Source organism: Salarias fasciatus, chromosome 8 (genome assembly GCF_902148845.1).
Source record: "Salarias fasciatus chromosome 8, fSalaFa1.1, whole genome shotgun sequence".
Classification (NCBI taxonomy): Eukaryota; Metazoa; Chordata; class Actinopteri; order Blenniiformes; family Blenniidae; genus Salarias; species Salarias fasciatus.
In genome coordinates, this window is record NC_043752.1 from 4,811,519 (window position 1) to 4,883,607 (window position 72,089).

General features: G+C 42.4%; 4 protein-coding genes across 4 annotated transcripts in view; 2 read left to right on the forward strand and 2 right to left on the reverse strand.

Annotated features, from left to right (window-relative positions):
- LOC115393725 (stonustoxin subunit alpha-like) overlaps positions 1–19,032 on the reverse strand; it is a 28,702-nt gene extending 9,670 nt beyond the window's left edge. Inside the window, exons 1-2 of the mRNA XM_030098835.1 lie at positions 19,009–19,032; positions 18,803–18,902 (exon numbers count right to left, since the gene is read on the reverse strand). Coding sequence (XP_029954695.1) covers positions 18,803–18,893 — 91 coding nt within the window. The 5' untranslated portion in view covers positions 18,894–18,902; positions 19,009–19,032. The remainder of the gene's footprint in view (positions 1–18,802; positions 18,903–19,008) is intronic.
- A 15,495-nt stretch (positions 19,033–34,527) lies between these two features.
- Positions 34,528–36,204, forward strand: LOC115393727 (stonustoxin subunit alpha-like). Its single transcript, XM_030098837.1, has 2 exons — positions 34,528–35,982; positions 36,068–36,204. Exons 1-2 carry the CDS (start codon positions 34,530–34,532, stop codon positions 36,202–36,204), a joined length of 1,590 nt encoding a protein of 529 aa, XP_029954697.1. The 5' UTR covers positions 34,528–34,529.
- Positions 36,205–41,704: 5,500 nt separating this feature from the next.
- Positions 41,705–46,392, reverse strand: LOC115393105 (stonustoxin subunit beta-like). The gene is made up of 4 exons (XM_030097943.1): positions 46,354–46,392; positions 45,061–45,160; positions 42,745–44,189; positions 41,705–42,661 (listed from the first exon to the last, which is right to left on the reverse strand). The coding sequence occupies exons 2-3, from the start codon at positions 45,149–45,151 to the stop codon at positions 42,784–42,786; spliced, it is 1,497 nt and encodes a 498-aa protein (XP_029953803.1). The 5' UTR covers positions 45,152–45,160; positions 46,354–46,392; the 3' UTR covers positions 41,705–42,661; positions 42,745–42,783.
- A 5,722-nt stretch (positions 46,393–52,114) lies between these two features.
- Positions 52,115–57,683, forward strand: LOC115393104 (neoverrucotoxin subunit alpha-like). The gene is made up of 5 exons (XM_030097942.1): positions 52,115–52,200; positions 52,303–52,375; positions 53,478–53,586; positions 54,453–55,913; positions 56,001–57,683. Exons 2-5 carry the CDS (start codon positions 52,346–52,348, stop codon positions 56,558–56,560), a joined length of 2,160 nt encoding a protein of 719 aa, XP_029953802.1. The 5' UTR covers positions 52,115–52,200; positions 52,303–52,345; the 3' UTR covers positions 56,561–57,683.
- The last annotated feature ends 14,406 nt before the right edge of the window (positions 57,684–72,089 follow it).

Sequence of the window (72,089 nt, forward strand, 5' to 3'; positions counted from 1 at the left end):
CACTGTATGCTTTTATTCTGGCCCATATACAATATGGAATGATGGCACAAAGGTGGTCCACAGTTGTTTGCCAAAAGTGGGCCACAACCAAACCAGCACAGTGCCAAATGTCAGCCAAGAGGAGACCAAATAAATCAGCACTCACCCAAATTTGGACCACTGTGCACAAAATGTTTTGCTAGTGGCCCACATTCGGTTGAGTTGTGGTAGATTTGGCCTGTTTATGGTTGACATCTGGCATTGTGAAGGCTTGGTTGTGGCCCACTTTTGGCAAACAGGAGCGGACCTCCCAAGTGCCATCATTCCACGCGGTATGTGGGCCATATGAACATGTCAGGTATGGGCCAGATATGGGGGTGGTGCTGAGCTGTGGGGAGCGGTGCGGTACTCACATGCAGCGTTGGAACGGCGCAGAGCAGTGCTCAGACGGAGCATCGGGGCGCCCCTTGTACGGCCACGGCGGCACCCCCTGTACACTGCGCCCTTGGCGGCTGCCTAGTTCGCCTATTCACGTTCAAACCGCGACGCACAGAGGACGCCATGACTACATTTGCACTTCATGCCACTGGGTGTCCTGTTTGCATGTTCAACCTTATTTTACACAGACACCACAGAGGAAGAAGGGCGCCGCAGCCGCTGCAGGCTCTCTCTGCATGTTGTTAGAAAAAGAGTGCGAGCCATGGTAAAATGTTCGTTGATGCGATGCACCATTTTTTCAATAAAAGAGAAGAACTGAACGATCGTTTCCACACATTTTCTTTACGTCGTAGCAATTAAACTGTATGACAAGTAGTTTGTGTACTCAAAAGACCAAGATTCCTTGCGGATAGAACATTCGCAGAACAGTATTTCATGTCCCTTTCGACCTGGTTTTTAAATATGAATGTGAGCATATTCAGGGTTTTGCACGTGTTTATATGGCTGTGCACCATGTAATGTATTATTCCGTCAATATTCCAGTTAATAAAGAGTTATTGCCTGCATATAAACGTACTCTATCTCGCCGCATTCAATCTCACAAGATCTCGCGGCATTTCGATCTCGCGAGATCTCGTCCCATCCCTAATATATATATATATATATATATATATATATATATATATATATATATATATATATATATATATATATATATATATATATTTATTTATACAGAGTTTACCCACATAAACTTTACTTGGGCGGCCCGCCCAAGTACAAGGGGGTACCAAAAATTCCCGGAATTTGATTGTAACTTTTTATTTCTGACATTTCAAAATAAAACACCACCGTCGCCTTCAAAATAATCTCCATCCGCATTAATGCAGCGCTCCAGCCATGTCTCCCACTTCACGAATGTGTCGTGACACCCGTGCGTAATTGTGTCATTCTGGGCCGGCTGGGTTTTTTCTTGCACCTCCTCCACATCTGCAAACCGCTGTCCCTTCAGCTCCTTCTTCAACCTGGGGAACAAGAAAAAGTCACTCGAGGCTACATCTGTTCAATAAGGCGGATGGGAGAGGAGATTCATCTCATTCTATGCCAGAAACTGCGTGACGCGCAGCGCCGTGTCCGCTGGCGCACCGTCGTGGTGGATCCGCTGGGCTCCACTCCACCACTACGCGGGCCGCTTCCTCCTCACATCCTCACAGAACCATCTGAGGACTTCGATGTAGTAGTCCTGATTTACAGTTTGACCTGGAGGGACAAACTCGCTGTGGACGATACCCTGGACAGCGAAAAAGCAGCTCAGCATTGTTTTCATGGGTGAGCGGACCTGACACGCGGACATCTGGCCCTTTTTAAACCGCCCGAACCACTCATGGACCTGAGTCTTCCCCAGAGCATCATCCTTGTAGGCAATGGCGTATTTAACAAATTTGGGGCCCAAGGCAAAGGCAGGAATGGGGTCCTCTCAAATGAGAAGGCAACACACACGCCATTTTGATACTCACTTGCTGCTCATCTCCACACGTCGACAACTGACCCTCCCAAACAGGTGTTGACGTCGCCGTTACACTTGCTGGTTGTTGTGAATATTGTATTTTTTTTTGATTCATACTAAGTTTGAACATGATAAATACAATGAACAGTAAAGCCTCAGTTGCAACATCTGTCTCATTAAAACCATCTGCACATAGGGGTCAGTTTAGGGGGGGACGGGGGGGGGGGGACTCACACAAATCCTTCACATGTAGCCATTGTAACCCCGTTATTTTCAGTAGTAATTAACATTCCGACGCTCCTGAACGCACCATCCGCTGATTGCAGAGACACACACAGACTTCACGAGAATTAAAAAAATAAAAACAACGTGCGGCTGCTCTAAATGTGCTCTGTTCCATTGGAACAGTTACTTGGGACCGAGTTGGTCAGGTGTCTGGGGTTGAGTTGGTCGGGGACAACTTGGCTTGGGGCCGTGGTGGGTTGCTGCTGGAGCCGCTGCCGCGGTGAAGTATGTGGTCACTTTGGGACATTTTGAGAGCAGCTTTCTGCTTTCCTCCTTTTTCCTCCTTTTTTCAGCACCGCTGGGGTAGCTTCTTTTCATCATCTTTTTATTTTCTGTTCTTTTCTCTTCTCTGTTCTTCTCTTGTCTTCGCGCTGTTTGTTTTCGTATGTTTTGCTGCTGTCTTCCTGGATCCTCTCTGCACATGCGCAGTAAGATGGACTGATTCAATGTGGAGACTGAAGGGGGGGCCCCGAGACACACATAATACAATAAGCATTCTGCTGGCATTTTAGCGACAGGATTTCAATCAAAACATAATTAATGTGTACAAATAAGCAATAACTGTATTAACCATAAGTGTATGAGGAGTTTTATGGGGCCCCCAGGAACTTGGGGCCCTAGGCAACTGCCTAGTTTCGCCTAATGGTAAGTCCGCCCCTGCTTGTAGGCTTGCTGCAACAAGGTGAGTGTTTCTGCTGCTGTTTCTTCCCAGCAAAAACCAGAATTTAATGTTTGCGAGTTGCTCTGGCTTTCCAGTTAATGTCGCCATTTTGGAAAAAGCGCAGACCGCTGCTGCACTCTGTTACTATAAATAGCGCCTGACAGGCGTCAGTGTCACTCTGGGAGCTCAGCTTTTTCACAGATACGCACGAGGCTTACCTGTAGCACATCTGACGGCCAGAAGTCGAAACTCATTATTATTAGTATTTTATGACCTAATTCCGGGAATTTTTGGGTACCCCCTCGTAGATTGCCACCTGCCCAAGAAGATGAATTTAAAAAAAGAAAAAGAAAAAAAACGCGCGGTCTGTCTCTCACACTGAGTGTCAGGCGCGCACGCACCAACACGCTCGCACGCCCCCGTGCATTCCGTCAGCCGGTGTATAGTTGCCACGGCCCCTTGGGGCCGTCGGGGCCGAGGTGATCAGGGGCCGACTTGGTTTGGGTCCGGCGAAGTTCAGTGACGACTTGAATTGGGGCCATGGCAACTTGTTACCGGTAAATTCGGTGTTTGAAAAAAAAAGTCCACTTTGGCTGTGTAAGTGGGCTGTGTTCATGTCCCTTTAAGACGCTGCACTACGCGACTCCACCAACTGCTGTTTAAAATCACAGTAACCAGCAGAAGAAGCCCAAGACAATCTGCTCTCAAAGAAGCTGTCAGCATAGCAGACAGACGCCATTCGACCCTCTGAACATCCGAACCAGCAGACATGATCTCTGGACACCTAACATGGCGACATGCTAGTTTAGCTGCTACCGGCTGCAGATTAAGGCTGGTCGACCGTCCCGGACAGTAAAACTTCTAATCAGCTTGATTGGCTGATTTTTCCTGCAGAAGCTCCTCGTGCTCTTTTATTGAAAAGGTCATATCTTCTGGTGTTGTGTTTGTTTACATCACACTGCATGTACAGCTCCGAGTCCGTGCTCCGTGTCTTCTTCTCCATTTTGGAGTTTCTGTGTCAGAGTGACAGCGCCATCTGAAGGCCTGGCAGGTGAACTACATCGTTTTGAGTCCTTGTTATGTTGCGTGGATGTAAATATTTCCTGAAGCTATCCTGTGTGGACAGGAAACTGAGAAGGAGATTGTAAACAAACAAGTTGGCCTCATTTGTAATTCAGGGACAGGTAGACATCAAGTTGTGTTCCATTCTCAGCTGCTCATAACACCACATCACACTGGAAACATCTGGAACTACGTAACATTAATAATTTCCCATGGTCTTCAAGTCATCGGATTTTCCCTAAAGCCCACAGAGAAGACATTTACATAGGGTGACCATATTTTGAATTTCAAAAAAGAGGACGGGGGGGGGAAGGTGCTCGAGACACAAATTCAGATAGGCTTCTCAGAGGTTGATGAACATGCTTTATTATGCTTCAATGACGCGATACTAACTTCTTTAAAAAAATAAAATGAAATGTAAAAACTTGTAACAAAATAGTAGCTCTCTTAGACTCTTTCCAAATATTAAATCATGTTCTAAATATGAACTCTTCTGTCACAAAAATCCAGCTTCAACAATATATTTCTCAATAACTGTAATAAGATAGAAGAATATAACAGTCTCACCAAAATCCTAACTTAACAAACAAAAAAGATATAGACTTTTAATCTTAAATTGATTTCTTCTTCCTGCTTCTCTTCTACATTCTATTTTTCATCTCGGTGTGTTGGAAATTTTTTTTTGCAGTTCATCTAAGAAGGTGCTCTTAAGCTGTCGAATTAAGTAGAGAAGGAATTCATCAGTTCTCCATAAATAGTGTTGTAAACAGTCGGAATGCATTGATCTCATACCTTGTATTAACGGGGTTAATAAATAGAATTCAGATTGTTCTCTGATCCCACTCTATAGCGATAGGAGGTGGTAATGCACCAGTTGAAAACTGCGGTCAAGTGAGCCTACACTTCTTAGCCCGCAGTCAAATGAGCCGCACGTTCACTAGCTGTGCGCAAATACACCGAGCATTACGGTAACACCGTTCCAAAACCCATTTAAAAAAAAGTGGAGCAGTACGGAACACAGCTCACTGCATGTAATACATTATATATTGATGATTATTATATATTACTGCACTTCATAAATTATATATTACTTTCATAAACACTATGAAGTATGAGTACTGTGTACTTTTACTCTCATTTGTTGCCAAAGTTCATTAGACATAGTAACACAAGCCATTGTTATCTGACTTTGAAGTGCATTAAAATCCTGTTTTTCAATAAGTAGTCCACGACATCAGTAGTGCTGGACTTAATACATTACAAAGTACTTGCACAAGTACTATGAAGTACTATTACTGTACTATTACTGTACTACTGTACTGTTCCTGTAATTTGTCGCCAAAGTTCCCTGTTGTTGTAAATGAAAGCCATTGTCGCCTGACTTTGAAGTGCAATAAAATCCTTTTTTTCGATAAGTAGTCCACAAAATCAGTACTGCTGGACTTAGTACATTACATATTACTTGTGCAATGACTATGAAGTACTTTTACTGTGTACTTTTCCTGTAATTCATTGCCAAAGTTCCCTGTTGATGTGAATAAAAGCCATTTTCACCTAACTTTGAAGTGCAATAAAATCCTTTTTTTCAATAAGTAGTCCACGAAATCAGTACTGCTGGACTTAATGCATTACAAATTACTTGCACAAGTACTATGAAGTACTATTACTGTGTACTTTTCCTGTAATTTGTCGCCAAAGTTCCCTGTTGTTGTAAATAAAAGCCAATTTCGCCCGACTTTGAAGTGCAATAAAATCCTTTTTTTTAATAAGTAGCCAAAGAAATCGGTACTGCTGGACTTAGTACATTACATATTACTTGTGCAATGACTATGAAGTACTATTACTGTGTAGTTTTCCTGGAATTGATTACCAAAGTTCCCTGTTGTTGTAAATAAAAGCCAATTTCGCCTGACTTTGAAGTGCATTAAAATCCTTTTTTTCAATAAGTAGTCCACGACATCAGTACTGCTGGACTTAATACATTACAAATTACTTGCACAAGTACTATGAAGTACTATTACTGTGTACTTTTCCTGTAATTTGTCGCCAAAGTTCCCTGTTGTTGTAAATGAAAGCCATTGTCGCCTGACTTTGAAGTGCAATAAAATCCTTTTTTTCGATAAGTAGTCCACAAAATCAGTACTGCTGGACTTAGTACATTACATATTACTTGTGCAATGACTATGAAGTACTTTTACAGTGTACTTTTCCTGGAATTCATTGCCAAAGTCCCCTGTTGTTGTAAATAAAAGCCAATTTCGCCTGACTTTGAAGTGCATTAAAATCCTTTTTTTCAATAAGTAGTCCACGACATCAGTACTGCTGGACTTAATGCATTACAAATTACTTGCACAAGTACTATGAAGTACTATTACTGTGTACTTTTCCTGTAATTTGTCGCCAAAGTTCCCTGTTGATGTGAATAAAAGCCATTTTCACCTAACTTTGAAGTGCAATAAAATCCTTCTTTTCAATAAGTAGTCCATGAAATCAGTACTGCTGGACTTAGTACATTATATATTACTTGTGCAATGACTATGAAGTACTATTACTGTGTAGTTTTCCTGGAATTCATTGCCAAAGTTCCCCGTTGTTGTAAATAAAAGCCAATTTCGCCCGACTTTGAAGTACATTAAAATCCTTTTTTCAATAAGTAGTGCACAAAATCAGTACTGCTAGACTTAGTGCATTACACATTACTTGTGCAATGACTATGAAGTACTATTACTGTGTACTTTTCCTGTAATTTGTCGCCAAAGTTCCCCGCTGTTGTAAATAAAAGCCAATTTCGCCCGACTTTGAAGTGCAATAAAATCCTTTTTTTCAATAAGTAGTTCACAAAATCAGTACTGCTGGACTTAACACATTACATATTACTTGTACAAGGACTTTGAAGTATTTTTACTGTGTACTTTTCCTGTAATGTGTCACCAAAGTTCCCCGTTGTTATAAATAAAAGCCAATTTCGCCCGACTTTGAAGTGCAATAAAATCCTTTTTTTTAATAAGTAGTCCACAAAATCAGTACTGCTGGACTTAGTACATTACATATTACTTGTACAAGTACTGTGAAGTACTTTTACTGTGGACTTTTCCTGTCATTTGTCACCAAAGTCAGGCAAAATTGGCTTTTATTTACAACAGGGAACTTTGGCAATGAATTCCAGGAAAAATACACAGTAATAGTACTTCATAGTACTTGTGCAAGTAATTTGTAATGTGTTAAGTCCAGCAGTACTGATGTCATGGACTACTTATTGAAAAAAAGGATTTTAATGCACTACAAATTTGGGCCAAAATTAGCTTTTATTCACACCTACAGGGAGCTTTGGTGACACATTACAGGAAAAGTACACAGTAAAAATACTTCAAAGTCCTTGTACAAGTAATATGTAATGTGTTAAGTCCAGCAGTACTGATTTTGTGAACTACTTATTGAAAAAAAGGATTTTATTGCACTTCAAAGTCGGGCGAAATTGGCTTTTATTTACAACAAAAGGGAACTTTGGCGACAAATTACAGGAAAAGTACACAGTAATAGTACTTCATAGTCATTGCACAAGTAATGTGTAATGCACTAAGTCCAGCAGTACTGATTTCGTGTACTACTTATTGAAAAAAGGATTTTAATGTACTTCAAAGTCGGGCGAAATTGGCTTTTATTTACAAAAACGGGGAACTTTGGCATTGAATTCCAGGAAAACTACACAGTCATAGTACTTCATAGTCATTGTACAAGTAATATATAATGTACTAAGTCCATCAGTACTGATTTCATGGACTACTTATTGAAAAGAAGGATTTTATTGCACTTCAAAGTTAGGTGAAAATGGCTTTTATTCACATCAACAGGGAACTTTGGCAATGAATTACAGGAAAAGTACACAGTAAAAGTACTTCATAGTCATTGCACAAGTAATATGTAATGTACTAAGTCCAGCAGTACTGATTTTGTGGACTACTTATCGAAAAAAAGGATTTTATTGCACTTCAAAGTCAGGCGACAATGGCTTTCATTTACAACAACAGGGAACTTTGGCGACAAATTACAGGAAAGGTACACAGTAATAGTACTTCATAGTACTTGTGCAAGTAATTTGTAATGTATTAAGTCCAGCAGTACTGATTTTGTGGACTACTGATTGAAAAAAAGGATTTTAATGCACTTCAAAGTCAGGCGAAATTGGCTTTTATTTACAACAACAGGGGACTTTGGCAATGAATTCCAGGAAAAGTACACTGTAAAAGTACTTCATAGTCATTGCACAAGTAATATGTAATGTACTAAGTCCAGCAGTACTGATTTTGTGGACTACTTATCGAAAAAAAGGATTTTATTGCACTTCAAAGTCAGGCGACAATGGCTTTCATTTACAACAACAGGGAACTTTGGCGACAAATTACAGGAGAAGTACACAGTAATAGTACTTCATAGTACTTGTGCAAGTAATTTGTAATGTATTAAGTCCAGCAGTACTGATTTCGTGGACTACTTATTAAAAAAAAGGATTTTAAGGCACTTCAAAGTCGGGCGAAATTGGCTTTTATTTACAACAACAGGGAATTTTGGCAATGAATTCCAGGAAAACTACACAGTAATAGTACTTCATAGTCATTGCACAAGTAATATGTAATGTACTCAGTCCAGCAGTACTGATTTTGTGGACTACTTATTAAAAAAAAGGATTTTATTGCACTTCAAAGTCGGGCGAAATTGGCTTTTATTTACAACAACGGAACGTTGGCGACAAATTACAGGAAAAGTACACAGTAATAGTACTTCATAGTCATTGCACAAGTAATTTGTAATGTACTCAGTCCAGCAGTACTGATTTTGTGGACTACTTATTGAAAAGAAGGATTTTATTGCACTTCAAAGTTAGGCGAAAATGGCTTTTATTCACATCAACAGGGAACTTTGGCAATGAATTACAGGAAAAGTACACAGTAAAAGTACTTCATAGTCATTGCACAAGTAATATGTAATGTACTAAGTCCAGCAGTACTGATTTTGTGGACTACTTATCGAAAAAAAGGATTTTATTGCACTTCAAAGTCAGGCGACAATGGCTTTCATTTACAACAACAGGGAACTTTGGCGACAAATTACACAGTAATAGTACTTCATAGTACTTGTGCAAGTAATTTGTAATGTATTAAGTCCAGCAGTACTGATGTCGTGGACTACTTATTGAAAAAAAGGATTTTAATGCACTTCAAAGTCAGGCGAAATTGGCTTTTATTTACAACAACAGGGAACTTTGGCAATGAATTCCAGGAAAACTTCACAGTAATAGTGCTTCATAGTCATTGCACAAGTAATATGTAATGTACTAAGTCCAGCAGTACTGATTTCTTTGACTACTTATTAAAAAAAAGGATTTTATTGCACTTCAAAGTTGGGCGAAATTGGCTTTTATTTACAACAACAGGGAACTTTGGCGACAAATTACAGGAAAAGTACACAGTAATAGTACTTCATAGTACTTGTGCAAGTACTTTGTAATGTATTAAGTCCAGCACTACTGATGTCGTGGACTACTTATTGAAAAACAGGATTTTAATGCACTTCAAAGTCAGATAACAATGGCTTGTGTTACTATGTCTAATGAACTTTGGCAACAAATGAGAGTAAAAGTACACAGTACTCATACTTCATAGTGTTTATGAAAGTAATATATAATTTATGAAGTGCAGTAATATATAATAATCATCAATATATAATGTATTACATGCAGTGAGCTGTGTTCCGTACTGCTCCACTTTTTTTTAAATGGGTTTTGGAACGGTGTTACCGTAATGCTCGGTGTATTTGCGCACAGCTAGTGAACGTGCGGCTCATTTGACTGCGGGCTAAGAAGTGTAGGCTCACTTGACCGCAGTCAGTTGAAATGGTGCCATCCGCTGTTAAACAACACAGAAGAAGAAGAAGAAGAAGAAGCGCTCCGCTGTCTGAAGCCCTGTCTGCACCGCTCCGTCTGCGTGTGAGCCCGCGGCGCAGATCGGCTCAACAGCCTCTCGGTAATTATGTCGCGCAACAAAGTATCATAGTATTGTGTGCAAAGCGTTGGTCAATTTACATTCACGTGCTTTGAGAAACATTAAACCCCGGACATTCCCTTGAATTTAAAAAACCCACCCCGGACGCCCCGGACAGGACGTAAAAAGAGGACATGTCTGTTTAAAAAAGGACGTATGGTCACCCTAATTTACATTACCAGCAGAGTTCTGTCGGATTTGCACGTCTGTTGCTGTGAAAGTTAGGATACATAGATATGTTTTGGACCCTAATCTTGATAAATGTAATAACATTTCAAGAAAATTGACCCCATATAATGAGAAATAAAATAATAATAATGTTTGCACCACCTGAGAACACAGTAAACTGACATTAGTTTAATCCAGCACAATAAAAAGCTGTGATTAAATGCTTCTCTCCTGCTTCTCTGCTTCTCTGACACCTCCGTGCTGGAGCCGCTCACTGCGGCTGGCTTACATTTCGCCAAATTCATCCGAACAAAATCATAAACTGTTGGTATCCAGACAAATAAACGACACATTTGGGCTCTAAACCACCACTTTGTTGCCTAATTTAAAAAAAAATCTCGATAAAATTATACATTTGAAGAGTTTAGAGCTAAAGTGAAATCAGCTTTAGCAGGTCGATTTCGGCTCAGGGAGGAGTGCAATGCATCGTGGGTTATTATGTAGTATGCTGTAGTGTAAGCGCTTTGCATACGGTCTGATGGACTGAGTATGCAGGATGCAGTATGGGTAGTATGAGTATGGAAGGATGTAGTAGGCAGTATGCGGTTTCGAACACAGCCCATGTCAGTGGATGGGACATGCTAACAACTCCATGTTAGTGAATGGGATATGCTAACAGCTACATGATAGTGGATGGGGCATGCTAACATCTCCATGTTAGTGGATGGGACATGCTAACATTTCCATGTTAGTGGATGGGACATGCTAACAACTCCATGTTAGTGGGTGGACGTCTCAGTCGTGGGCCGGCAAGGAGACTCGGTCCCAACCAATGCCGCTTGCGGCTTTTATTAAGTGTTTTTCCCTTAATCGCTAGTCCAGCGGTTGTCGAGGAACCCTGATTCCTGATTTGTGGACTGACGGTAGTCTGGAGCCACCTTGGACTGGCCTTTTGAGGGCAATCAGGGAGGAAGATTTAGCTGCAGATTCGTCACTGGTCCGGTATTTTGAGCACTGTCAAGTTTTTGCAATACAATCTGTTTAAAAAGAATTGGATTGTGATCGTAGTTTCCTGTACCTGTGAATTTTGGCTGGTCAGCTGGTTGGATGCCGTCTTTATGCATTTCGAGTTAGCATCTGCTGGTGATTGATTCAAATGAAGTAAAATAAGGAAATGAAGGAAAATAACCTTGGAAAGCATGTCACCTTCTACAATGGGACTTTATGCATAGTAAGCAGTATAAATAATAATAATTTACCATTGGAAAAGTGTTTATGTGAATGTTAACCCCGGCTTGTATTTCTTTTTCTTTGAGTCTGTTTGTTTTCATTGTCTTGTAAAGATAGAATTATGTCTAATAAAAGAGCCGCCCAAGCCGTTAAATTTATTATGTAATTTCATCAAATTGTGAACTCTGGAGAAACACAAAAACATTTATTAAACCCCCACTTTGTTTCATGTGTATTGCACTGTATTTCAGGATAAATCATTTTCTGGAAACTAGTGGTCACCCTCCTGTTTACAGATTGTTTGCTCAATAAAATAATAGCTCAACAGGTAAGGCTGAGGATTGTGGAACAGTAAGTCGTGAGTTCGAATCTCCTGATGTCACCCATCTGCAATGAAATGCTGAAATGACAGAGTGAATAAACTGGAAGCTTGGACTGCAAACCCAGGGATTAGATTTTGGTCAACTTAATTTATATTTATAATATTTATTTATTTTAGTTAAACACCAGCTCAAACTCCCCCCGGACACAGTCAAAAACATAACCTTCCACCGCGTTCACCGTTTAGGACAGAAAAACCCCAACAACATCCGACCCCGCCCAATTGTCGCCAAATTTGAACATTTGAAACAGAAAGAACTGGTTAAACAACAAGGAAAACAGCTAAAAGGAACGGACTTTGGACTCAACGATCAATACCCGAAAGAAATCATGGACAGACGCAAAAAACTCTTCCCCATCCGTAAACAAATGATATCTGAAGGAAAAAAGGCAATCATCTCTGTGGACAAACTTTACATCAACGGACAGTTATACCGCAGCAAGGACATCGCCCCCTGGTTATATTAGCCCCCCTTCTCTCATGTAAATAACAGCCCAGCCCCCCTCCCCCCACACTTTCTCTCCCCTCTACATGGACCTCCTCTCCGCCCCTCTTTCTCTCTCTCCGTCACTGTTTCCACACATGGACTCTCAGAAACATTTACTGTATGCACCTACGTCTCGCTCCGCACACCACGTGCTTTGATAAGCAGCGCTGCCACCGTTATTAGTTGTTCAATGTTTTTGTCTTGCTTGTAATTTCTGTGTTTGTTCTTTTCCTGTTTTGTTTTGTTAGAACAGAGACTCTCACACACACGCACTCACACACACACACCCACATATCTCCACAATCACACTCACACGAACACCCACTCAACATAATGTCCCCTTTTCTCTTTGAAATCAACCCACCTACATGTCAACTGTAAAATTTGTAACCTGGAATGTGCGTGGTATGGGCACACGGTTAAAGATAAATAAAATATTCAATCACCTCACCTCACTCCAGGCAGATATCTGTTTGTTACAAGAAACACACCTCTCAGAACTAGACAACACTAAACTACTATCATCCCAATTCACCCATTCATTTTCATCTCACTACAATAAAAAACAAAGAGGAGTTTGTATTTTAATTAGTAAATCAATATCATTCATCCATAACTCCACCATCACTGACCCAGAAGGAAGATTCGTAATCATTAACACATCAATCAACAATAGCTCCCTCACAATAGGTAATCTATACGGCCCAAACACTGACGACCCATCTTTTTTCAATAATTTCTTTTCATCCTTGTGCAGCTTTTCTGACTCTCAAATAATAATCGGTGGCGACTTCAACACAGTTTTAGACCCATCAATAGACAGATTCAACACATCCGGAAATAAACGCACCTGGCAATCTACAGAAACAATAATCCAGTTCATGAGAGATTTTGGTCTTGGTGACAGCTGGCGACACTTGGTGACATCCAACAGCAAAAGAATTCTCATTTTTCTCACCAGTACATCATTCATACTCACGTATTGACTTCTTTCTCACCAGTAATTCAATGATTCCAAACATTTCTGAACACTGTATCCACTCCATTATCATCAGTGACCATGCCCCAGTATCATTCAAATGGAATCACCCAAGACCACACAAACCAACCCCCAGATGGCGCTTCAACACATCACTCCTGAAAGACGATGAATTTAACAACCTCATCAAAAAAGAGTGGGCATCCTTCCTGGAAATAAATGATTCCTCAAAGCCATCACCCACACTTTTATGGGAAACAGGTAAAGCTGTCCTACGAGGAATCATCATATCATACTCTGCCTTTAAAAAAAAGAAAGAAAGACAACAAGAATCTGAGTTAGAAGAAAAAAATCAAACAACTTGAAATCACCAATGCAACTAACCCAACGGAAGAAAATGAGAAGAAATTAAGACAGTATAAATTACAAATTAACCAAATATTGAATAAGAAAATCAGCTTTTTAATTAACAGACTCCGGCAAGAAAACTTCCACTACAGTAACAAATCAGGAAAATACCTTGCAAATCAAATTAAAAGAAATAAGGAAAAATCCACTATCCCTACCATCAAGAACTCAGCAGGGAAGCCAACTAACTCACCAGATGAAATCAATCAAGTATTCAAAGAATTTTATGCAAACCTTTACTCCTCAGACAATAACTCAAAGGATGAGGACATAACATCATTTCTCACCAGCGTTAACTTACCCCACCTTTCCCCTGAACAAAAAATACACTAGACTCCCCCCTAACGAATGAAGAAATACACTCTGCTCTCAATAAAATGCCCAACAATAAAGCTCCTGGACCTGATGGCTTCCCTGCTGAGTTCTACAAACACTTCTGGTCCATCTTGGCCCCACTATTCCAGAACATGTTATCTGAAATACAACAGAACTCTAGATTTCCTTCAAACATGAACACAGCCTCCATCTCACTCCTCCTCAAACCAAATAAGGATCCCACCCTGCCTTCAAGTTACCGTCCTATTTCACTCCTCAATGTTGACATAAAGATCATCACTAAAGCACTCTCCCACAGATTAGAAAAAATAATCCCATCCATAATTCATCCAGACCAAACAGGATTCATTAAAGGAAGACATTCAGCCAATAACACACGCAGACTGTTCAATATCATGCACCATTCGGCCACACATAATCATCCAATCATCATCACCACTTTAGATGCAGAAAAAGCCTTCGATAGAGTAAACTGGTCATTCCTCATCCATACCCTCAACAGATTTGGCTTTGGGGAATCATTTATTAACTGGGTCAGAACACTCTACACTTCACCTACAGCCACAGTTATTACTAACGGACAAACTTCACAAAAATTCACTCTTCACAGGGGGACCAGGCAAGGATGTCCACTCTCCCCCTCTCTGTTTACCATTTTCATTGAACCCCTAGCAGCAGCCATCCGTCAGAACCCCCTCATTACTGGAATCCAAACTCCCAACATGCACCATAAAATCAGCCTCTATGCAGACGACATTTTACTCTTCATTCAGAACCCACAATCATCACTATCAGAAGTAATAAAAGTTATCAACTCTTTTTCCTCTCTCTCTGACTACTCCATAAATTGGAACAAATCATCCATATTACCATTAAACACCAGCAGTCTGGATGTGGCAGCCCTCACCACACCCATCCCCTTCTGCACAAGTCACATCACTTACTTAGGAATCCATATTTCTCCCAGACTGTCAGAGTTGATTACTTTAAATTTCACTCCATTACTTAAAACAATAAACGATGATCTCCAACAATGGATGAACATACCACTATCACTATTAGGCAGAATAGCAACAATAAAGATGACAATCCTCCCCAAAATTAACTATCTCCTTTCAATGATCCCCACTCACCCACCTCTCATCTGGTTTAACTCTGTTGATTCATCCATCAATAAATTCTATTGGAAAAATAAACCCCCAAGAATAAAACTGACCACACTTCAGAAAACAAAAACATTAGGCGGACTCAATGCACCAAATTTTCACCACTATTCACTAGCAAATCAACTTCAGTATATCTACAAATGGACCCACCCCACTCAGTCAGACAACACTTGGTTAGACATAGAACAGACAGTTAGTAATGAAATACATTTAGCAGATTTACCATTTCTCACTCAGTCTATCAAAAAACACCCCTGTTTCAAAAACCCCACAATATCATCGGCTCTGACAGCCTGGTGGAAATTTCACAGTATCACTGACTCCACTCTGGCACCCTCACTCTTCACCCCCATCTGGCACAACCCGGACTTCACCAGCAATAAACAACCGTTACACTTAAGCTCCTGGGCAGATAAAGGGATCACTCACCTCAAACACATCTTCAACAATAACACCCTGGTCCCATTCCCGCTTCTGGTCCAGAAGTTCGGCATCAGGAGCCAACAGTTTTTACAATACCTACAGGTTTCATCATCCATCCAATCAGCAATGATAAACAGAAACATAAACCTCGACCTCCCCCCTTCAGCTTCTACCCTCATTGATATCTCCTCTTCAAAAAAACTCTTATCTAAAATATCCAAGTTAATTTCACAGACCGATACAATATCATCTATACCTTCAGAAAAATGGCAAACAGATCTCACAATTGCTCCTGATGCCGACTTCTGGCCCCAAATCTGCAAGAACATTTTCCTCATGACAAAAAACGCCAACCTACAACTCATCCAATACAAAATCATTCATAGAACACATCTGACTGGACAAAAAATGCAAAAAATGGGCTTCTCATCATCCGATAACTGTTCACACTGCACAGAAAACTGCACAGATACCTACATTCATGCAACCTGGCACTGCACACCTGTCCACCACTTCTGGAAAAACATTACAGACATCCTGTCACAAATCATGGGCTGCCACATCCCACTTTCCCCCACCCTCTGTTTATTAGGAGACCTATCTACATTAAAACTTGATTATACACAAAACCGTTTACTTCTCGTGGCGCTAGCTGTTGCCAAGAAAACTATCCTCGTGAACTGGAAATCACGGAACTCCATACATATTACACACTGGAAAAACCTCCTCATCGACTACATCTCTCTAGAAAATACAAACTCCTCTGATACCCCCCACAACCCCATCTGGCAAACATTCATTAACTTTCTGCAATCATGACCCACAGCAAACCACTCTCACATAACATACTTATTGTTGTTTTTGTTATTGTTATTGTTATTGTTATTGTTGTTCTTATTGTTGTTCTTATTATTGTTATTGTTGTTCCTATTGTTGTTCCTATTGTTGTTATCATTGTTGTTGTTGTGATTGTTGTTGTTATATTGTGGTTGTTCTTGGTGGCAGAGCTCTGTTGCTGTTATTATTGAGGTTTTGATTATTTGGGTGTTGTTTTCTTTACAATTGTTTGTATATGTATGTATTGTGCACATGTGTGAATGTATGTATGTATGCGGGTATGAATATGTATGTGTATCTATATGTGGAAAAAAGGGGTGGACCGTATATGTTTTTCTGTTATGCACACACACACACACACACACACACACACATCATACACACCAAATAGCTTACTCATTAGTTGTTTAGTTTCTTTTTGTTGTTGTTGTTGTTGTTTTGTTTTTGTTTTGTTTGGTTTTTTTTTTGTTTTGTTGTTGTTGTTGTTGTTGTTGTTGTTGTTGTTGTTTTGTTTTGATTCCTCTCTGTTTTCTGTTGTGGCTTGTCGTGTTGCATGTCTCTGTCTATCTGTATTGTTTGTTCATGTTTGCAAAAAAGAAAAAAAAATAGATGTTGATTCAACGTCTTTTTGCTCAGTGGGATACTTTTAATTAATAACACCTTTATAATCAATGGTTAAATCACTCTGTGGTCTACTCCATACCCAAATAGCTGATTATTTGACATTATTAATGAATAAATGACAGTTTATTCTGATTAATAATAATTTATGTTGGGTTAAATTACTTGGTGCTTCACTTTAAACAGTTTATTACGCAGTAATTGATTGTTATTGGTGATCCACTGTAAATGACCTGCAATTATTAATTGGTGAATTAAAATATGTACTGAAATTAATAAGTAACGAAATTACTTAATCAATTGCTTCCAGTAATCAATACTTGAGTAATTTATTTCCAATCACCAATCGTAAACCCCAACAATATAATAAATATGATTTTGGACTTAAAAAAAAAAAAGAGTTCCATTGGAGGAACATGCAGCTCAGGGTTTCCCCCAGACCTTTTCAGTCTGGGTGCCCTGCCCGCGCTAAATTCTGCAGCGCCCGGACAACGGAGAGGAAAAAAAAAAAAAAAAAAAAAAAAAAACCCAGCAGTCCGCTCTCTCTCCTTCGGACGGTCCAAAGAAGTGTCGCGCTAGCCGCTGGTGCCCTCCCGACAGTCCAAAAACTGCTGCACGCGGCTCGGCGTGTGGGGGGCGGGTCGAACAAGTTCTAACAAAAAACTCCGATGCTCGATCCAGTCATTTTGGCCTGGATCGAAGTCAATATCGATCCAGCGGATCGGATCGAACCATCCCTAATATGTATATATATATATACATATATATATATATATATATATATATATATACACACATACATATATATATACATATATATACATATAGAATGGAAGGATGGAAAGCCAAGCACCAGTTACTGGTTGACAGACGACTGTAAGACCAGAAACACCAACCTGAGGTTTGGGGGGTTGTAATACCCTGGATCTCGGGGTACATGGCTGGAGTGGTGCTGGCCTGGGGTGGGTGGCTGCCCGTGTGGGCTGGTTCCACTGAGTATGGTCATGACCCTCTGCCTGAGTTGGTGGGGTTGACTCTTGGGGTCTTGGGCCCTGGGCTCTCGGCTCTGCCTGCCCTGGGTGTCCGGTGGATGGGGGGATGGGGGGGCGGTGCCTGTCGGCCTCTGTTCGGCCCCTAAGCCAAAACAACAATAGGGCACCTGTCCCCGACATAAAGGTGCAGGGACGTGACCCTCTTGTTCATTGGGGTGAACTCCAACACATGGCGGCTGAGCTGTGGGGCTGTAAGAAAACCCACGCCAGTCCACCGCCTCTCACCGTGGGCAGTGCCTTCTCGAGAGGTTGGGTTCCAGAGCCCAGGTTATGTGTGGAGATGAGCCCGACTATATCTAGCCTGTACCTCTCAACTTCCCTCTTAAGCTCAGGCTCCTTCCATGACGAGGTAACATTCCATGTCCCTAGAGCTAGTCTCTGGGTCCAGGGATTGGGTCACCAGGCACCCTACTGTCAGCTGCCACCCAATCCACATTGCACCCGGCCCCTACGGGTCGTTCGGTGGGTGGTGAGCCCGCCGGAGACATGGAAATTAACCTTTTTTTAAATATTGACTCATGCAAAAGAGAGCACAGGCACCTTCTTTGAGCCACTGAGCAATGAGACAGACGTAATTAATTCAAGAACACGTATGAAAGAAATACACATAATGGCAACATGAGATTATTTAATATATACAGAATAAATAACCTAAATTAGTACATCACAATTAGCATTTTTGAAGGAAACAGCCACAGTTACTAAGTAATTCTGCTAAAAGAACTAGACTCTTGAGTTCGTACCTGAAACCAAATTGTCCTTGCGAGCATCGTAGAGCATCCCCAGAGTGAAGGATTGACCCAGAGCAGCAACCTGCAGGATATCTGAGGACATGTCTGCAACCTGCGGACAAACAACAATCGATTGAACACCAAGAACTGGAGTCCAGGAACCGTCCACACAGAGACAGTTCGACACAGAGCAGAGCTTAGTGAGGGTTAGTTCTCACCTGATGAGGGGTTTCAGTGAACCTGAGTCTGGAGTCTGAGTCCTCAGTCCTGTGGACGTTAAGCTGCAGCAGTCAGAGTGACAGTGTGAGCTGTGCGCTCTTTACTTATGGTCACATCCTCTCTTCAGCTGACTCCTCCCTTCACACAGCAGATATTTCACAACTCACCTGGACTCTAACCTTGATGGTAAAATGACTGTTTCCTCATGTCTGAGCTGGAAACAGACTGCAAGAAGTACAGTTATGTCTGAATCAGTGACCTTGACACCCCCCTGAACCTTACTGGTAAATGGAGATTAGATTTCACTGAGATCGCACTTTTCCACTCCTTAACCAGCCTCCATAGCATTTTCCAGTGTTTGCCACATTCACACACTAATGGAGGCTGCCAACCAAGGTGCTTCATTTATCAGAGCTCACTGTCTTTCTGAAGAAGACTTGTACATGTGGGCACAGCATGCTGTTTGTACACAGTGAAGGATTTAAAGGGGTCATATTATGCAAAATTCACTTTAAAAAAGGTGTCTTTACAGTCATATTGCCTCCCAGAGCCTCTGTATGATCCCCCAGAAGTGAAAAATTCAGTCACCTCCCTCAATTGTGCACTCCACTTTTAAGAAAATATACACTCAAACACGCGGTTCTGAAATCTCCCTCTTCTCGACGTCATGAAGAGGAACACCACTCCCCCCCGGAAGAGAATCCAGCCTTTGGCCGGCCCCCAGATAGGTCGCTCATTTCGGCTGTATTTTCTCATCCATCGCCAGTGTTTTCATAAAGTCAGCTCCTCCACCGTCTTCGGGTGGGTCAGCTGACGAGCTGACAGTTTTCGCTAACTTAGCCACAATTAGCTCGGATGGGAACGTAGCGGAGCTCCTCTCCCCAGCTGATAACAGAAAAAGTTAAACATGGAAGATCTAACTGTATGCACAACATAAATCTTAAAATATAAAGGAACTATAATATATGCAAGTATGTGCAATATGTACATTATGTATTAGTGATGAATGAAAATCACAAAATACGGTTGTTGCAAAAACAGCAAGTGTAATAACGAGTATAGTCCAAACAGAAAGACTCACCTGATTTCAGTTTTTCTTTGAACTTGTGCCAGAACATTTCTGTGTCTTATCGCCTGTTAATGTTGACACCAGTTAACCATTCACTCTTAAAAGAAAGTGCCTCGAATCACATCCAGTTATTAATTACAAGCGGCATGACAAAGCCTCCATGGGCATTCGGAGGCTGATGCAGACAGTTTATAGACTTCAGCCTTTGATTTAATGGCTTCCTCTAATCTGCCTTTGTCTTCCAAACAAACCTGTGCACCTCAGTAACAGTAATCCCATCTGCCTCTGGAGAATGGCGACACCATGTTTGGTCCAACCTATGAGTTTTCAAAAACAGGAATAATTTCAGTAGGCTAATCTAAGACTCTACCACCTGATCTGTGAAACTCTGCCAATCTCCCCATCTTGAAATCCAAACTGGGAACTCATCTGTTCAAACTGGCTTACTCTCGGTAACTGCCTCACATTGTCCCTCACTTTATTGTAAGTTGTTTCACCGTCTTACCTTGCCTGCATTTTACATGTTGCTTCTCTTTGCATCAACCTTGGGTGACCTCAAAGATACTTTCAAAGAAAATGTTACTTTTATGATTATAGGACACATTTCTTGAGAAATGACACATCATACTGTGGAAAATAAGCACTCAATAGTGGAACAGAAAATCCTTTCATTGAAATTATTGTAGAAATATACCCTACTTGGGGAATATTGTCATCTAAGTCACCTTTGATACCCCTAGGTGAGGAAATCTTCCATTTCCATGTATTTCAATGAGTGTCCTGTAAAGGATACAAATATGTGAAATGTTTTCCTTCCTTTAGGTTGTTATTAACTGTTGGTGTTGTAGCCATTTTTCTGCTTTAATATATTTTGTAGTTATTGTAGTTTTGTGAAGTGATTAATGTATTTTTTGATATGTTAATATAGTTCTGTGTTGCAGTACAGAGGGTATTTTGACCAGTGACTAATTACGTCTATCGTGCTTGTTTTCTGATTGGCTGTTAAATTGAGATTATTGAAGTACTGTGAAGATTTCAGCAGAAGCCACTGGACCTTGGAGCAACACAGTCTTTTGACCTACACTGCATTTTTTAGTTAGCTTTCAGAAAAGTCTAGAGACAAGTTTCTTTTTTGTATGTTAAGTTTTGTTATTAAAAGATAAAAAGACAACTTCGGTTTCAAGACTTTTGCTTTCTCAGTGCACGTGTGGAGTACAAAGAACTTTGAGGTCCAAAGCTAGTGAGTCAGCCCTGCTGCACTCACATCTTAGTCAAAAGACTGCTCATTGGGGAAAAACTGTGCAGACAAGTGGATTTTTCCTCCAATTCAACAAAGAAAGACCTGCAGAAAGACTCGTGGGGACTGCACGGATGTTTCCATGGAGTTAACAAGCCAACTCGGGGCTACGATCCAGATTGAGGACAAGCTAGCTGCAAGGAGAGCAGGCCTGGCTGAAGTTTCACGGAGATAAGTGTTCTCAAAAGGAAGACCCTGGTGCCGTGAGTAACAGTGACTGCTCTGTGAAGTGGAAATTGTCCGTAGAAGAGCTCTGCTATTCATTTATAGCTCTTGATAGCCGCTTTTGGTTATGCTAACGCTACCCGCGATGCTAACGTTAGCCGCGATGCTAATGCATGCTACTGCTTGAAAGAAGTCAAGTTTTGATTCAAAAATCCTACACATCTAGGAACTCTTTTCACGAGTGCCTGTGAATGCTTAAGAAGAGTAAGAAGCTGTGGATAATTCGAGGAACTATGACGGTTTATGTGTAGAGATGAATGAATAAAAAGATATGTCGGACAGCGGTGCAGTTACGCATGTTGACCAGAAGAGGGCGCCAAAGCCCACAGAAAAGGCTAAAGAGGAGAAAGTTAAAAGGCTTAAAGGAGAGAGAAAAGGAAAACTGGTGCAGTTAACTAAACAGAGAAATGGCTTGGAGGAATTAAAACAAGATGAAGACAATGTTCACTCAATCAAAGATGAAACATTGCTGGTGTTTGAGAGATGCTTAGAAGAGTATGAGTGTTTGAATGAAGAACTGTGTGAGTTGCTACATGAAGATGAAAAGCAAGCAGATCAAGAAGCTTTAAAGAGCAAGTATTCTGAATTCAAGCAATTCTTACAAGAAATAAATGTGTGGATTGCAGATGTCATTAAAGATCCTCAGGAAGAGGATGTGCAAGATTGTGACAGTGCATCTAAGGCCAGTTCAGTTTCAAGTCGCTCTTCTAACACCAGTTCTGCAAAGCTGAAAATTAAAGCAGAACGTGAAGCATTGTTAGCAAGAGCTGCAGCAATGAAAAAGAAACAAGAAATAGAACAGGAGGAACTACGCTTGAAACTAAAGAAAGAGCAGCTGGAAATGGAAACTGAGCTTGCAGCTTCAAATGCCAAATTAAAGGTGTATGAAGAATATGAGGATGCACATGAAACTTTGGATGACTTGCTTGAGACTTTCCAGAACCCAAAGCAGAATCTTCATTTGGTGGACAAAGAAAGGCTGTCACTGCACATGATAATGCGCACTCTAGAGTTGGCAGGTCTTCGCATTCTCAAAATCCAAAGTCGCATGCTCAGACTGAGGCTTCAGTCAAGAGAAAATCTTCAGCAAGACTTGATGCTGCTGCCAGCAGTACTCCACGTGCAGATCATCGCAACCGCACTGATTCTTCATCTGATGGTCTGTGTAGAGTGCTACAGCGTCAAAATGAAGTTACTGAGATGCTCATCAAGCAACAGAGTTTGTCTCAACTGCCTCACAGAGACATACCAATATTCAAAGGAGATCCACTCACATATAGGTCGTTCATAAGAGCTTTCGAGCATGCCATTGACAGTAATACTGACAACCATCAAGATCGACTGTATTACCTCGAACAGTTCACGAGTGGAGAGCCGCTGGATCTCATTCGCAGCTGTGAGCACATGAGCCCATTCAGAGCTTACAGAGAAGCAAGAGCATTGCTTGATCGTCACTATGGAGACGAGCTGACCATCGCTACAGCTTACATCAAGAAGGCAATGGAGTGGCCTGAGATAAAACCTGAAGACAGAAAGGGACTGAATGCCTTTGCGTTGTTTCTGATTGGGTGTTGCAACACAGTGAACGACGTAGACTACATGGACGAAATGAACAACCCGACCAACATGAAATGCATTCTATCCAAACTTCCTTACAAGCTGAAAGAAAGATGGAGAAGCTATGCTTTTGACATCCAGGAGAGAACAAGAAAAAGAGCCAGATTTTCAGACTTAGTGGACTTTATTTATCACCAAGCAAGAGTTGCAAATGATCCACTATTTGGAGATATCCTGGATCCCACTTCAGGTGGTCCTAAAGTTTTGAAGAAGAAACGCAGTACTGTCAAAGTGGAGCCTAAAAGGAGCAGCTTTGCTGTAAATGTTTCAACAGAGAAAGATGCCAGTAAAGGTCAGTCCATAAAGAAAACCATTACAGTTAAGTCTGGAAGCGTTTTCCAGAGCCCCTGTCTTTACTGCCAGAAGAATCATGCTCTGAGCGCATGTACCAAGATCAGAGACAAGCCCTTGAAAGAAAGAATTCAGTTTCTGAAAAGCAATGGTCTCTGTTTCGGGTGCTTGACAGCAGGTCACCTGTCCAAAGATTGCAAGAAAAAAGCTTCATGCCCAGACTGTTCTCTCAAGCATCCAGCTATCTTGCATGTAGTGAAAGAAGAAGCTGCATCAGAACAACACAGTACAGATGAAAGCGCTCAAGACACAGGTGAAGTCACAAGTGCTCTGGTGTCTGCAGGGTGTAAAACAGGTGAACACACTGGGGCCGGGAACAATAAATGCATACTTCCCATTATGCCTGTAATGATAAAACACAAGAAGAGCTCAAAGACGGTTAAGACCTATGCATTCCTGGATCAAGGAAGTACTGCGACTTTCTGCACCGAAGATTTAGCAAACAAGCTGAACATCAGAGGCAGAAAAACAGAGTTCATCCTTCGTACCATGGCACAAGAACAGAAAGTAAGTAGCTGTGTACTTACAGATCTGGAAGTGTGTGGCTTAGAGGAGCAACAATACATTCATTTGCCAAATGTGTACACTCAACCAGACATACCTGCAAAGAAAGCCAACATTCCACAGAAGAAAGATTTGGAGAAGTGGTCCTACCTGAGTCCCGTTTGTCTCCCAAAGTTAGAAGCAGACATTGGCCTTCTTATTGGTGCCAATGCGTACAAAGCAATGGAGCCATGGGAGATTATCAGTAGCCAGAATGACGGACCATGTGCCGTGAAGACAGCGCTCGGCTGGGTTGTCAATGGTCCGATTACCAGAGAGAGAGACACTGATGTGAGCGAAAATCAAAGTTTCCTTGTCAACCGCATTTCTGTGATGAACATTGAAGACATGTTGATGAGACATTACAATGCAGATTTCCCGGAAAGACGGTGTGATGACCGGCCAGAAAACTCTCAACATGACAAACAGTTCATGTACACTGTGACTACATCAGCGCAGCTCATTGATGGTCACTTTTGCATCAAGCTTCCTTTAAAAGATGACAAGGTGAAGATGCCTCACAACCGTGGTATTGCTGAACAAAGACTGAACTCCTTGAAGAGGAAGTTTAGTAAAAATGCAGACTTCTATCAGGAGTACAAAGCATTTATGAGCAACATACTGGAAAAAGGATATGCAGCAAGAGTTCCAGAAAAACAGTTGGGTCGCTGTGATGGTCGAGTGTGGTTCATCCCTCACCACGGGGTGTACCATCCTAAAAAGCTGAAACTGCGAGTTGTCTTCGACTGTGCAGCAACTTATCAAGGAGTGTCGCTGAACGACCAGTTGCTGCAAGGGCCTGACCTTACTAACACCCTCATCGGAGTATTGCTGAGATTCAGGCAGCAGCCCATTGCCATGATGGCCAACATAGAATCCATGTTCTTGCAGGTGCGGGTTCCGGACACAGATGCTGATCTGTTACGCTTTCTGTGGTGGCCAGAAGGTGATTTCAACACAGAACCAGCTGAGTACAGAATGTGTGTGCACTTGTTCGGCGCTACATCATCTCCAAGTTGTGCTTCATACACACTGAGAAGAACAGCGGAAGATGCAGCAGCAAAGACCACTCCAGAGGCCACACAAACAGTCCTCAGAAATTTCTATGTCGACGATTGTTTGAAGTCAGTTGCCACAGAAAGCCAAGCTGTTTCTCTTGCAAAAGAGCTGATGATGCTGTGTGCGGAAGGTGGTTTCCACTTGACCAAATGGACCAGCAACAGTAGAGCTCTGCTTCGTTCCATTCCTGACCAAGAAAGAGCAACTGAAGTCAAGGATCTAGACTTGGATAATGATGAACTTCCAGCAGAACGGGCACTTGGTGTGCAGTGGTGCACGAGTTCAGATGGGTTCAAGTTCAAGGTACAGCTGACAGATAAGCCTTGCACAAGACGAGGAATCTTATCCGTTGTCAGTTCAGTATATGACCCGATGGGCTTTCTCGCACCACTCCTCCTACCTGTTAAGCTTATCTTGAGAAACCTCTGCAAAGAGAAAAGAAGCTGGGATGAAGAAATTCAAGACAAACCACGCAAAGCATGGCTGCAGTGGCTAAAGCACCTTGACAAGCTGTCCGAGCTTAAAGTCAGCAGATGTTTGAAACCAGCCATGTTTGGTCCCCCTAAGACTGCTCAGATCCATCATTTCTCAGACGCCAGCCAAGATGGATATGGCATCGTGTCGTATCTTGTGTTGACAAACGAACGGGGCGAGAAACATGTATCCTTCTTGATGGGAAAAGCCAGAGTCGCTCCACTCAAGCAGGTCACGATTCCCCGGATGGAGTTGACGGCAGCAATGGTGGCTGTCAAGATCAATCGGATGCTGAAAGAAGAACTTGAAGTTCCGCTGATGGATTCCATTTTTTGGACGGACAGCACGACCGTACTGAGGTACATCGAAAATGATACCCTTCGCTTCAAAACGTTCGTGGCAAACTGAGTTTCTTTCATTCTGCATTTTTTTAGTTAGCTTTCAGAAAAGTCTAGAGACAAGTTTCTTTTTTGTATGTTAATTTTCTACTTACTTTTGCTTTCTAAGTGCACGTGTGGAGTACAAAGAACTTTGAGGTCCAAAGCTAGTGAGTCAGCCCTGCTGCACTCACAGCCGGACATTGGATTGGTTTATGTCGATGGTCATTGTGCAGTCAAGGGCTGATGAGCCAATCAAAGGCAGAGAAGGGCAGGTCATTGTGAGGTAAAACTTTAAGTTATCCAAAAATTGTGTGATGATGAGCAATTATACTATGGATGTATTTTCGCTAAACAGAGTAGCCTAGTAGTGTCCCAAAAATGGCATTTCTTGGCTCCTGTTGTGTTTGGGTCAAGTTTGACAGATTTACAACTTAAAACACTCAAAAACATTAAATACATTATTCATCTCTGAGAGGCCTCGTTTTGGCTCTCACACTACACAACAAGTAGAAGACCTCATTGGAGGGACTCTCAATGTTGTCGCCAACAGGTTTTTAATAAAGAGCTTCAATATTGTCGATTATCATTCACTGGAGCCTCCTTGATCCTCGTCGGCTCCGCACTGATATAGGATTCCACAGGGCTCCATTCTGCTGAGGACAGAACTGATGAGTCTTTAGGTTGAATAGTTGACTGTGTTTAAACATCATGTTGTTTCAGTGAACACACGAGGGTGACGTGATTTCAGTGTTTGAACAAAAAGGTTCAGGGTGAGTTCAAGGTCACTGACTCAGACATGAATGTAGTTCCTCCAGTCTGATTCCAGCTCAGACATCAGGTAACAGTCATTTTATCATTGAGGTTAGAGTCCAGGTGAGTTGTGAAATATCTGCTGTGTGAAGGGAGGAGTCAGCTGAAGAGAGGATATGACTGAAAGTAATGATTCCACAGCTCACACTGTCACTCTGACTGCTGCAGCTGGACGTCCACAGGACTCAGGACTCAGGTTCATCCTCAGCAGTTTGTTAAACCTCTGTGCGTCATCAGGTTGCAGACATGTCCTCAGATATAATGCTCTCTGCTCTGGGTCAGCCCTTCATGCTCGGGATGCTCTACGATGCTCGCAAGCACCAACTCATCCCAGGTGAGTTTCTTTCACTCAACACATTGTCAGGATGTGGAATAATGAAGCAGAAGATGTAATTAGCAGTGTTGGGCAAGTTACTTTAAAAAAGTAATTAGTTAGAATTACAAATTACTTCTCCCAAAAAGTAATTGAGTTAGTAACTCAGTTACCTCACTGAAAAAGTAATTAGTTACTCAGCAAAGTAACTGATGTTATTTTTCATGTTCTACACATTACCACATTCTATAACATCTATAACATCAAAGATGTTTATATCAACTGATTGAAGAATAAAAACACTTTATACAGTATTTTAGAACATTTAGTATTTATTTGAACTAAACTGCAGCCTGTTAAGAAAACACAAATGTAAACTTCTGGCCATTAAGTATTGCAAATCTCTGTAACTGTACATTCAGCCTACTGTGTTCCAGTGGACCTGCAGTCAGTGTTCAGCTCGGCTCTGGTCGCCTGCTGGTTGCTTGTTTTAACAGAGCGGCTCGTCTCCCTCCTGCTGCGTTTGGACTCGGGGTCGGGTTAGCAGCAGCAGCAGCAGCAGCAACAAGTGTCATGCTAGCATGTGGCAGACGTGGATAAAGTCTCCAGTGAGGCTTCCAGTTTCAGAACGCTACCTTTCTATGTCCTGGGCTCGAGCTCCACGCCATTGTCTCTGTTTTGTTGTGTTTACCGGTCAGCGCGTGCAGCGAGTGAGACACGTGGGCAGGGCATGCCCGCCCACCAACCAATCAGCATCGCGTCTTCATCACCCCCCCCCCCCCCCCCCCCCCCCCATTCCCCTCTCCCCCGTCCTCCCTCCTCCCTGCTCTCTCCTGCAGCTGATGTGTGCGGCAGCAGCGGACACTCGCGCTTCATTCAGTCAGTAGTAACGCGCCACTTCATATTTTTAGTAACGGTAACGGCGTTGCAACGATGGGAAAAGTAACTAATTAGATTATTCGTTACTGAAAAAAATAACGCCGTTACTAACGCCGTTTATTCTAACGCCGTTATTCCCAACACTGGTAATTAGGGACCTTGCCCGTGGCCCTCCGGGCTCGGTCTCTATTGTTATTCGTCTGTTTATTGTCGTCGTCATTCTATATTATTATTATTATACTAATGCCCAAATAAACGCGAATTTGACCCCCTAAACATGCACGAAAACTCACCAAATTTGGCACACACATCCTGACCGGCAAAAAATTTTATAAAATACAAAAATGAAAACCATCGGCTCTCTAGCGCCACCTATATTCCAAAAAACGTCTAAAACAGTCGCTACAGCCCGCAGGAATGTCGTAGGGAGATCAAACCAACACTCACGCGTTCGTCTCATCAAGATCTACATTTCACATGCTGACACCCCTGACCTAAATTAAACAGGAAGTCCACTATTTCCTTTTCAAAGTAAAATTTTGCCCAAAATCACTCCTCACGAAAAAATTATCTCCTCCGAGACCGTTTGTCATACAGACATAAGAGTTACGTGACGTGATAGAGGACAAATTTCTCTACCAAAGTTTTGAACAACTTTGTCAAAAGTCTTACGGTGTGGATTTTATTAGCGCTCAAAGTTGGAAGTCTGAAATCCTGCCTTGCTCCGGCCGTCATCCGTTATAATGGGGGAAAAAAGAAAAAAGTCGCCTTTTTTCAGCACCTCGAACAACTGGAGATTGTGGCTATACCGTGACTCCTATCAACAAACCGAGCACACGTAAAGCCTCACCAGGTTTCCCCAAACAAGATGATGTTACATAAGTGGGGATAACTCGGCAAAAAGAGGCAAAAACTCAGGTCTGGGAGGAGTTCGGGGAGGCCATGGAGGAGGACTATCGGTCGGCCTCGAAGAAATTCTGGCAAACCGTCCGGCGCCTCGGGAGGGGAAAGCAGGTCTCCGCCAACACTGTTTACAGTGGAGGTGGGGAGCTGCTGACCTCAACTGGGGATATTGTTGGACGGTGGAAGGAATACTTTGAGGACCTCCTCAATCCCGTCGCCACGTCTTCCGTGGAGGAAGCAGAGGCTGAGGTCTCAGAGGTGGACTCGTCCATCACCCAAGCTGAAGTCACTGAGGTGGTTGGCAAGCTCCTCGGTGGCAAGGCACCGGGGGTGGACGAGATTCGGCCTGAGTACCTTAAGTCTCTGGATGTGCAGGGACTGTCTTGGTTGACACGTCTCTGCAACATCGCGTGGCGGTCGGGGACGGTGCCTCTGGATTGGCAGACCGGGGTGGTGGTCCCCCTGTTTAAAAAGGGGGACCGGAGGGTGTGTTCCAACTATAGGGGGATTACACTCCTCAGCCTCGCCGGGAAAGTCTATTCCAGGGTACTGGAGAGGAGGATCCGACCGATAGCCGAACCTCGGATCCAGGAGGAACAATGCGGTTTTCGTCCTGGTCGTGGAACAGTGGACCAGCTCTATACCCTCCATAGGGTGCTCAAGGGTTCGTGGGAGTTTGCCCAACCAGTCCACATGTGTTTTGTGGATTTGGAGAAGGCATTCGACCGTGTCCCTCGTGGTGTCTTGTGGGGGGTGCTCCGGGAATATGGAGTCCAGGGCCCCTTGATAAGGGCCGTCCGGTCTTTGTATGACCGGAGTAGGAGTCTGGTCCGCATTGCCGGCAGTAAGTCGGACCTGTTCCCGGTGCATGTTGGACTCCGGCAGGGCTGCCCTTTGTCACCGGTTCTGTTCATAATCTTCATGGACAGAATTTCTAGGTGCAGCCAGGGGACGGAGGGGGTCCGGTTCGGGAACCACAGGATTTCATCTCTGCTTTTTGCAGATGATGTTGTCCTGTTGGCTTCATCGAACCCGGACCTACAGTGTGCACTGGGGCGGTTTGCAGCCGAGTGTGAAGCGGCAGGGATGAGGATCAGCACCTCCAAATCCGAGGCCATGGTCCTCGACCGGAGGAAGGTGGCTTGCCCCCTCCAGGTTGGTGGAGAGACCCTAGCCCAAGTGGAGGAGTTCAAGTATCTTGGGGTCTTGTTCACGAGTGGGGGACGGATGGAGCGTGAGATTGACAGGCGGATCGGTGCAGCGGCTGCAGTGATGCAGTCATTGTATCGGTCCGTCGTGGTGAAGAAGGAGCTGAGCCGAAAGGCGAAGCTCTCGATTTACCGGTCAATCTGGGTTCCCACCCTCACCTATGGTCATGAGCTTTGGGTCATGACCGAAAGGACAAGATTCCGGATACAAGCGGCTGAAATGAGCTTCCTCCGTAGGGTGGCTGGGCGCTCCCTTAGAGATAGGGTGAGGAGCTCAGTCACCAGGGAGGAGCTCGGAGTAGAGCCGCTACTCCTCCACATCGAGAGGAACCAGCTGAGGTGGCTCGGACATCTGTTTAGGATGCCTCCTGGACGCCTCCCTAGGGAGGTGTTCCGGGCATGTCCCACTGGGAGGAGACCCCGGGGAAGACCCAGGACACGCTGGAGAGACTATGTCTCTCGGCTGGCCTGGGAACGCCTTGGGATCCTCCCAGAGGAGCTGGAGGAAGTGTCTGGGGACAGGGAAGTCTGGGCATCCCTGCTGAGACTGCTGCCCCCGCGACCCGGCCCCGGATAAGCGGTAGAAAATGGATGGATGGATGGATGGAAGTGGGGATAATTTCATGTTATATGTACGTTTTCACAGGTATGAAAAGGTGTGCGCTCTGCATTTATTTTGCTCTCGGTTATAATGGAGCCGGATGGGGAAAAATCTCACGCTTCTCACAAACTGAGGCCTCTACGGTCCAAGCTAAAAGTCTGACTGCTCTGAAAGCCTCACCAACTGAAAGACAACACATTTTCCTATCAAACGTGATATTTTTTGTTCAGTTTTGCCAAACAGGAAAGGAACAAGGAGCAGTTGTTTCCCAAACAGAAATTTTATTTTCTCCTCTCTCCCACTCTAACTGACATGACCATATATGGGCATGCAGTGCAGTTACACAGCTGACAGCAGCTGTTAATCAAACTCTGACACTCAGTGCCTTCATTCAGTGACTCTCAAAAGCAGATGGGATAAGCTACCAGCTCCATTTTAGTGGATGGGACATGCTAACAACTCCATGTTAGTGGACGACAGATGCTAACAACTCCATGTTAGTGGATGACAGATGCTAACAACTCCATGTTAGTGGATGGGAGATGCTAACAGCTACATGTTAGTGGATGGGAGATGCTAGCAACTCTATGTTAGTGGATGGGAGATGCTAACAGCTCCATGTTAGTGGATGGGAGATGCTAACATCTCCATGTTAGTGGATGAGAGATGCTAACAGCTACATGTTAGTGGATGGGAGATGCTAACAGCTCCATCCCACTGAGCAAAAAGACGTTAAATCAACGTCTTTTTAAGGTCATTGTTGGACGTCCCAGCAACGTCCCCACAAGGTGCAGAATGTAACGCCAGATGACGTCTTTTTTTTTACGTAATTTCGACGTCGGGTATCGACGTCACCAGGACCTTCAGACAAGGGCCAAAAAAAAGAGGGGAAAATATAATTTAAGTTGACCAAAACCTAATCTCCGGGTTTGCGGTCCGAGTTCGCGGCATATTCTTTCAGTTATTTCAGCAATTTATTACAGATGGATGACACCGAGATTCGAACTCACGACTTACAGTTCGGCGATCCTCAGCGTTACCTGTTGAGATGTTAGTTTATTGAAAAGACCATTTGTAAACGGGAGGGTGACCACTATTTTGCGGAATACTACTTATCCTAAAATAAAGTGGTGGTTTTAAAAATGTTTATGTGTTTCTCCAAAGTTCACAATTTGATGAAATTACGTACTAAATTTAACCGCTTGGGCCGCTCTTTTGTTAGACATAATTCTATCTTTACGAGACAATGAAAACAAACAGACTCAAACAAAAAGAAATACAAGGCGGGGTTAACATTCACATAAACACTTTTCCAATGGTAAATTATCAACGTTGTCTGGATGTTGAAATAACTTTGTTTTTCAACTGACATATTTCAGGAAAATTTTTATAAGTCATGATTTTAAAAATACTGACGAGTATATACATCTGAAGAATGTTGATATTTCAATGTTGAATCCACAGTGAGTTGACGACACAACTTCAACCATTTACTATCAACGTTGTTTTGAGTCCAAGGTTATTTTCCTATTACTTCATTTGAATCAATCACCAGCAGATGCTAACTCGAAATGCATAAAGACGGCACCAACCTCCTGACAAGCCAAGGTACAGCAAAATTCACAGGTACAGGAAACTACGATCACAATCCGATTCTTTTTAAACAGATTTTATTGCAAAAACTTCACAGTACTCAAAATACCGGACCAGTGACGAATCTGCAGCTAACTCTTCGTCCATCCGCTGTGCCAGCATGCTATGGTGCCGATTGCCCTCAAAAGGGACTGTGACCGGCCAGTCCAAGGTGGCTCCAGACTACCGTCGGTCCACAAAACAGGAATCAGGGTTCCCCGACAACCGCTGGACCAGCGATTAAGGGAAAAACACTTAATTAGCCCGACAGCAGCGTCTCCAGCTCCGTGGCTTTCACAGTAAAGTGTACACATCTGACACACCTCCACTTCCGGGTTCACTCAGTCAAGCTAATATACATTATGGCAGCCAATAAGTGAATACAGACACAGAACTTCCTGTCTGTCGCCCTTCAAAATAAAACAAAAATAAAATACATCAAAACCCGTTTCATACATAATACGTCATCTCATCTCTTTCAGATGGTAAACACTTTTAATCAAGGAACATAAAGTTTCCCCGACTTTCGAATGTTCAACCGCATGTAGACGTCGATATTGGGTCCTAATTTCGACGTCCAGATCTTCAACGTCATCGAGACTTCGAAATTGGGTAATAATAAGACGTCCAAATACCGCACCTATTTTGGACATCCAAAATAGGTCTATAGTTGGTCTTGGACGGACCGACGCAATATGGACATGATCTGGACATCCATAGGACGTCCAATGTTTAAGGGGATGTTAGTGGATGACAGATGCTCACAGCTACATGTTCGTGGATGGGACATACTAACAGCTCCATGTTATTGGATTGGAGTTGCTAACAGCTGCATGTTAATGGATGACAGATGCTAACAGCTACCTTTTTGTGGATGGGACATGCTAACAATTCCATGTTAGTGGATGGGAGATGCTAACACCTCTGTTAGTGGATGGGAGATGCTAACAACTCCATGTTAATGGATGACAGACGCTAACAGCTACATGTTAGTGGATGGGAGATGCTAACAACTTGCATGTTAGTGGGTGGACGTCTCAGTCGCGGGCCGGCGGGGAGGCTCGGTCCCGACCAATGCTGCTTGTGGCTTTAATTATATGACACGTTTTCTGCAGACTTATAAAAGTTAGGTTATCTGCAAAAGAGGAATCCATGAGAAGTCAATGTCCAGAAACTGCATAATAGAATAAAGTAAAAGGTCAATCTCACTGGCCTGGAGACCAGGTGGTGACCTGCCAGCAATTCAAGTCTCTGCTGGGAGGCGTCTCCATGATGCCCCCTGGAGACTCGTCGGGTCTTGGTGGAGTCATGAGAAAGTCAAACATTTTTGATATTCTTGCAGACTTTTTCTGGTCTAAAGGAGGTCTACTCAACGTCTCCAGCATTTGTGGTGACATCGCAGAGAGGATGCAGAGGGGATGCAGAGAGGATGCAGGGTTTCTCCATGACGCACAGGATGAATTGGTTTCGAGAATTATCACACACATTGGCCTGGCATCACCTTCATGATGGTGCAAGTCATATTTCAGTCTCGCAAGTTGCCCGAGTCGCAACCATTTCAATTCAATTCAATTCAATTCAATTCAATTCAATTCATTTCATTTCATTTCATTTCAATTCAATTCAATTCAATTCAATTCAATTCAAGTCAGTTCAGTTCAATTCAGTTCAATTCAATTCAGCAGTATTAGTTATACAGCACCAAACACAATGCAGTCATTTTTAGAAAAAACAACAGTTCCACAGGAAAGGAAAAACTCCCTTATAAATGGACGAAACCTTTGCAGAACCAGGCCAACAACAGATCAGTCTTGTCGTGGTGACTTGCAGAGTTAATTTTCTCATCAAGTATGATTGGCCACTAAAATAATGGATTTGACTGAAACATAAATCCAAAACATCTCAGACCTCCTCTGCTGGCTGGTTACATTGATGATTGAAAAATGCCTTCCCCGACATGAGGATGTAATTTGACACCAGCCTCACTGTTTTGCCTGATGACAGAGGAAAAAAATGAGGAAAGGTCTCCAAAGAAAATGACTGTATTTAATGAACTGACTTCAACAATGTTATGATCCATCACACTATAAATACACAACAACAGAAAAGAAACATTTTCAAGGTGGGTCTGACATTCTCTCTTCTCTTCAGGCTCGATTATGTGGGATGATAAAACTGTGCAAGCAGAGACGGAAGAGATCCGTCAGCCCAGCACTAACCTGGACATTTCGACATCCGACTCCACTGAATCCAAGACGTCTCTCCTCGATGTCAACGCCTCTCTGAAAGCCAGTTTCCTGGGCGGTCTGATAGAAGTTAATGGATCTGCCAAATACCTGAATGACCAGAAGAAGTTCATCAACCAGAGCAGAGTGACCTTTCAGTACAAAGCTACCACTCACGTGAAACAACTGTCTCTGGGTCATCTTGGCAACATGGATCCACAACAGATGAGTGTGATTGAGAAGGGCTTTGCAACACACATTGTCACCAAGATCCTTTATGGGGCAAATGCTTTCTTCGTGTTTGACAGTGAGAAGTTGGACTCGAGCAGCGTGCAGAAAATGGAGGGCAGCATGGAAGCTGTCATCAATAAGATCCCCCTCTTCACTGCTGAGGGAAAAGTCAAGATCGAGCTGACTGAAGAAGAAAAATCTCTCATTCAGAAGTTCTCCTGCAAATTTTATGGAGACTTCATTCTTGAAAGCAACCCTGCAACATTTGTTGATGCAGTGAAGACCTTTGCAGAGCTGCCGAAGCTGCTGGGAGAACATGGAGAGAAAACCGTCCCGGTGAAGGTCTGGTTGATGCCACTGAAGAACTTAACTCCAGAAGCTCCTGATCTTCTGACAGACCTCAGTGTTGGTCTGGTGAGGAGAGTTGAAGAAACTCTGGAAGACATGAAGCAGATGGAATCCAGATGTAATGAATCTCTGGTCGATGGAGTGGGAGAGGATTTCCCACAGATTCAAGAAGACCTGCATCGTTACCAGAAGCTGTGTAATTACTACACATCTAATCTTCAACAGGCCCTGGAGAAGAAGCTTCCCTCCATCCGTGAAGGCAAAGAGGATGAGAGCTCATTGACACAACTCTTTGGCAGCAGAGACACGTCACCGTTCAGTCATGAAAACCTACTCAAGTGGCTGGAGGGTAAAGAGAGAGAAATCAACGTCATCAGGTCCTGTGTAGAAATAATGGAGGGAGTGAAGATCGTCCACAACCAGTCCGAACTGGATCGAGAAGTTCTCAATCCAAGTATTCAACATACTCTGTGCTTTGTTTTCACCTCTTTGGAAAGTGCTGACCCCTGTCTGGATGCAATGGATCAATACCTGGATTCATTTCAATCTAAAAGTGCCCATGATGTCCCATGGTACTACTCAGATGAAGTCCTAACCAGAATGAGAGAAAAAGCCAGAACCTTCCATGATCTCGCCAACATGCACAAGACTGACTCAAACTTTTGCTTCCTTGTGGTAGCCATCGAAAATAAGAAATACACAGGGGAAAGCATCTACTACTACAAGGATGGCCTTCTAGTCACTGATGATTTTTCCAAACCAGACTTTCCTCCGGCACAAATCAGAAACGGAGATGATCTGATCTGGTGTAAGTCTCCCATGAGTCTACAGAGTAAAAAAGACCAGGAACCTTCCTGACTGTCACTTTAACCGCTGTTCTGTTTCTCCACCAGACACCAGTGAAGAGCGACAGTCCTTCATCGACAACCTGAATCTGACCCAGGGGGTCATGAAGGTCTCACACGGAGGGGAACAGTCTCATCCTGAAGACCCCAAGAGTTTTGATCCATTCTCACTCTTCATGTCCTGAGACGGAGATTTCTTTAACACCAGTCTGACCTCAATAACACTCATCAGTTGTTGTGAGAATTATCAGATTCGAAGTGTACAAACATTTCATGTTCTGCGCAATAGTTTTCTGATTTCATTATGTGATTATTATTAGACCTCTATGATAATTGTTTGTCAATTTTTTTAATAGAAAGTGACTTATAACTGTTGACCAGTATAATTATATTCTGATTTTTTTACAACTGAATTTGAATTAATGTCAAATGTTTATTCATCGCATTGGACAAATATCACAATTGTATGACAGTCGTCTGCTCTGTGCAATATTATTTTTAAATTAAGTTTATACATTTTTTTCTGTTGATTTTATGATTTTGAAAGTTCATTTGAACATTTAAAATAAAAAACAAGAAAAGATGCTCATTAATTTGTTCAAACATAGTAGGAAGGACCTGAAGCTTACCTAATCCCAGTCCTTCTCCTTTCACAGACGTTATAGCCAAATTACTCTCCTTTATTTGACCCAATAACAAAAAAAAATCCTAATAAAGATAATAGAAGGTAAAATAATAATTAAAAGTATTTATGATCAATATAAACCCTTTTGTCTGTCTTCATCTATGCAACAAGACCAAAAAGACTTTACCATAGCAGTGCACAGCAAATCACAATTGTAATACGAACAGATGCAGACAGAACAAAAGCAATCCACAAAGCAGGGCCGGTCCATCCTACAGGTGAAACAATTCATTGTCTGGGGCGCCACGTACTGGGGGGGGGGCATACAAGGGGCGTCCTGACGGTCAGTGTGAGCCCCGCTCTGCGCCGCTCCGACAGTTCGAGTGAGCAGCGCACTTCTCGGCATCGCCCGGAATCGCTCGGAATTATTGGCCCCACCCCCGCTCAACAACTGTCGGGCTGCTCGTGTCGGGCTTGCCCAGGGTGTCGGAGATGCCCGGACCGGCCCTGCCACAAAGAAATAGATAATGACTAAGTACCGTGCAGATCCAGTGATTGTCACAGCCTCCCTTCATTCTTATATTTTATTTTGTGAAAACATGATCTTTTTATTTTGATTTAAACTGTTCCATGTTTGGACATGTTTGATTTCTTCATCTTCTGGGTTTTCACTCCAGTGAATGAAAGGCTGAATCTTTTTCTGTTTGTTGATTTTGAAGTTGTTTTTCCCCTCTTATTTGGCGTCCCCCTTCTCGAACTGTGCTTTCAAAAGACTGTAAAAGATGTGAAAATAACCTGTTTTTATCTTACATCATGTTTTATTTTGTACCCTGACACGGTGCACATGGTGTCTGTGCTTCACTTCCTGTTTTGGCTCCACACCTGAATCTCATTATTGATCATCTCTCTGTCCACTCACACACTCACTGACTCGTCTCTCATTTGAAGTCGTTCCAGCTGTTTCTCTGCTGGATTTTTGGTTTTGTCATTTAGTCTTGTGAGTTTTCTTACCAAACAGACTGATTCCTGTTCAAGACCCCTGATTCAAATAAATCAGTTTGGATTGTGAACCGTCTGATGTCTGCCTTATTTCTGTCACGTTACAAATTTGACAGACGTTACACACCAATAACAGTTGGGTTAGAAAATAACCCAATTTTAACCCAACTGCTGGTTCAGTAAAGCACAAACCCCGTTTCTGGGTTATTTTAACCCAACATGTTTGGTTCTTTTTTTGCTACCCAATTCTTGGGTAGAATTATTTAACCCAAAAGTTGGATTAAGCTAACTACAAACTTGGGTTATTGGGCCAGGTCCCTCCCATAAAAGGTCCCCCTGACCCACGGTGCACACATAAAGGAAATGAAAATAAAGGAAAACATGGCAACAGCACAGAACAACAATAAACAAACACACTCACAACAAAAGGAAACGCAGAAAACCCAAACACACACACAAACTGGCCCAAAACAGCCCAAAACTCAGTCCCGTCTCCCAGGGTCCTTTGCGGCGGAACACAGCGTGCAGGGCACCGGCCCTCTAGCGCCCCTAGCGACCCCCGCAACGCCACAATAATACACTTATGTGCTCTGGCAAAAACAGGTCAAAGGGAGATGATAGAAACTCAAGTTAAATCTGACACTTTTTAAAGAAGTTACCAAAAACTGGAACTCCTTTTAAGTGCCTGATGCAATACAGGTTATCGTGGAGGCCTTTCTACACTCTACCTCTCCCAAATCCCTCGTTTTTCCTTCACCTTTTAATGCCCCTTTCTTGTTGGATCCCTCTCACCACATCTTATTCTAGCTCTTCCCTTGTTGATGGTGCCAGATATGTGTCTACGCTCGGTGGGCCGTCTCAGAATCAAAAATACTTTATTGGTCCCAGAGGGGAAATCGTTGATTGCATGCAGCAAAGAGCAAAGAAATGGGGAAGAAGCACAGCTGGGCTGATGTTGAAGTTGAGGAACTCTACAAGTTCCTTGGGCTCCTTACATATGCACATCGCTGGTGTCTGCTGAGCATTGCAGATTACTTGAAACAGAACACTATTACATCTGTGCCATTTCCAGCTGCAGTGGTGGCAAGGGACTGTTTCAAGGCTTTTTGTTTGTTTTGTTTTTTGCCTCTTATGTTACATTTGCACTATTTGAAACTCTGGGAACTGTTATTTGAGACTTTGGGTAAGCAAAGCACTGGTGTAACTCTCTATAATTTTGCACTGAGTTTGTCTCAAAGAGTTGCAGCTGACAAGGTAAAAAGCGGCTATAAATATACATGCTTTTTATTGAAAATATTTGTATGAGTATTACTTCATTTCAATTTCACATATATGTTCTTATTTGCAATCTATATTTACTTTTTCAAGTTCCAAAACAGTTGGAATAAATAGTAGATTTTTTTCAATTCAAATTTAATAATTTCTGTGTATTTTTGGGCCCAGTGTGTTAATGAAGTAGGTCAAAATGAAAAAATAATTGTCAGATCATATAGATGAGGTTGTGGTGAAAAAAAACATACCAAGCAACATTTTTTTTGTGGTATAAAGGCAAAATCCAAAGTATTCAGAAACGGCCAAAATAGGCTCAGACTCCAGAGGGTTATTATTACCACCAACATTGCTGTGTATGGTCAAAGTAGTCACATACAGCATGCTTAAGTATTTAGTACCTCTTTAAAAGGTAAAGGAAGCCTTTCATGTCCATAAGATGTGTGACTATAAATAATGTTAATGAGATTACTCCATAATATACCCCATCAAGAAAAAAATAGCTTTTTAATTAAAAAAAAAAAAAAAGAAGCCCCAAACCCAAAAATTACTTATCCTCTGAAAAACATCCCAAAAGTGGTACATAACCTTGAAAACCCAGAAATTGGGTTAAAATAATAGCCCTATAACCCAGAAAATGGGTTACTCTTTATAGACATAACCCAAAAATTTTACTCAACACGAGCAACACATAAATTGGGTTACCAAAATAACTCAACGTTTTTTAGTGTGTATTATCAGTTTGTCAGCAGTCATCTTTTGTTTGAGTTAAATCATCAATAAATGTTATACAACCCAATTTGGTGAAGTTTCTTTGTGTCTTCAAAAAGGAGATTATTAAGATCAAAGCTGTACAGTAATTGACAAATTTAGATCGTTCCACTAAGATTGATTGTGTAATAATTTTTTAGGTATATAAAAAATTATTCTCCCCATAAAACCTGATTTGGGAAATAACTTTCAGTTCTGTACAATAATTATTTCATGAAAAAATAAAATCAGATATTAGACATTCAAATATTAATTGAATTACAATTTGTTTGATGATATTTTGATTGATGGAACTCATATGAACTCATGTGATGTTTGTTTGATAATCGATCATGACATGCTCTCTTGATGGCAACAGAATGAGACAAATCAGAGTTGTTGAACATTAAAAATCTGGTCCTGTGGCTCCAAATTAAACACAGAATGGGTCCACACTGGTGTGTTTGTGTCTCCTGATCAGGCTCCAGCTCGAGGTCACGTCTCTTCAGATCTCAGCTGCTCCAAGTCAAACTGTTGACAGAATCCAGAATATTGACAGCTGAGCTCAACTTGCTGCCTTCAGTCAGAGGAAGAGGCAAAAGAAGCCAAAACTTTCTTTTTATTATTTTAGATAAATGAAGAAGAGCTGCAGACCTCCCATCCGGCGTGGCCCTGTTCTCCTGAAGGCGCCAAATTTTCATTTTTAAGAAATAAACACATTTTTTCAGGGTGACCTTCGAGGGCAGATCTCCGAAAAGGTTTCTCTGAATTTCAACATGATTTCACTCATGGGAGTAAAACCCTTATTATCTGAGGAATCACTTGGTAAAGTTACTGTGAAATAATGCTCACAGGGATGGAGGAAGATGCTCTAAAACCTGGATGTCAGCTAACAGACACAGGAAAAAGTCGTGTAAAAGTTTGAGGCGTGAACCTTTATGTCTCAAATGATTTTGTCTTGGGCAAGTCAGCTTATTTTGTACTGTTTAACATATATTTATTCTATTTTTCTATTGTATATACTTTGCTAAGTTTTGAAACCACGCTAATGTCATGATCTATTTTTAAAGAATATTCGTAGCGCTTTAGTTTCTCACTACATCATTTTCAAACCAGTACTTCATTTACTGGTAGTCCATTTTAAACAGTGTAACTCTTAAAACCATATTATTTACTGAGATAACTCACATGTGACCAAATTTGGGGGGTTTTCATTGTTGTAAAATGAATTTTTCCAGCTCTGGATTTGATTTTCACTGCATGCTGAACTAAACGTGTTGCTTCAAATCTTGCGAGTCTCACAGTCAATGCAGGCATCATATGTAAAGTCAGCCTGCAGTAGTCAGTGCTTCTCCATCAAATCTGGCCAGTTGTCCTGCACCAGTATCAGAAGTTTATATGGAAGTGGAAAAAAATAGTGGAAAAGATTTGAGCCCCTGTAGCAATGGAGTTTCTAGATTTACTGTATTTACTATATAATAGATTTACTGTATAATATTTTCTAGATTTTTTCGTATATAGCGATTTGTAGTTGAATCAGGAAATTTGAGGTCACATTCTCTTTGAGTGGTGTACTTTTAGATTTTTTTCTCTCCACAGTTACAACACAATAGTACAACATGCAATAAATATTTCATTTAATTATTTAATCTTTTAAAATTCTATTTTCAATTTTACTTTACAAAAGTTATTGAAACGATATCTCTCTGCCTCTCTCTCATCATCTGATGTAAGTCATTTCCCAACTCTTTTAATAATTAATGCGTATCTTTGATAATCATTGGTTATTACTAATAACCAAATTAACCATGAAGTTGATCCCCAACAAAGAGGAAAAATGTTAAACGTGTTTACAAAGGGAAAAAAAATCAGAAAGGGCCCTTGGTGTTTTCTGAAATTGTTGCTGGTTGTTTCAGATAGTTGCTGTGAGATTAAAAATAAATGCAAATCCCAAAGTAAAGGCAAAGCAGCTTTAATGTGTTCAACATTCTCAGGCACAAGGCGACATCGGAGCAATTCATACATCATGCAACCAACCAAAAACCAAAATCCAATGAACAGCAGATCCAATAAAAAAAGTGAAAAAGAGCAAACAAACTGATATACATCAAAAGAAAAAAGAATTAAGTCAGCCTCTCATATCATGTTAGTTAAAACTCCACTGATTTGCTTCACATGACAGTTACTATGATCAAAAATCATAACATGCATTTCAAGCAGGAAATAACAATTAGACATGATTATTCACAGGATTGTTCATTTACCAGTTAACTCACTCAGACTGATGCAGTTTGAGACATTGTTTCAGATTCCTCTTTGGGATAATTTGATAATTGCAGTTACCATTTAAGCAGTTTTTCATGATTTTTTAACATCTATAATTATGTTTCACATCTCCTAGTTGAAAGTGGTTGATTTATGATTCTCCTGAGACAAGGAAAGAATACAAAAAATGTGCCTTCACAGGGCACTCCCAGGGTCTTCCTCCCCAGTCCGAGTTCAGACTAGTTACTCATACAATGAGCTGATAACAACAGAGCCATCGAGTCTGAGCAAAGCATAACAAACCCTCCAGCAGGGACGCGGCAAAGAGAACAACGGTGAAGTAACCCAGAGAGAGAGGAACAGTCATGAAGCTGTAAACTTAAGGATATTAGAATAAAATACAATGAATATCTGGGAATATTGTAGTTTGTCTTATCCACATAGTGTGAAACAGTCTCCAGTTATTTTAAGATTGAATGGATTGTTTCTGATGTAGAAGGTAAAACAATGGAAAGATCTAGAAATGAGTCAATTTTTCATTATGGCTGTTTGGTCAGTGTTTGATTGGAGGTTGAAAGCCGGTATGTGGTATGATGAAGATTTGTTTTGGGGTCCCGATTGTCCATCAAACCACTTCACGTAAACGGTCACTTGTATCCATATTGCCGTCCACATTCCCTCAGGCGGCAGGCTCCAGAACATGTCGCTGAGGTCCACAGCCCGATCATAGACTTCTAGTAAAGAAACACAAATTTTATTGTTAGTCAATTTGATAAATCATTTCTGCTTCTCAACAGGAACATGATTGATACTGTACCAGATCACTGCCGTCGATGATCGTCTCTCCAGAACTGACTTACAGTTTGGAGAAGTCATCAGTGATCAGGATGCCGTCCTTGTACTGGTAAATAGTTGCTCCGGTGTATTTGTTGTTCTGAATAGAACCCACGAGGAAACAGAACGTCTTGTCCGTCTTCTGTTTCTCTGCAAGTTCGTGGAAGATTTTGGCTTTTTCTCTGATTCGGTTGAAGACCTCCTCTGAGTAGTACCACGGGACGTCATTGGCGCTGCTGGACTGAACTGAATCCAGGTGTTGAGCCATTGCATCCAGACAGGGGTCGGCATTTTCCAAAGAGGTGAAAACAAAGCACAGAGCTTCTTTGATAGCTGGATTGAGAACTTCTCGATCAAGTTCGGACTGATTGTGGACGATCTTGACTCCCTCCATTATTTCCACGCAGTACCTCATGATGTTGATTTCTCTCTCTTTACCCTCCAGCCACTTGAGTAGTTTTTCATGACTAAACGGTGACGTGGCTCTGCTGTCAAAGAGTTGTCTCAACGAGCTCTCATTCTCGTTGCCTTCACGGATGGAGGGAAGCTTCGTCTCCAGGGCCTTTCGGAGATTAGATGTGTAGTCATTACACAGCTTCTGGTAACGATTGAGGACTTCTTTAATCTGTGGAAATTTCTCAATCGTTCCATCAACCAGAGCATCATTACATCTGGATTCCATCTGCTTCATGTCTTCCAGAGTTTCTTCAACCTTCCTCACCAGACCAACACTGATGCCGCTCATGAGCTTCGGAGCTGTTGAAGCCAGATTCGTCAGAGGCATCAGCCAAACCTTCAAGGGAACGAGTTTCTCTGCCTGTGACTTCAGCAGCTTTGGCAGCTCTACGTAGGTCTTCACTGCGTCTATGAATGTTGTCGGGTTGTTCTCAAGAATGAAGTCTCCGTGAAATGTACAGGAGAACGTCTGAACCAGGGCTTTTTCTTCGTCGGTCAGCTGGATATCAGCTTGTCCCTCCACATTGAAGGTAGGAATCTTCTTGATCACAGCTTGCATGCTGCCGTGGATTTTTTGGACATTGCTGGAGTCTAACTTCTGGCTGTCAAACACAAAAAAAGCATTTGCCCCATAAAGGATGCCAGTGACCACATGAGTAGCAGAACTTCTCTCAATCAAACCTTCATCTGCACTGAGACGAGTCATTGACAGCTGTTTGAAGTGGGTGGTGGCTTTGTACTGAAAGGTTACTCTGCTCTGGTTCATGAACTTCTTCTGGTCTGTCAGGTATTTGGCAGATCCTCCGACTTCAATCAGGCCTCCGAGGAAACTGGCTTTCACTGAAGCTTCAACATCCAGGAGGGACGATTTGGACTGAGTGGAGTCGGATGCAGAGATCTCAAAGGCGCTGCTGCTCTGAAGGGAATCAGTTGTGTTTGCTTGTACCGTTGTTTGATCCCACAATGGGAATCCTATAAAAGGAGACAACATCAGAGACATGATGCAGGAATAAACTGTAGATTGACAATGAAGACAGTCAATCTTGTTGCCAGTTTGTTTTACAGGTGTAAGAAGAAACAGAGGCGTGCATTCAGCTTAACAGAAGCAAGCTCATTTGACAGGTAGAGGGATGACGGGGTTGTGACAAATCTGATGAGGCTGTTCTCACTGCTCACGCCTAAGCTTATATAGGGAGAAGTTCTCTACTTTCCCTACAGGGGGTGCTGTTCTCCACCCAAGTGCTTGATACTTTGACCTGCATGTCAGCCCTCATATCCAATTGATTTTGATTGTGTTCATTTTATGTGAATTATGAATCAATCCTTTCAGTCTAATCCTGTTGCCACCAACAGGATTTCCAACACAGCCTACTCAACATTATTACTCCTAAACTGTTTCGTATATCTGACAAATGTGAAAAAAAAACACAAGAAAATATGGAAAGACAGATATGTGGCCATGTAAAGTACATTACTGTACTTCATGCTAAATTGCATCACACAACCACTACTGAATTATAATTAATTATCACACGCACACACACACACACACACACACACACCCATTGACTCCCATTCATGTCTAGCCCCTAACCCTGACCCTTACCCTAACTTTAACCCACACCACAACAAAGCCTAACCCTAAAGAAATGTTTTTGCACTTTTACTTTTTTCAGTAACAACAACATGGTCAAGAAAACACTGTTTCTCCTACTTAGGACCGGAAAAAGGTCCCCACAAGGCACGTCGTTCCACGTTTTGCTATCCTTGTGGGGACATTTGGCCCCAACAAGGATAGAAATACGAGAACACACACACACACACACACACACACTTAGTGTACCTGAAGTGATACTGTCTCTTCGAGCATCATAGAGCATCCCCAGAGTGAACGGCTGGCCCAGAGCAGCAACCTGCAGGACCTCTGAGGACATGTCTGCAACCTGCAGACAAACCGACACATGAAATCCATCTGGGACACTGACACTGATTCATATTCATACTCTACTCTCAACTTAATCTAGAGTAGTAAATGTCTAACTAGTCATACAATAAAAGTAAGCTCAGTCTAACTTGGAGTTATTTCTCAGTGACTGCTCGGTGTTGCGGATCTTCAGCGATCTCACAAACACACTCAAAGACAAGAAATAAGTTTCAAAAGTTTATTGACAGTTCAGTCCAAGACAAATGTAGCTTGAGGGGGTCATTGAAAAGGCAAATCTGGAAACATGTGTCGGGTCCAAAAACGCAAGGAACACCAGGAGGTAAGCTGGATCTCTCAACAAGATGTATGAACAGGATCAGTCACAGAAACACAAGTTCATAAAGAATATATACTCTGGGAAGGAAAGGACAGGTGAAGCACATGAAGGGAATGAGACACAAATGGAAACAAGACAAGAAAACAAATGTGCAGCAATGGAGACGAGAAAGGTGAGTATCAATGTAAAACACAAAAGAACAAATCAGATCAGACTTGCAGAGACACAGAAGGAAAACTCAGAGTGGAAATGCTGTTTGGAGCTATTTTTAACTGAAATCACAAGTAAAACACATTTATCTGATTAAAACCAGTAGCTGTGGTGTCCGTTCCGCAGCCGGAACACATCCAGTGTGAGCCCGGCGTATAGGACCAGAGGGGTTGTCAGCCTTCTTTAGCGGGAGGTTTATGTTAATGAGTTTCTCAAAAGTCACAAAAGTAAACCGTGTTTGATGTGCAGAATGCCTTTTCCTGTTGTGTTTTAAATTCACCAGAGACTAACACAGTCTGTCTGAAATCTGAATATTTAATTGCAATCATAATGATGATAATTTTAGTTATAACAACTAATATCCATTCAGATTTTAGTTCTTTTTATGTGCTGCAGATTGAACAATAATAACCCTGATAAATTATAGAATTCTAAACATAAAGATTGATATATTTTATTCCGAGCTTCAAATAGAGCCCATAATGTTTGGAAATACACCATTTCTACAAGTATATATATTAGATGCTGAGTGTGTTTTCATACAATTCACCATCATTCATTTACAGTCTACAAAACTAAAGTGTCCCTCAACAACATGCTTCCACTGAGCTTATAGTTTTTTGATTAAGTGAACAGACTGCAGATCCGCAGCAGCTTGTCCTCACCTGGTGGCGCTGTTTAGATGGAGCAGGAGGGAGGAGGTGTTGGTGTCCCTGGTGCTGCAGTCAGTCTGACTGTGGGAGCTGAGCCACTGTCTCTGAGTGTAGAGCTCCTCTGCTGACTCCGCCCACCACACACCTCCTCACTCCTTATATGGTCATTATGTTTACGGGACTCAGTGTGGATGATGCTGATATGAGAGCCAAACTGAAGCAATGGATGCGGGTGGGTGGTGTCTCCTTTGAAATATTTATGAACATACTATGTCTATGTGCCTCCTTATATTTCCTTCTATTTCACTAATGTATGTGAATGTTTATGTTTATGTCTGTGTGTGTCTGTTTAGACATTCTGTATATTTCAGGGCTCTGCAATCTTTATGATCAAAAATGCAACAAAAGTTTTTCTTTTTTCCCCTGAAAAAGCCTGTTTTTTTTAATCAAATAATCAATGGGATTAAAATGTAAGACAGAAACTGTAATGAATTTCCATCATTGTCAAATGACCCCAGGTTTGACATCAACTGAAGCTGTTGTCTTTTTCATCTTCCTCCTCCAGCCATTGGTTCGCACAGCCATCGTCCAGCTCCGTCCTCATCTGAGGGAGGCTGATGACCGTCTGCCAACCCCGATCTGATCCTGTTTCTGTGCGAGTCACGAGTTCTGTTTTGATCAAACTTGATGTGTTGTTGCTTCTTTTACCTGCTGAGTGAGCAGGAAAGTGCCCTCAATGCCTTCCTCTTTAAACAGAAATCAAATGGTTTCGCATCAGTTTCAGGAATGACATTGTACAGTGTCAACATGCACTCCTTTCACTTCTTGTTACAATGATCCCGGTGACTTTAACTCAGGCCTTCGCAGCCTTTTTTGACCCCACAGACATTTTTATTCCAGGATCAGTCTTCCTTATCATGTTTGTTATACTGTGTTGTAAATGCAGAGTAGCCAGGATTAGTGCTTAAAGTGATACGGTTATTTTCCCCTGATCAGGATTTCATCATTATTTACTGAAAATTAACTCTGAACAATCTTGTGTTCGGCGGCGGTGCAGGCTGGTCCACTGTGTCACAGTGAAATTGGTCCCTCACTCAAGCAAACGAAGGTGATTGACTGATTGAGCAGTGCAAATAATGGATCCTTAATAAGCACATATTGTTGCATTATATCGGTTGATCAGCCAATGGTTGATGGGTATGATCCGCTGATCGAACAGAGGAGGCTCGATGTAATTCAGTCATGAGCTCCTGCTGTGTCTGTGTCTCCGTTCCTCTTAGAACTGTCTTCAGAGAGCCAGTCGGACTAAGACATCTTTCCATTTTGCTTTCTGACTTTGCGTATGTGTTCAGACAGGTGAAGTGGGAACTCAAGCAGCAATAACTGCGCCGTCACGTTATTGTCGATCAAGATGCAGCAGCTCAAATATTTTTACACGTTGCTTTTTAATTGAACGAGATTGAATTAAATTAGATTGAATTGAATTAGATTTCTATTGTAGAAATTTAAAACACAGAATACAGTTGTTTAAAGATTGTGACTGAGGTTTTAATTCTAAAAAGGCTTAAAAAAAAACTGCCCCATTGTGGTGCTTGTGTGTTATTTATGAGAAGACTCTTCTCATTGTGTTGACTCTTCCTCCTCCTCCGTGATAGACGGTGTTCTCCACTGGACTTGAATCACCGCTCTCCCCACATCTTCAGGACATGTAAAGTTATTTGTTAAGGAGGAAATAAAAAAGAGACACCTGAAGACAGGAGCCGTTGAGATGTTTTCTGTCTCTCTTGAGTTAGTTTATTCCTCTTTTTCCCTCCTTGTTTGTCCTGAAGTTTATTTTCTTTTCGCTTTTATTTAGGAGGGCGAATGCGCTGCGCCTACCAACATGGTTGCAAGGCTTCCAGCAGACCCAGCTTCATAACGCCGTTTAGGCTCGTCCTGTAATCTTCAAGCTGTATGCGAACGGAACACAAAAAGAGAAAAAGAACCAAACCTGGGGTTGGATAGCAGGACTTATGGTTGTTCCTGGGTTAGTGAGGTTGTTGGTATACATACTCGAACTGCACGTGCGCAAAGGGAACATTCCAGTGCTTTCAGCATGGCCTCTGGTGCTCAGCAAGGATGAAATCGAACCAACTTCAGCATGTTTTTCCTAAATCATATATCAACCATACATGGGCTGTATTACCGGGCCAAGGACCCCGAATCTGAAAGTGTCTCGCAGGACTCAGAGAGTAATATCTTTCATTCTTCGTTGAGGCTCTGCCTCCCTGGCTAACATATTTGCAGAGGTCGATTTTGAGCACCATGTCGGACGCCGTTAACCAGCGTTAAATGGTTCGCACAGCCATCGTCCAGCTTCATCCTCATCTGAGGAAGGCTGATGACCGTCTGTCAGCCCCGAAACTCACTCTGATCCTGTTTCTGTGCGAGTCACGAGTTCTGTTTTGATCAAACTTGATCTGTTGTTGCTTCGTTTACCTGCTGAGTGAGCAGGAAAGTGCCCTCAATGCCTTCCTCTTCAAACAGAAAACAAATTGTTTCACATCAGTTTCAGGAATGACATTGTACAGTGTCAGCATGTGCTCTCATTTCACCTCTAGTCACAAAGGTCCCAGTGACTTGAACCCAGAGCTTTGCACCCTGGTTTCACCCTAAAGACATTTCTATTCCAGAATAAGTCTTTCCTTCCTTGTTTATCATGATCTGTTTATTTTCTTTTAGCTTTTATTCAATGCTCCCATTAAACTGGCCTGAGAGCAGAGTCAGTCTTTTGACTTTGGTGAATCTTGTGAGTTTTCTTTTCAGTCTGAGAAATTCTTGAAAAATAGCACCTCAACTAAAGCACATTATTTCTGTTGACCAAGCGGCTGTGGCTCGGTTGGTAGAGTGGGTGGTCTCTTGATTAAAGGGTTGGGGGTTTGATTCCCCATCTTTCCACAGCAAGACACTGAACTCTGATCTGCTGGAGAAACCCCAGAGAACTGACAGTCAATTACCAGAAAGAAGTGTACTCAGTCCATTTCAGAGTTCATTTCCAATTCAGTCTACTTTCATGTACAAGAATATGAACATCAGTATACTGGTAGTATACATGTAAGCATTCTATTTTAATATTCCTTCAAACTGACCCACTTTTACTTTATCAAAAGTAAGTAATACACTGTCATTACACTTTAAGTGGAGGAGAAGTATACTTATTGGTAAACTGCTTATTTACTAGTTATACACTTTGAGGCCACTTTATAAGTTAATGAAAGTACATTTTAAAGTTTACTTCAACTCAGCTTTTAAATATTTTAGTTTAATAATAATATAAGCCACTTCTGTTTTTGACAGTGCTTCTTATTCTATTGGCTTTACAGTTTTAAATATACCAGTATTAACTTAAAGTAGACAGGTTAGGTTAGGGTTAGGGTTAGGCTGGGTTTTATGTTCTTCTTCAAGTTAAATTCACTCCAAGGTAAGAATTCACTCCAAAAAAAAGTCAGGATTCAGGAAACAGAAATTTTCCTCTTCAATTAAAATTTCAATCCAAAAAAAAAACCCTTAAATAAAACCAAAGACATTGATTACAATTACTGTAATGAAGAAAAACGGAACGAAACTTTTTGCTGATGTTAATGGCAGCATGAATCCTGTCTGTCAGATTTGATTTGAAACAAAAAAAAAAACACACATTTTCATCTATCTGTGTGGTTTAATAACAATATACATGTAAGAAATTAAGTTAAGCAGACCACACACATAGGGATTTTGAAAATTTTCAGCACTTTTCAGTTTCCTGTAGACCCTACACATGAAGATAAAAAATCGGGCGTTGATCAGTTTTGATGGTTACGTGTGTGACCTGCTCTGATATTGTCACCTCAGCACACCACACTCATATCGATCCTCTCACTGCCGATCAGATCCTCCTCCAATCTAAAAACCTTGCCTGATCTCAAACACCGAAGCAAAACAGAAATAACAACAAAAGCACATGGAACAACATCATTTTACTTTAGGATGAAGAAGAACTTTAACTACACTTTAATACACTGGTCCTTACAGTAGGTCTCCTGCGCTGCAGACACAATGCAGCGTCCAGGATATTATTTTCTATAATCGCGGTCGTTGGGTGTACTCTGTCGAGGGTCAGTGGCTCCATTTGGTTCCATGTGACAAATCTCGGAGCGATCTCTCAGGATCGCTCAGTTTCGACCACGTGCATGAAGATTTTTCGCAGTCCCCAACCCATTTTGGAGCCAACTGATGGGACAAATTCACTCTTAACACACCCCTGACATAAAGATAATCTTTTTGGAGAATAGCTTAAGAGCAAAGACAAATGGCCGTTGTCCGTGCGAGGTCAGGAGGAGGCAAAATCGGGACAAAACCAGCCAGATTGTCATGATGAGTGTGCCCTGCTTTCATTGACACCACTGTTCACTTCAAAGCTAACCGGCATACTGAGAAAATGTGTGAAAAAATGGATTGAATAGGCTGTTAATAAAACAATAAACACAACTACAAGCCAAGAACACTTCAGCATAGTGCACAAATGTTTTATTACTTTTGTTTGAGTATGTTGTGATCTAAAGTTTAAAGGCGTGGTGGACGATTTTCTCGGAATTTATGGTCCAGCAAGTGTCAGCGTCTTTTCAACAATACGCATGAGCCAGACCATCTGACCTGCTCCTCCAGTGAAAACGCCCATCACGTGCCAGGAGCGAGCATGCTCGAGCTCATATTTCTTACCTGTGCGTGCACGTCGCTGTTTACAGCACTCAGCTTCGCTCAAACTTTCCGTCAGACTTTCCTCAAGATTTTCATGATGTCAGACTCAAAAGCGGAGCTCGGAGCTCACGGTGTAATCCAACACTCGTACACACACACAGCCAGCTGAGCTGGCCAGGTGCAGCACACTGAACGTCTTTACATCAGATAAGATGGCGATTTGAAACCCAGCACAGCCAATCCAGTCATGTTTTCTCTGACATCACGCCCTTATGCAAGTTAAGCCCCTCCCACAAGAACGTGCGACGAATGCCCCTCGACCAATCACGGTTAGAGCCTCATGGGCTCTTCTGATTGGTCAAAGATACCTGGAGCTATTGAGATTCCTTTTCAGCTCAGAACAGAGACAGATGGAAACGCTGCGCCCTCGCGGTGGTGCAATTATGGAACACTCCTAAAGGATTATCAATGGATACTCTAACATTTAATCCAAAGAAAACACAGAAAAATTAGCATTGACTAGCAAAATCCTGCCTACAGCACCTTTAAACTGTAAGTATAGGCTAAGTGTTCAAAACTTGAAGTCTTTGACTTTTTAATGTACTTTTAACTGTAAGACTCAACTAAAAAATTTTTACATACAGTATATCTCTGAAAAGACCACAGAAAGTAAAAAGGAAATATCCTCTTTTAGATTTTGAGGGAGTACAGTTGAATAAACTTCTTTTTTCAAAGGAGTTGTTGACTTTTTCCAGGAGCCTTGGAGGGGCTGAGTTCCCTTTTGTCCTCTTCCCGGTTTCTTTTCCTCTTTATTATTTTTGTGAGTTTGTTTTTCTACAGCATGAATTTTTTTTTTTCTCATTTCTGAGAAGCACTGCAAGCAAAACTCGTGGGATTCCTGCCTCGCTGGGTTTATCCTCGTCTGCCCGGCCAAGCCATGACGACCAAACCTGGGACAGTCTGCAAACAGGAGTCTGGAACAACATCCTCCGTCACACGAGGAGGTTTGTGGTGGGAGGAGTCAGCTGAGGAGCTTTATGTGGCGGTGCGACAGATCGCCACTCAGACTGTCTGCTGAAGCCTGGAAGTCAACAAGACTCACCAAGACTCACCTGTTCAGCTTCATCTGAAGAGCGCCACCAGGTGAGAAACAACTGCGGCTTGAAACATTTGAACACCCATACTTACAGTTTTGTGTTTATCAGGGTATATTTTGCTTTAAAACTCTAAATCTTCTGTTTTTAGACAAACTGCACCGGAGCGCACCGTGAAATAATTATTCAACAACATGGAAATACAGCGTTACCAAATACAGCCGGTATGTCTGTGTTCACTGTGTCTTGACTGTAAAACTTTACTTCTTTAATTTACTGTCATTAAATGTGTTACTCTGAACAGAAATACTGTTAGCATTGTAATAAACTGTGATTTATTTTTTTTAAAGAGCAATGTCAGTTCTGTGTCTTGAACAATTAAATGTTCTCTACAGTGTTTTTACACCAATTGTTGAGTACTATAAATCCTTTCACAGAGAATCAGCCTTCTATGATATCTTTGATAGTTGTAAAACAATATGTGTTTGTGTGTGTGTGTGTGTGTGTGTGTGTGTGTGCTTGTACATACCCAAAAGTAAGGACCAAAATTCGTTTTTCACCAACAGAGTGAGGACATTTTTGCCGATCCTCACTTTTTGACAGACCTTTTTTGACCTTTTTGAGGGTTAAGACTTGGTTTTTGATTTAGGGTTACAATTGGGTTTAGGTTAGGTTTAGGGCATAGGTTAGGCATTAGGCATTAGGCAAGGGGCTTGGAAATGCATTATGTCCATGAGTGTCCTCACAACGATATAAGTACAAATGTGTGTGTGTGTGTGTGTGTGTGTGTGTGTGTGTGTGTGTGAATGAATGAATGTATGAATTAAATGAATTAAACTTTATTATCCCACATTGGGAAATTTGAAATTGTCTTGGGCATAGTAGTGCAAAGCTGCAGACAAACACTGAGTGACACAAAACCACAACGCAACATTACAGAAGAGACATGATATATGCAGTAAAACAATACAATTTGAGATAGATAAAAGACAAAAAAGTGCAAACTTGTACAAAGTGCAAATGTGTGCGCGTGCAAATGGATATGGACAAGGCAAGGGAGCTGCGGGAAGAGAAAGAGTGGGCGAGGCTGGGCAGGCGATCTACATCTGAAGGCCTCCCTCCTGCCCCGAAAAGTGGGAGCAACCCAGGGGGAGATGTACAGGACCCAGAACCCTCTCCACACAGGGAGGGTTGGGGGGGGGGGGGGGGGGGGGGGGGGCAGGGTAGTGTGTAGTGTGTGTGTGTGTGTGTGTGTGTGTGTGTGTGTGTGTGTGTGTGTGTGTGTGTTTCACAGTGCAAATAATTATTTTAAGTGACTGTCAACAGGTTGAAGACGTGGCCTCGATCATGACCTCAGACATGGCGGTGGCTGCTCTGAGTCAACCTTTCACCCTCGGGATGCTCGTTGACGCTCGCAAAGATCGACTGACTCCGGGTGAGTCTGGATCCACAGGATCACAATGGTCACAGACAATGGTTTTCAGAATGGTTTGCTGATAATTGTCTTCATGAGTGTCACGTGACAACGGTATTGATTGTTACAAGTAAGTGGTATTTATACGTGTTGGTAAACAAGATGATTTTAGAGAATGATGACTGACAGCGTTGTTTAGGAATGTTCACAATCAATGGATTTTAATCAGTTTTGATGGACAGTAGTTTTGACATGTGTTCACAATTCTTTTTCCACAATAATTTCAGTAATATTTTGCAACATGATGCAGGAATGTTAAAGGTCCCATATTATGCTATTTTTCAGTCACGTCATATAGGTCTCAGAAGCCCAAAAACATAGTATTTAAGTTTGTTCTCCACAAAATCATCCTTTGTTGGGAGTTTCAGTGGTCTAAAAAGTCACTCTTTCGAGCCTCCTCGGAACAGGCTGTTTCTGAGCCTGCTTCCCAGTATGCACTTGAATGCATCTGTCCACGCCCACTCACACACACACACATGGTGAGGGCACAGTCAAGGGGAGGAGTTAAATCCACTTATTTCAGGATAAGCGGAACAAACTCAAACTCCACCATTTGAGCACACATTTTCACAAAATGTAGTGTCGCAAGACACTTTTGAACCTCAGAATGAGGCTACTGCAACACATGCAAAACTCTTCACAAAGTGAAAAATGCATAATATGAGACCTTTAACAGGCAATGGTTTCCAGAAGTGTTCAAAGTCTGTGGTTCAGCTGAAATTCAACCTGACTCACACCACCGTGAATTGGATAGCACACAAACAATGGTTTTTAGTGCCAACTGAAAGTTTTCAGCTTTGTCACATGCCTCTTTCCTTATTGTTCAGGCTTTATGCTGTGGGACGATAAAACCATACAAGAAAGCACAGAGGTGACGCCTCACCACAGCAGTGAGACCTTCATTTCTACATCCGACTCCACTGAATCCAAAACATCTCTCCTCGATGTCAACACCTCTCTAAAAGCCAGTTTCCTGGGTGGTCTGATAGAAGTTAATGGATCTGCCAAATACCTGAATGACCAGAAAAAGTTCATCAACCAGAGCAGAGTGACCTTTCAGTACAAAGCTACCACTAACTTCAAACAGCTGTCTCTGGCTCATCTTGGCAACATGGATCCACAACAGATGAGTGTGATTGAGAAGGACTTTGCAACACACATTGTCACCAAGATCCTTTATGGGGCAAATGCTTTCTTCGTGTTTGACAGTGAGAAGTTGGACTCGAGCAGCGTGCAGAAAATGGAGGGCAGCATGGAAGCTGTCATCAATAAGATCCCCTCCTTCACTGCTGAGGGAAATGTCAAGATCGAGCTGACTGAAGAAGAAAAATCTCTCATTCAGAAGTTCTCCTGCAAATTTTACGGAGACTTCATTCTTGAAAGCAACCCTGCAACATTTGTTGATGCAGTGAAGACCTTTGCAGAACTGCCGAAGCTGCTGGGAGAAAATGGAGAGAAAACCGTCCCGGTGAAGGTCTGGTTGATGCCACTGAAGAACTTATCTACAAAAGCTCCTGATCTTCTGACAGATCTCAGTGTTGGTCTGGTGAGGAGAGTTGAAGAAACTCTGGAAGACGTGAAGCAGATGGAATCCAGATGTAATGAATCTCTGGTGGATGGAGTGGGAGAGGATTTCCCACAGATTCAAGAAGACCTGCATCGTTACCAGAAGCTGTGTAATTACTACACATCTAATCTTCAACAGGCCCTGGAGAAGAAGCTTCCCTCCATCCGTGAAGGTAAAGAGGATGAGAGCTCACTGAAACAACTCTTTGACAGCAGAGCCACGTCACCGTTCAGTCATGAAAACCTACTCAAGTGGCTGGAGGGTAAAGAGAGAGAAATCAACGTCATCAGGTCCTGTGTAGAAATAATGGAGGGAGTGAAGATCGTCCACAACCAGTCCGAACTGGATCGAGAAGTTCTCAGTCCAGGTGTCCAATATACTCTGTGCTTTGTTTTCACCTCTTTGGAAAGTGCTGACCCCTGTCTGGATGCAATGGATCAATACCTGGATTCACTTCAACCTAGAATCACCACTGACATCCCATGGTACTACTCAGATGAAGTTCTAACCAGAATGAGAGAAAAAGCCAGAACCTTCCACGATCTCGCCAACAAGCTCAAGAAATACAAGAAGTGTCACTTTCTTGTGGCAGCTATTGAAAATAAGAATCACACAGGAGCAACAATCTACCAGTACAAGGACGGCATCCTGATCACTGATGATTTCCTCAGACCAGTTCCTCCAGTGGAGACGATCAAAGACAAAACAGACCTCATCCGGTGTAAGTCATTTTTTCAAGCTTGTTTTCAATCAAAAACTTGTTGTTTGTCAAAATGTTTGATGTGAAATGTTGTGGTTTCTCCTTCAGATGTCTGTGATCTCACTGTGGACCCCGACACGGTGAGCAACAGCCTCTATTTTAGTGAAGAAGATGGAAGTGATGGAAAGGAAGTCTTTAAGACGAGTGGGCACTTCTCATACCCTGATAACCCAAAGAGGTTTAACGTGCCACAGTTCATGTGTCGAGAAAGTCTGACTGGACGTCATTACTGGGAGGTTGAATGGAGTCCTCAAACACTCGATTATGTCGCTGTAGCAGTTGCATATGATGGAATAGAAAGAAAACAAGATTCAGGGCTTCTCCAAAACAGTCCCAAAGCTTGGGGCCTGAGACATGTGACCCTGCTTGGCAATGGAATAATTGTCTTCCATTACCCTGACGATCATTTGACTTGGCGTGATGCCACTGGTCACACCCGGATCGGGGTGTATCTGGACTGGCCTGCCGGTACTCTGTCCTTCTACATCGTCTCCTCAGACACCCTGAGTCACATATACACCTTCCGCACCAGATTCACTGAGCCTCTTTACCCCACCTTCCTTGTGGGATACCCAAACAGTTACATCCGGCTGCCCCCACCTTTGTGATGTACCAGTCAAACACAGTTGCCCCGTTTACATGGGTCCAAAAATCCTCCCTGTAATCAGATTGTCAGGTCAAATAAATTGTAAATGTCTCATCTTGAGGGAAAAAAACAAGTTGTTCAACAGCTCCTTGATCGACCACCAGCAGGTCGCCCGCGATCAGGCAGCGGTGCAGCTGCTAAGCAGCCTTTCAGTCAGCTCTGTGATACACCGCCCGCCACGGGCAACAAGCTGCCTGCCGTAGCGGCATATCACGGACTTGACTGAAATAGCGGTTTGAGCGGATATCAAGCAGATAAAAATACACTGGTAGGCACTAAAGATCAGAACCTGAAAAGTGGGAGAGAGACCTTCAGCGCATGTCACAGAAACTGTGAAATCCGCTTCAGCTGGAGCCCATGTACACCGGGGTTGAACATGAATCACTTTATTTTGCGTTCATAGGAAAGTTATGGGAGCATTATTGTCATCAATATATTTGTCAAAATGGGTTCACAGTTGTCTATTTGAAGAGTTGCCTGTCTGTATCTCAATCAGTCTGTCCAAAATGAGATTTGTCAATGTGTAGAATTTGTCAGTGTGAACCAGAATCTTTAAAAGTCATCTCAAAACTTGTCTGTCTGGAATTAGGCTTTCGTGTGTGTAAAAATTCTGCTACTCTGCTTAAAAATTGTACATGTAATAAGAGTTGTCAATGTGCTCAAAGAGAAGTCTCAGCAATCACCTCACTAATTATTCAAACTGCAAAACATCACTCTCAACTCGTAACTGGAGAGTTGTCTGTATTTTAAGAAACTGAAGCCTAAAGAGTACATTTTTCAACTTTGAATATCTTTGTATGCACTGGCAACTCTTATTATTACAGGTACAATTTTTAATACAGAGTAGCTAAATTTTCACATACTGTATATGAAAACCTAATTACAGACAGACAACTTTTGAAGATTGTGGTTCACACTGATAACTCTCACTTTGGACAGACAGAGATACAGACAACTCTTAATACGGACTGAAAATTGTTTCGCAAAAATAAGGCTCCCATAATCCATCAATACCATTGTTTTCAATAGGATTGAAAAAAAAGCAAAACACCCATGTCAATGGGACCAGTGTTATGTATTCTAATCACATTTGCTCCTGAACTGGGTTGTATAAGCGTGTGTGTGGAACGTATTGTGTCAGATCATGATACTGAATGTCTGTATTAATTGTCAACATATATTCCCCATGATTATAATCAATCATTTGTGATTAATATTTGTAAATTAATTCAAATGTAACACATATTGAATATAAATATTGTAAAAAAAAAAAAAAAAAAATTGAGAAAGTGTGTGTTTGGTTGCCTTCCTCCTTGTACTGTTGAGAACTCCATTCTGGACATGACTGTTTTTAGGTTGTTTTTTTTTTCTGCATTGTACATTAATAAAGAGTTGTGAGGCCTGTTTATCAGTGGGGAGTGAATCAAGCTCTAATCTCATGGTAAAGGTCGACCACAGGGAATTATAACAGTCAGGCCAGAAAGAACTAACATTTGCAGTAGCTTACTTACACGCATATTATAATTTTTTACTGTTCAATCAAGGAGGACTGAACTAATGAATTATGTTGGAGAAGGGGCGTACAGAGAATACAGGGAGAAGATGGACCAACAAGGGGCAGCTGAGCCTGAGCCACAGTTCTTCCTCATCGATTTGACCAAAAATCCCAGAGTTCTTCGATCACCGTCACCAATGAAACTTCTGAAACACAATAACTCATCATCCATTTCTTGGAGCTTGGTTGCAGACTAACAGCTGGCTTGCTGTGATTTTCCGAACTCATTTTCCTTGTATAAGTGTTTGCAAAGTTCCAATAAAGAGTCAAAAGAGTCAAGTTGTTTGTCTTCCATCATAGAGAAACAAACTCAATATTGTTTTCTTTGGGTTTTGGTGAAGCTGTTGTGACATGAATGTTGAGTTCACAGCTCCTGTATCTCAAACAGGTATGATGACGTTGGAGCCTAGGACTTTCGTTTGGCCGACTCCACCCGGTTCTTTGATTCTATGCTTGGTATGAAAAATGCCAAAATGACTGCCAAAAACTCGTCCCTGTGGCTCCCGTGCACGGAAGAGGGGGACTCCGTCTTCGCTCGTTTAGAAGCGCTCAAGTAAGATTTAAGTTTCTTTTACCTGGTGGAGTCTGTGCTGGAGCTGTGGCAGTGCTAGAAGCCAGTCTTTTCTTACTTTCTGGAAGCTCCTGCTCAGTTGTTGCTCACTAAGCATCTGGCAGAGTAATGGCGGACATAATGAAACCTAACGAGCCAAAAATGCTGGTGCCGGACCGGCACTGCAACTTTCAAGTGACAATTTAGCGCTGTTAGAGGTACTTGTAATGAATATGTCAGGGCACATTGTACACATCATTAAAAATGTGTAACATATTTATGGTGGAAAATAAGTATTTTTAAGATTGTAAAACTCCTTAATGCACCTTTAAGTATAGCCAGATGTAATGCTCAGTGCTGGACCTTACAGGGAAAGATACAAAGTATTTCGCCCTGAAAGGATCCTGATTGTTGATCAGACAGAGCTTTTATTCCATGTTCTTCTGGGCTGGGCCTGCCCCGACAGATATAGGGTGACCACCTGTCCCGTTTAAGGCTATTTTTTCCCACTATTTCAGTGTTTGTCCCGCGTCACGCATATCAGGACAATGTCCCGCTTTTTCATTCATTGGCAAAAAAAAAAAATACAAACAAAATGAACCAGCCCAGAGTGGGTCTATTCCTCTACCTCTATGCTCTGATGTGCGCGAGCAGAGAGCATTTCGAACACGGAATCGCTGCGCGTGGTAGCGCACGGCGCTTCTGATCGCCCCCCACGTTAACCTATCTGACTGGCCGCACACAACAGTGCGCACCGCGGCTCGCGCTCTGCAGCGCGCCCGCTCCGCTTCGTTCTATTTTTCACGCGAGCCGCGAGCGCCGAGACCGCCAATTGTCAAACTGGATCAAGCAGATCGGACAGGACAGGACGTCGGAAACAGGCCAACTGAGGAGCCCGACAAAGCCCTGTTCAGCTACCTGTTCAGCAGCAGCTTCTCCTGGCGGAGAACATGATGTCAAACCACATGCTGGATGTGATTCTCATCAAAAAAAGGTCCGACAGCAAGAGACTTCTAATGCAGTCGTTTTTATTGAGCCTCTGCAGTGAAAGAGAGGACCTTACTGGAGGCTGTAAGGTCAAGCAAAAAGTATAAATTCAAATCAAATCAAACTTTATTTGTTGAGCACTTTTTTATATTTATAAAAAAAAAAGTGCTGAACAGTAAAAAGAAGAAAAGAAGAAAAAATTCAAGAAAACTAAGGTGAGAGTCAATGGTCAAATAATCATGTTTTATTGTGTATGTATCTAATGATGCTAATATTTGTTGGCCGTTTTTCCTTCTGTGTTTCAGAAATGTGCCCTGAGCCTCTACACAGCGCTGCAAGAAGCTGACCTACTGAGAGAAAAGACACAGACTATTTCTTCGACCTTGTACATTACAGTTAAACATGGCTATGCAAAACCATGAGATTTTATGTTGATATATATATATATATATATATATATATATATATATATATATATATATATATATATACATATATATATTTTTTTTTTTTTTTTTTTTTTTTTTTTTTAAGCTGGTATTTTATTCAAGCCAAGATTTCCACACAGTGCGCTAGTTGAATTCTGTCAGTATGGGGTATGTTGGAAGCGCATATAGGCCTGTTGGTTGTTGTCCTGTATACTTGAAAGGCTTTATGTTCGGCCTTTTCAGAGCTTTTAGATGGATTATTAATGTTAATGTGTCAATATATGTTTTACTTAAGTAAGTAAAACACATTTGTTACTTAATTCTGTGTGATGTTTCCTCAAAATATATAGGCTACATATTAAATATTTTGTTTTACTGGTCTTGTGGTCTAAACTGTGAAGTGTATGGTCAGGGTTTACAGATGGTTACGTCCATCCCACCTTGTCCCTCCAAAACATGCCAGGTGTCCCACTTTTTGTCTTTCTGGAGGTGGTCACCCTAGACAGATAGGTTGGACTTTGTTCGCAATTGGACAATTTGATGTTGATGTCAGCTGCCAACCAAGAGCTGACATCCTTATCGAGTATGTTTGAGTTGATACAATTGTCCCATAGTAGTAGTGCTAATTAAAGTAGATACCTAACAATGACCTGACTATGAATTGTTATTCAGGGAAGAATAGTACCCATCATAACCAAAGTAACAGGATTGCTCTCAAGAGACAGTTAATAAAGTCACTGGCGCTCATCTATCAAACAATCTTTTAAATAGGGTTGTACCGATACCGATACTGGTATCGGAAGTGGCCCTGACACCGCACTAAAACGCTGGTATCGGTATCGGCGAGTACCAACAAATAACACGCCGATGCCATTTTCCGACTTTCATATTGCACTTGAACGCACCGCGGTGTGAATTCATTCTTCAGCATTCAGGCTGTGTGATCTGCGCGTTCAGCGAATGATAGCAATCATTTTACATCCCAGTGAGGATGCAGTTCTTGTTACAGAGCGTGGATCTGAGTCTGAAGAGCAGAAAAGGAGTTTTATTAGTATCACGAGTCTTTGTGAGATGAAGCTGGTCTCCAGTCGCAGGAGCAGACCGAGTCTGGAGTTTAACCCAGTTCCCCGGTGAAGTCAGGAAAGTTGCTGGAGCTCCAGGAGCAGGTCCGGCGGAGCGGCGAGTGGCTAACAGGAGCTAACTGGAGGTACAGGTCCAGGCTTACTACCACATTCCACATAAAGTGTGTCGTTCCGCTCTGCCGTCCGCAGTAAATACGTTGCTGTTTTAATTAATCAGTTTCGTTCCACATCCTCTGCACTGCGCTCTCTGAATTGTGCAGCCGCGGTAGTCAGGAGCCTGCAGTGTGGTGTGTCCCGGTCGATGGTAGCATAAAGAGGCTGTAGTGCAACCACTCGAACACAAGCTGCCGAAAAACAACAAAGGAGGAGGATCCCACAATGGCGTTGCTTAATTCGCCTTATTATTTAATTACGGATTTACTTTTATAGCATCTTTGATGTAGTTCTTATTTATTAACCAGTATATTGAGTTCTGTGAGTTCCTATGTTTTCAAGTAACCTGAATGCACCACTGTGGCGTGAGTGACTTAGAGGGAGCAGGGGGCGGGACCAGGAAGCCAGCATGTGTGCGCATGTTGGAAAAGCGGAGAGAGAGCCTCCTCTCAGCTGTTTTTTCTTATCTCTTAAGACTGTTGTTTTGAGACCCGGTCCAGATAAGCGATGGATGGATGGATGTTGTTGTTTTGCTGTAGTTTTGCCGTGGTTACAACCACAGTAAGTTCTGAAGCTTAATAAACTAGCATTCAGAATCCAACTCATCTTCCCTTCATGCTGCTGGATGTTACATTATCATATTCAAGTGCGTCTTGTGGCCCAAAAAATACAGTATGTAGTAAAAGGGTAGAACAGAAACGAGAAGGAGGAAAAATAGCAACACTGCCCCCACGTGGTGGCCGAGGCAGAGGAGTGACTTCTTGGACAATTAGAAGAAGCATGGTATCGGCAAGGTATCGATATCAGCCGATGCTGCACAGCCAGGTATAGGCATTGGTATTGGCAACCAAAAAATGGTATCGGTGCAACCCTACTTTTAAACAGGTGTTAATCTGAGTGGCGGGCTCGTCATACAACAGGGCTCGCGTGCCATTAACGAAATTGTCCTACCTTACCAATGTCAGCGTTTGAATGATAGGTGTTGATAAATGCGGCGACTGAATTTGAACGTCATTAACATGTTACGCCTTGAAATATTAATGGTTCTGAAGCCATGCCCACTGAGGTCAAACACGGAAAAGGAGCGATTTTGGCAAAAAAAAGAAACGTTTCCGAGCTGGAAATCGATCCTCTCTGGTCTGAGGTGGAGGTAAATCAGGATGAGCTTTTTGAAAGAATAAAAACTGGAATTAAAGGAAAATAGAAAAACGCTGTCTGGAGGAAGATCACGATGGCAGGAAACAGCGTCACCTGAACGAACGGACACCGGCTGAGGTCTGAACAGAGTACAGGTCCATTATTTTAACCCTGATATTACAAATGATGAGGCTGACTCCCGTTGTACAGCTCAGAGTTTTATTGTTTCGTTTCATGATGTCTCAGAGTCAGACAGCAGCGGCACCGTGGAGCGGTCTCCTCCCCACAGCATTGACAGTCCAACCGAGACACACACACCCAGTACCAGACCCAGTGCTGAGCACTACCTCAGACCGAACAGGACACGGGACTCAGGCCACCGAGGGCGACGCGTGCCACCCACTGGCCATGCTGCTGAATCAAGACCGGCCGTCATCACACCGGCAATCCTTGAAGGACAAACAGAAATCTGTAATTTACTGGCCGCAGTAGTAACCAGGCTGGAGGGAATCAATAATCTGAACGAAATTAAAGACAATTTATAGAAGTCTTAATAAAATGTTTGACAAAAAGTTCTCTGTCTGTATTTAATCTCCCTTTAGTTCATATGCTATTTTCTAGGTTACTGGTATCACATCACTGATTAAATAAATCATTTGCTAAGCTTCAGAGTATTTTCACATTTCAGTAGTGGTTCTTCAGGTCCTGTCTACTCCATCCAGCCTCCAGCTCTGCTGGTTCTCACATCAGGTCCTCTTGTGGTGCTGGCGCATCAAAAGTAACTCTACTGGCCAGTGCAATATTGTGTAAAACTGCACAGGCCAAAATAAAGTCACATCTTTTTTGGGCGTTTCCCCCGCCGGGTCTGAAGCTGCTCTGCAGCAGCGTGTGCTTGTTTGCGGTACTGTTAAAACTGCGCTCCTCTCCTTGGCTGGATGGACCAGCGGAGTTATTGAAAGTCAAAAATCCTTTATTAATCTCACAAGGGGAATTTTATTCGATATTCTTTAAGGGTATTATTTTATTTTTTATTCTTTTACTTTTTAATCTGTACTGAATATGTGCTGCTTGTGCTTTCTGACATATTTGAGGTTTGCTTTACAATTATTTTCACGCTCTGCCAGGTTTTTCTATGCTGCACCACAAATCCACACGGACTCAAACTTGTATACATGATGTCAGACCTGTTATGAGATTTCATCTCTCCGTACTGTTATATCCAATAACATACGGATAATCGTGGTGCGCTCACGGTACTTTATTGCACATCAGCAGCCATTACACTGAACTGTGTATCACCGGTTTACGGAAGTCACGTCACGTTGTCATGACTACACTGTGGCTTAAAGCCATACACATTTAACCCCCCATAATGAAGTTCAACAGGTTCGAAAAGTGCAAAATTGTAAGAAGGCACATTAACATGCAGGGGAGTCACACACAGAGCACCTTGCAAACTGCCTAGGCCTGAACATGAACCTGGCTAATGTAAACATTTGAAACAAAGGCATCAATAGTGTGGCCTGACTGGATAAACTGGGTAGACTGCCAGTTTACCTGCATAGCCTTGTGGGTTTATTATGTCACATGAAAGGCTATGCTCTTAACTAATGTGAGATGTGGAGCTTTTAAACATAGGCAGGGGTGCAGCTGGTACACCCGGTTCTGGTGAGTCCGCTGCTGGGAAGTTCCAGTCTACATCCATGTCATCTGGAACAGCTGCAACCTCCTGGTCGGAAGCGGACGGTGGAGAGACTCGTCTGAGACGGCTGGCGTGCCACCTCAAGCCATCTGTCAAACGGAAAGTGGCCGGTCCCAGCTGCTCCATGATCTGCTGTGGTGCTGACCAGAACGAGAGCAGCTTGTGGGATCGACTGGGTCTATGGAGTGAAATTAATGCCAAAACCTCTCCAACACAAAAAACGTGTTTTATTCATAGCCGATGATTCACAAACAAACTCAGTGTGTTTTGCAAAAGCAAAATGTCATTCACAACTAATGCACTCAGGTTTGTCCATCAAAAAAACGTTCCACAAATTAAAATATATATATATGCACTTACATTAAAATATTCTTTAAGTGCAAATAAAATCTTTCAAGATTAATTATCTTGTTTCCGAGTAAAATAAACAATTCTGTGGGTTGGAGAAACAATTCTGCAGGTAGGAGAAAAAATTCCACGGGTTGGAGAAAAAATTCTGGAGAAACTATTGGCTCCCCAGCGTCATGTGACTTTTGGCAGTAATTTTGCACCTTCCTGATTCGCGTCCGCAGGACTTAGGATTTATTCCCAACTGCCAGTGTTGTGTAATTTGCATGCCACAATAGGAGGTGGCGCTGTGTGCGTTCACGTTTACAGTGTTTACAGTGCGACAAGACAGAATTAAACACGAGGAAAAATGGACCACAACAGAAAGGCAACAGAGACCAGCTGGACCCTGTTCAGACCCGGTTGGGCTCACTTACCGCTCCTGTTGTGGAAAAGGCTGCCTGGAAGTGAAATGTCCTCCAAAGCATCGCAGCAGCACGGCGCTATAGGTTGTCAGGGCACGAACTTTTGTCTGGACTTCAGTGATGGCATTTTGTCTTGAAGAAGACAGTAATACTACAGCCAGATTCAAATCTTTGTGACAGCTGCAAAGTTTTGTGACTTAGTTGTGTGGACGCCGGTGGACTGCAAGGTGCACATTGTTTTCCTTCATTTTATTTGCAGTGTTATTTGTTTATGCAAAATCTAATCGTACTTTAGATAGTTGCAGTGATATTTGTTTGCGCAGACTTTTGCAGTGATATTTGTTTGCGCAGACTTTTGCACCTTATTTGAACTGTAACTTTAACAGTGTGTTGCACTACACAGGAAGGTTGGTAATAAACAGAAAAGACTTTGAAACAAGAAATGGTCTGACATTATTGCATGGGTAAATGGTTCGGTCTCACTGAGGATTTCCCATTAAAATGAAGTTTCTTGAATAACTACTGAGCTACAATATTTATTTTCAGTTTTATTAACTTATGAAAGTAGAGGCTGGTTTTTGTCACCATATGAGCAGTAACAGCTGAGGAGATTTACCTGTCCTGGACATTATGAAATGTTCAGGATAAATATTAGAATTAAGCATAGGAATACTGTTAGCCATCAACTTTATTTACAGAAAAACAGAAGTTGGTCACATAATCAAGATAAACAAAACAAGCGGTTCATTTCAGCACACATGGGCTGTGTTCGAAACCGCGTACTTACCTACTACTCATACTAACTTATTGAGAATGCAGTGCGTTTACACTAGCAGTATGCGATTTTGAGTAGGCGAGAAGTTCCCGGATGCATACTGCATTCGCCAGAAATATTGAGTAGACATCGTGTGTTCACTACTCATACTGAAATTGCCCAAGATGCAACGCGATGGACATTTGAATAAACTTTATTCAGTTCACAATGACTGTTTCTTAATGATGTACATTTAGCAAGCTGAGTATGGTTAAAGATATAATTTTCCCTTCAGTTTTTGTGCTCGTAGGTATGTTATGTTACGAGATTTCTGATTGGATTTACATTGATTAAAAATATATATAAAAAAAAAAAAAACACACATCTGACAACAAGTCCATGTTGAAAGCGACCATGATGTACCGAAGACGGCGAGCCGATCTTCGTTGAAGAGCCGAAAAAACTCTCCGTCGGTAAAGCATCATAATAGGCATCATAACTGGTCTGTTAACGGGACACCGATCCAAACGGCGATGTTAAGCGAGATATATTGCTGAAAGGTTGCCTTCTTGTTTTCAAAGTAAAAGTACAGATTTATCACTGAGGTTTTTTGCATGAGAAAGGGAAAGGGGTGGTTTATTTTGGTGAAAATAACCGGAAGTGCGTTGCTCACTACGGCTGGCTTGAATTTCGCCGAATTCGTCCGAACAAAATCATAAACGACTGGTATTCGGACAAATAAACAACACAATTGGGCTCTAAACAACCACTTTGTCGCCTAATTTATAAAAAAATCTCAATGAAGTTCTACACTTGACAAGTTTACTGCTAAAGTGAAATCAGCTTTAACAGGTCGATTTCTGCTCAGGGAGGAGTGCAATGCATTATGGGTTATTATGTAGTATGCTGGAGAGTAAACGCTTTGCATACTGTTTGATGGACTGAGTAAGCAGGATGCAGGATTGATAGTATGAATATGGAAGGATGTAGTAGGCAGTATGCGGTTTCGAACACAGCCATGGACTTAATTTCACCATTCATACGTTCACAACGGACACACTACTCATTCTCCACAATGTTGTTCGGTTGTGGAGCTTGATATACATCAGGTGTGTGAGGTGCAGATGTAGCAGCTGCAGTAACTGCCGTCACAGTCTCCTGTCTAGTTTTTCGCCGTTGGAATCTTTGGTAATCCGCAGCTTTCACCTCCGTGTGTCGAGATGTAATGACAGGTGCGCAGTCTGGATGAGTTTCATTCACTTCATCAGCAGGTCTCCCTGAAAAACACACACGCCCATTATGACTTTTAACATGAGGTCAGTTACAATGTACTCTCAAAGTCAATCTCCTGAGTGAGGATAATTATGATACAAATTCAAAAGTAATCTATAGGGAAGTGGAGGAAAGAGAGAGTGCTACTCCTGCCCTGAGCTAGCGTGGCTAACGCTAGCAACCAGCTAACACCACGGACACCACAACATGGGTTAGCTCCGGCAGTGACAAAAATGTCATGTACCCATCCATCCATCCATCCATCCATCCATTTTCTACCGCTTATCCGGGGCCGGGCCGCGGGGGCAGCAGTCTCAGCAGGGATGCCCAGACTTCCCTGTCCCCAGACACTTCCTCCAGCTCCCCTGGGAGGATCCCAAGGCGTTCCCAGGCCAGCCGAGAGACATAGTCTCTCCAGCGTGTCCTGGGTCTTCCCCGGGGTCTCCTCCCGGTGGGGCATGCCCGGAACACCTCCCCAGGGAGGCGTCCAGGAGGCATCCTAACCAGATGCCCGAGCCACCTCAGCTGGCTCCTCTCGATGTGGAGGAGTAGCGGCTCTACTCCGAGCTCCTCCCTGGTGACTGAGCTCCTCACCCTATCTCTAAGGGAGCGCCCAGCCACCCTACGAAGGAAGCTCATTTCAGCCGCTTGTATCCAGAATCTTGTCCTTTCGGTCATGACCCAAAGTTCATGACCATAGGTGAGGGTGGGAATGTAGATTGACCGGTAAATCGAAAGCTTCGCCTTTCGGCTCAGCTCCCTCTTCACCACAACGGACCGATACAACGACCGCATCACTGCAGCCGCTGCACCGATCTGCCTGTCAATCTCACGCTCCATCCGTCCCCCACTCGTGAACAAGACCCCAAGATACTTAAACTCCTCCACTTGGGCCAGAGTCTCTCCACCGACCTGGAGGGGGCAAGCCACCTTCCTCCGGTCGTGGACCATGGCCTCGGATTTGGAGGTGCTGATCCTCATCCCTGTCGCTTCACACTCGGCTGCGAACTGCCCCAGTGCATGCTGTAGGTCCGGGTTCGATGAAGCCAACAGGACAACGTCATCTGCAAAAAGCAGAGATGAAATCCTGTGGTTCCCGAACCGGACCCCCTCCGGCCCCTGGCTGCACCTAGAAATTCTGTCCATAAAAATGATGAACAGAACCGGTGACAAAGGGCAGCCCTGCCGGAGTCCAACATGCACTGGGAACAGGTCCGACTTACTGCCGGCAACGCGGACCAGACTCCTACTCCGGTCATACAAAGACCGGATGGCCCTTAACAAGGGGCCCCGGACTCCGTATTGCCGAAGCACCCCCCACAAGACACCACGAGGGACGCGGTCGAACGCCTTCTCCAAATCCACAAAACACATGGTGTGTGTGTGTGTGTGTGTGTGTGTGTGTGTGTGTGTGTGTGTGTGTGTGTGTGTGTGTGTGTGTGTGTGTGTGTGTGTGCGCGCGCACGCACATCCATACGACCCTGATTGATGTTGTGTTTTTTTGGTGTTTTTATGACTGATTTTGCTGTTCAGCACTTTGTGTTGTTTTTGATGAATATGAAAAGTGCTCTACAAATAAAGTTTGACTGAAATGTGCGACAGAAAACAATAGACTGTAAACATTAAGAAAGGCAAGTGCACCAACATTTGTATGGACAGACGACCAAGTTGGATTTCTGCTAGTGACTCTAAACTAACTAAAAACTCATGTCTCTGAGCTTCCTGTCTCTTTTGCTTTTCTGAACATCGTACATCAGTGCCATGCCACAGTGAGCTCAGTTACTGTACAACTAATGAAATCACTTCAGTAATGGAACACCTTGCCCATACTGACATTTCCAGATTTTCCCCTCACAGAAAGATAAACGAAAAGGTTAATATTCAAACTCCAGAGTCGAATGTCTCCATTTTCAAATCAGTTGGACAGAGTTTGTTTTTGCAGTTCAGTCAAGCTGAAAGTATGAGGAAGGACTCGGTCGTGAATCATCAGTCACAGTCGGTGAGCAGCAAGTCAATAGAATTCATTATCAAGGTTACTGGACCAAACATGTGCTACATGGGCGCAGGCTGCACAGTCGCTATCAGCACTTACAAACCAGACTCATGTCCCGTATTGATTGGCTGAACTAAGACGGTTTGTGTGTGATAATGCCAGATTACAAGTCTCAGGGTGCAAATCGAGATCAAACTCATCATTATGGAGCTTTCACAGCTGACTTTTGCATCATTTGTACTTTAATTAAACCTGACGGGCCGATCAGACAAAACAACACAGTGACTTTAACTATATCAACAGTAGACTTGTCATGTTGTTCATGATTGGCCATGATTCTTCCCAGAATAATTTCATCATAACAGCTTCACTGAAACTTGAAGAAAACAATGAAGAATTTGTTTCTCTGAGATGAAAGACAAACAACTTATCTTTTTTAACTATTGGAATTTTGCAAAAAGCTTGTACAAGGCCAATTTCTGTTCAGAAAATCACACACACACACGCACACACACACACACACACACACACACACACACACACACACACACACACACACACACACACAGGTGTACACGCAAACACACACATGCAAACAGACACACTCCCATTTTGTTTCACACAAAAAAGGATACATGGCATAGCACTGAGCATCATGGGAAACACCACCAGTGGGGCCGCCCACACCAGGAGAAGTCAAAGTCAAAGTTCATGACTGCTGGGGCTCCAGCGCAGGACCCCCAAACCCGCCATTTGTGTGCTTTCATCACGAAAATAACCAACAGTGCCATCTCATGGCCTTACATGCTAACTACATAATTTTTCAGTGTTTCTGACACTGTGTTCTAAACTTCACCATGAATTTGCTAAACTTTTCTGAAACGCAAACGCAAAAAACAACTTTTCAGTTGAAACGATGTGTAAACGGGGCCTTGGAAGAATTTTTGGTTTATATAAGCCTCTTCACCACTGAGTGTTTTCTGATTTGATGTCACACTTCAATCACTCCAAACCTTATGGACTTCATTTGCCTCTGTAAAATCATCTGATGCAAAAACTGCATGTAAACCTGCTGCAGGTGCAGTCATTTGGAATCAGCTCAAGTTTTTATTTGTTTGACATGATCTGGATTAAACAGTGGAAGATCCAGAGTCAGTGAAATCCAAAGTGAAACTTTGGCGTTCTGCCTTCAGGCTGAGACCGGCTGATGTCGAAGTGGAGCTGGACACTGTGTGGCTGCTGTGGGAGCTCGAGAAGAAGCTGCAGGGCTGGAACTTCTCTTGGGTTTCGGACTGGAAGAGTTATTCCTCAAACACGCGGAGCTGAGAGCGGCGGGCAGGCAGCCGGACAGATATTGATAACACTGCAGCTGCTTATTGCCTCATTCTTCTTCTGCTCCCTGAAAGCCCGTCCTCTGCTCTGCCGCTCCCTCACCGGAGCTCAACAGGAGCGCCGTCTCGTAAAACACAGCCGCCGACACGTGATAAAGTGCTCTTGCTACTGTAGACACACCACTTTCGGAGCAGCAAGATAGTAGCGGTGACTGATTGCTATGAATAAATTAGTAACTCTGTTGTGTTCATGGGAGTCTGGAGCAAAAACTTGGCCACTCATGAGCTGATTGTTAACTTCACTGTTAGCATTAGCTTTAGCATCTCACGTCTTCATTCGTGAACTAACTACTGGTGGCTTATCTTAGCATGTCATAATTGAGATTCTGATCCAGCACATCTGGATGGTTTTGTACTTAATCTCACTTATGGAGCGCTTATTTATTTTCAGAAACATCACTGCACTCAATCGTGAAACAAAAACCAAGGTTATGTGTTTATTCCAGTCAGAAATCTTCATCTTCAGACTGATATTCACAGCTAATCATTGTAGCCTCAGACTGTGCTGTAACGGCGCCACCTTGAGGTTTAAAAAATACACCCTTTATTAAATATGGACTTGCTCCATGTTTATGACAATGCAGCTCAATGTGAGAGGATAAATAGAGCAGATTACTGTCCCTGACGAGTAGCCACCTCCTCCTGAACAATAGACTGTTATTATTGAGCCATAAACTCGCACGGCCTTCTCTCACTCCCTCCAGTTTTCTCTCATTTCCATTCACCTCACACGGATCTTTAGCCGCCTCCTCTCTCTCAATATATATTCTGCCCATTTTCCACCTCGGTGGCTCCTCACAAATACAGACAGTATTGGCATGAACAGAGAACTGTGTTATACCAGCCACCCTCCTCCTGGACACACACACACACACACACACACACACACACACACACACACACACACAGAGTGTCTTTACAAAGAAACATTAACAAAGCAGCAGCAAATAGAAAAGACAAGCTGATATTAATATATTTTTGCACCAATTCAAACTAATAGTTTCCCTCTAATTGAAACTTTTCATCTTAGGCCCCATTTACACAACGTTTCAACTGAAAGCACACCGTTTTTGTGTTTCTTACTTTAGAAAAGTATCCTGTTTACACGGAAACAGTAGAAACACCGATAACTACACAGCTAAAATAACTGACAACAGTGTCGTTAGCATGGGACTTTGGGACCTGTTTTCAAAACGCTTCCATTTTCAAGCATTTTCGTGTAAATGGATTCCCAAAATGCAGCAAAAGTTTTCTGTTTTCACTTTGAAACTTTCTTTGTCACCTACATTTCATGCAAACTTCCTGTGTGTTTGTTTCAGAGGGAAAACTAACGGTCAAATATTCAAACTACAAAAAGTCAAAGGAATCGATTGGAAGCACACATTGGCTCAAAATAATTCTTGGGCTTTGTTCAAAATTCACACTTCAAATGCCTTTTTTTTCCATTTTGTTATGAAGAATACAAGTGGCGGAAAAAAAACAACAGTTATCAGGAGTGGCAGGGGAACTCAAAAAGCGGTGAAAACCACGCTTCGAACAAAATTCAGACTGGAACAGAGACGACAGACCAACTGGTCAGACAACACCGAACAGAAGCCCAATCTAGAAATACTGCTGCTGCCACCAGGTGATGACAATCAGACACAGGTGGAACAGGTCAGGGCAACGAGCAGCAAGCCGACAGCGGAGGGGAAGTCCGGGAGCCTCAAACCAGGGAGACAATACAGGAAGGAAC

Excerpts from the sequence above, each read along its gene's own strand:
- LOC115393105 (XM_030097943.1), bottom strand. The coding sequence starts at position 45,151 with ATGTCCTCAGAGGTCCTGCAGGTTGCTGCTCTGGGCCAGCCGTTCACT. Across the intron at positions 44,190-45,060 it reads AAGAGACAGTATCACTTCAG|GATTCCCATTGTGGGATCAA; the intron begins GTACACTAAGTG and ends CTCCTTTTATAG.
- LOC115393104 (XM_030097942.1), top strand. The coding sequence starts at position 52,346 with ATGGAAATACAGCGTTACCAAATACAGCCG. Across the intron at positions 52,376-53,477 it reads AGCGTTACCAAATACAGCCG|GTTGAAGACGTGGCCTCGAT; the intron begins GTATGTCTGTGT and ends GACTGTCAACAG. Across the intron at positions 55,914-56,000 it reads CAAAACAGACCTCATCCGGT|ATGTCTGTGATCTCACTGTG; the intron begins GTAAGTCATTTT and ends TTTCTCCTTCAG.
- LOC115393727 (XM_030098837.1), top strand. The coding sequence starts at position 34,530 with ATGTGGGATGATAAAACTGTGCAAGCAGAGACGGAAGAGATCCGTCAG. Across the intron at positions 35,983-36,067 it reads CGGAGATGATCTGATCTGGT|ACACCAGTGAAGAGCGACAG; the intron begins GTAAGTCTCCCA and ends TTTCTCCACCAG.